The sequence below is a fragment of the Cryptomeria japonica genome, chromosome 5, assembly GCF_030272615.1.
Source record: "Cryptomeria japonica chromosome 5, Sugi_1.0, whole genome shotgun sequence".
NCBI classification, from domain to species: Eukaryota; Viridiplantae; Streptophyta; class Pinopsida; order Cupressales; family Cupressaceae; genus Cryptomeria; species Cryptomeria japonica.
In genome coordinates, this window is record NC_081409.1 from 110388482 (window position 1) to 110460570 (window position 72089).

A 72089-nucleotide genomic window follows, 5' to 3' on the forward strand; every position below is an offset into this window, starting at 1 on the left:
GAAGAACTGCAGAGCATGGACAATCCAAAATCCATCCCCGGAGAAGCGGTAATGGAGATACTAAACCATCCTTTATCGATTATTTCTTCTCTTGCAAAGATTATGGTCATAGGGAAGATGAATGCATAAAGAGGTCTAGAAATAAGAATGTAGTCCGTCCAAGAAGTAATGCTTATGGCCATAGTATGTCAAGTTGTAGAAGCATGCATATATTTGCTCCTATGCATAATTGGAAGAGTCTATTTGTTGCCTCAAGAAATGTAAATTATTTATGTAATAACTGTAATGGATTTGGGCATAGAAGTCATGAACGCAAGAAGAGGAAAGTTCAATCACATGACAGTCGGTGTAGCAGTTATGCTCAATATGAAAATAGGTATAGAGCATATGAGAGACAAAGTGTTGTGTGGAACAAAAGAAGAGGAGGTTTTGTTCCTACAAGATCAAGTGGTCCACCGATTCCAGTAGCCGGTTACATTAGCATTACCAGAAGAAGATGGTCAAACTGATTTGATAGAAGGTCCTCTAGTCATGTGTTTGGTTTGAACACTAGTTGCTTCTACAAAAATGCTTCTGGTCATGATGCAGAATCCGATAGAGCAAGGACCAATCGGCGAAAGAAGGTAAGACCTACTCCCAAGACTGAAAATGGGAAGAAGAATGAGACCAAGCAGGTATGGAAGAAGAAGGAAGAGAGTAGGACCATGGACCGACACTATGCATTCAATGCACAGGTGATATCTCATAAGGCCTAAAAGAGAGGTAATATCTCAGGGGGAGTAACACAATGACATTATTATTCACCCCCTTAGTGAAAAGGACAAATGGATGAACATGTTGTTGTCGGGATAAAGGAAGGAAATGAGATGGCAAGTGTGTGCAGTTGTTGCCTTGTCTACACACCTACAGATGAGAGATAGATCACTATTGCATGTGTCAATGGATGGCTAATTTACAATTGGGATCATAAGAAATTGACACAAGAAGATAGGAGTTAGAGAAATATGCTTCGATAGAGATGATGGACCAGGATAGGAAACCGGTATGTGCAGTATGTTACCAGTATGGATACTAACCGATATTGCAGGTTATGTAAGTCAATAAGATCGGAGATCATTGCACTAATACCGGTTGCATGGATTGGATTGATTATGTATTAGGTGGTATTACAAAAGACCTGAAAGACATATGTTGGCCTAGTAGTAGATCTTATATGCATACATCTCTATGGGGTAATCGGTTTGGTTTTTGGCATGATAGAGATGTGGTATGGAATTGTGTACATCTAAGATCATGGTATAAGTTATGGTGGATATAATGGAGCTGAAATATCATTAATTGATCACACATTCACAGCTCAACCAGTATAAGGTGCAGTTTGGAAAACCGGTTTAGAACCTAACAAGCAAAGATGACCTAAGAGCTATGACTCAGGGGGAGTTCACAGTCATGTTTTCTAATTTGTATCAGACTTGCTAGACATAAGGGGAGTTAAAGTGTCTATGGTTGTATCGGCATGATTGAGATTTTGGGATGTGCTCATCAGTCTGGGGTTATGAAGTATTTCAATGTCTATCCAATTTGTACTTTATTGAAATCACAACTGGACCATCGGGAGTGTTGCTTGCAGTAAGGGAGAGTTATCTGTATAGGAGGAGAACATACATTTAGTATTGAAGAAGATACAATTGGTATGAGTGCCAGCTTCAACACTTGGTATCAACAATTTGGGGTCAGAATACCTTCTGCATATCAAGGGGAGATGATGCAGTCTGACCAGCAGATAAGTTGTATTCACTAACACATGTTCCTACAATTGGTATCATACTTGTCTATGCAATTGGCATCAGGTTTGTATATAAATTTGGTGGTTGAGCAATTAGTGTCAGTTGGTATCTGAGATCTCCATCTCGAGTGTTGTGGATTGAAAGGATGCAAAGTATGATGGTCAAAGGACAAGAAGCATCTAGTAGAGAAAAAGGGGGAGATAAAAATTTGTTTATGCACGGTAGAGATAAGGAGGAAAGAAACCCTATCAATTCCCTTTGCAATTGTTGTCAAAGGGGGAGAGAGAATCTGTAGTATGTCGAATACTACACATGTCAGAATCCATAGCACACACAAAGGGGGAGAGAGAGAATCTATAGTATGTCAGATGCTACATGTCTTGACAACAATGCAAAAGGGGGAGATTGTTGGCATTGTGTTGTCATTGATGTCAACCGGTATAGGATGGCAACCAGTATGGGAGATTGATGAGTAGTGTTGTCATTGATGCATACCAGAAATGGTATCATTGATGTCAACTAGCATAGCAGGTCACTGGTAAGGAATAGAATGTCATCTAGCATAATGATCATTGGAGTCACCAGTACACAAGTTAGTTTTGGCTTGTGTTGAAGACATAAGGACTGGATTCCAGTATAGTATAACAAGCAGTAAGTGATATGTTGGCAGTGCATTGTTGCCAACCAACAAGTGAGCAAGCCAGGTGAGCTAATGAAGAAGTGGCAACCAGTATGCTATTGGATGTTTGGATGTGAAACAACAGGACTCCCATTGAATAGAGATGTAGTAACCAGATGATGAGAAGACTCACAAAGAGTGTGCCCAACCAAATCATATGTGACTATTTGAAGAATATGCCTACTCAAACAGGGAAGCCATATTGGTGCAATGCTGGATGCAGTTGACAAGGATCCACTCCCACAGGTAAGTGGAACTTATCCCCTAATATGCATGAAATGTATTACATCTCTTTGGGATAGGTTGCCAAGAGTTAAAGGCAGGTGATTGAAGAACACACACCAAATGAACTGGTGAAACAGAAAGATGCCTCAGGTGCATGCAATTAGAGATATGCACTAGATTAGCTAGAGTTGGCTTGTTGTGCCACCGAGACAAAGAAGGAAGAGTAAAGAAGGGATGGGTTTGTCACTTAGACGAATCGGCTAAGACGATGTCCAGTCTATTGAAGTTAAAGGCGAGGTTGAGCAGTTGCAGACAAAGAAAGCAACCAAATTGTAGATGCAGAGATATGCAGACTGTTGAAGGTTGGTGACATGATGTCATCAATGTGGTTACTGATAAGTATGTCCATCAATAAAGCTGACAAGGTGCAGAAGTGAAAGGCTCCCATCTATTGAAGTTGTGCATGAGGTGGCTTGGCAAGTGTGATGACTAGTAAGGGTGTGTAAAGTGGAAAATTGGATCCTAGTGACTCCCCACCTAGGAGAGAGAAAGAAAGCCACTAGGATGATTTTAAATTGGAAACATTTTACATTCAAAAGAGGGGATTGAATCCACTAGATCCAAATCCAAGGGAAACAAAGATGTGAATTCCAAGTAGATTTCAAGGGTTAAAGTGTGATTTACCCTCTTTTGTAAATGAGAAAGTTGACTTGTTGACTATGTGGAAAAGAGAGAGAAAATGAGTGAAATGAGGAGCTTACAATTTGGGCTCGAATCTAGGCTAATTAGACTGATACGGATCTGTCCTATAAATTTGGAGAAAAGTTGTCAGGACCATGGCGGGAATGTACATGTTCCTCCACAAAATCCACGAAATGAAAAGGGTTCTTCCGTCTCTGCAAATGAAGCCCAAACCTGCAATTACAATTGTGCACCTACAACCTACACACATAAAAGAGAGGAAAAGGGGTTGTGGATAGGGGTTTGCCTCAGTCAAACCCCGGTTGAGGAATCAACCTTGAAAGAAAGTAATTGCAAATTCTTGAATGTAAACAATGGAAATGTATACCTTGTAGATTTGCAATTTGTTGATGATGATTGCTTTTCTTCTTGAATGTAATCACAAATGTTGCATGGAATGGCATGTAACATGACAAGACCCTAACACACACACATACTTGCGAATGAATGTTGAAATATTGCTCCAATGGATAAATGAAGAAGACTTGAATGATTGAATGCTTGATGATGTATATCTTTGCCTATACTTTCTTATGATCCACTTCACTTGAATTTTGCCTCCCCCTTCCTCCTTCTGCAAATGAGAAAACAAACTCCCTTTTATACATGCCTCTTGAAGATTAATTCATCTCATAAAAGGCTAACATCAAGGATATTTAGGATCCTGAAGTGCAGATGGGGCCAGGGGAACCTATCTTGGGGCCACCCTAAGAGGGTGGGATAGGGGCGCCACACCCCTGTCTTGCCTTATCTTGGGGCTCAGACAGGGTTCTGAGGCTATCTCAAGGCTCAAACATGAAGGGGGCAAGGGGTGAAAATGCAGAAATAGGACTTGGTTTGGAAGGAGGATGTCATCACCAAGGTGAGGACCTAAAATATGGTTAAAATTGTAGGAGGTGCACTTTTATGACACTACATTTAGCCCCCACTTTAGTAGGAGTATGGTGTATGCTACTACTATTGGTAAAGTAGAAGAAAGAGAGAGATGAAGATGAGAGATGTGGAGCAAGATCATAAGGAGTATAAGATGCCACTAATCTTGAGGAACGGAAGCCCCCAATTCTAGGATCTTAACTCACTCAAACATATACAAGAGCACACAAAGCAAAAAGGAACAAGACACACAAAACAAAAACAAAGCGCAAAAGACACATGACAAACACAAGACACAAGACGAAAAACCAACTAGCCGAAGAGACCTCGATACTCAGATGTCTCAACAACTAATCAGGACACAAAGATCAATGCCACCATATAAACACAAGTGATCACATAAAAGAGAAAAGATGACATCATCCATGAACCATCAATAACAAAACTATGGGTTCATGAGAGGAAGAAGAGAGAGAAAATGAGTACATACTTTGGTGATCCATGAGAAGAAAGGCGAACAAGAGAGAAACCATGGACATCTCGCTCCTAAAACTAGGTGATCCATGGAGAGAAGGACATGGAAATCTAGCCCCCAGAGCTTGTCTGGGTGATCCATGTAAGGGAGGAGAGTGGGAACACCGTTAGTTCCACCCAACCAGTGCGTGTGTGTGCAAGTGAGGTTTGAAGCACCTCATAGGAGTCTATGCCCAAGTATGATACAACCTATATGCATAGTACATGTCAAGAAAGGCATGATATCTCTCTCTAAGAGTCTGTGCTTTGGTTTTGAGAATAATCACCCTAAAAAAAGTGGCATCATATTTCTCTAAGAGTCTATGCTTTGGTTCCAAGAATGGCCCAGTGTACAAGAGAAAAGTGACGACATCTTGCTCTAAGAGGCTTCCCTCTGGTTCCAAGAATGTCCCACTATACATGAAAAGTGATGACATATTTCTCTAAGAGGCTTCCCTCTGGTTCCAAGAATGTCCCATTGTATAAGAAAAGTGATGACACTTTTCTCTAAGAGGCCACCCTCTAGTTCCAAGAATGTCCCACTGTACAATACATAAGAGAAGTATAGTACAAAGGAGCAGTGTGGGTGCCCCCCACTTAAGATGTCAACATAGACTAATGTTGATATCTTAAGGAAAGTAGAACAAGGATACCTACCTTCAACACCAAGAAGATATTTGTTATGCAACAATGTCATAAATCCAAGCAAGAGAGGGAATACTCGTCAAGCAATGATAAGATAGTTGAAAAGAGATATCTTGTTGTAAGTGTAAAGATGATCCTTGGAGGAGAAGAGATCTTTGTTCAAAAGATATCTACTCCCAAGAGGATTTATCTTAGACAAATATAACACCTTCTATAATGAAGTGCAGAAGAGAACAAGAATGCAATCCTTCCTCCTATTGCTAGGTGAAAGGGATTCTTGAAGAAGGATGACTCACATTTATCCCTAAGAGGGATGAGTGAATTTATCATAGATGTACATTACCAAGTGGAAAAGAAGTTGTAATCAAGGACTTATGCCTCTTGTATAAGACAGAATCCTTGAGCAAACAACCAACAATTTTTCACAAGGAATGACATCAAGTAATAAAAGTCACACCATCCACACAATAGGGAAAGGTGGATCCTTAAAGAAAAAGCGAGGAAGAGAGATCATTGCCCCCCAAGTGTAGGACAATGATAAGAATTACACAACTTCTAGAGAGATATTAATCATAAAATATGTACCATTTCAAGCAAGGAATACATCCTAACCAAGGAACACACATGCACTTGCATGAAGGATAACTCCATTCAAGAAAGGACATCAAGTTATGAATACCACAATAGAAGAGGTAATTTTAAAAGAGAGAGAAAGAAGAAGAAGAAGGTTCACAAAATTTATCTAAATAGAGATTATTCATAATATACGTACCATTTCAAGCAAGGAGAAGATCCCACTCATGGAACAGACATGCACTCGCATGAAGGAAAAACTCAATGTAAGAAAGGACATCAAGTTTATGAATAATGCAATAGAAGAGGTAGTTTGCAAAGAGAGAGAAATAAGAAGAAGGTTCACAAAGGCTCTCTAAATAGAGATTATTCATAGTAAATTTACCATTTCAAGCAAGGAGAAGATCCCACTCATGGAATAGACCTACACTCACATGAAGGAATACTCCATGCCAGAAAGGACATCAAGCTATGAATAACAGAATATAAGAGGTAATTGTCAAAGAGAGAGAAAGAAGAAGAAGAAGAAGGTTCACAAAAGTCCTCTAAAAAGAGATTATTCATAATAGATGTACCATTTCAAGCAAGGAGAAGATCCCACTCACAGAACAGACATGCACTCGCATGAAGGAATACTCCATGCCAGAAAGGACATCAAGTTTATGAATAATGTACTCCATGAAGAAAACAATGAAACCTTAGAAAGAGGAAAAAGAATATTATTTCCCCCCAAGCAGAGAGGAAAAAATAAATAGACTATTATATTTCTCACTAACTATGATTGCACCTGAAATTGTACCACCATGAATGACAAGGAGCCCCTAATAAGTAGGCTAACAATGTCACATAGTGAGGAGAAATATAATAGGAACTTGAATGTTATTTTAAATGATCATGATTAATATTCCATTCATTATTAGATGTTATTTTTAACATTCCTAAAACAATGAAATATTGTATTTTTGTTTTCAAAGCTTGACGCTCATTAGTAGAATGGCCATGGGTTTGATGATATTTACAAAAAGAAGACTTTTAAGAATGTGGTTTATGTTTTCTTCTTAATTTAGGACAAAGAGGAAATATTAAGGTGGAATTTGGAATATTGGTCAACACACTTTCTTGTTGTAACTCAAAATTAGAATGATAAGGTGTGGATTTACAAGACAATGGAGAAGAAGATTTGGACAAAGGAAACTGTGATTTCTTATGACTTTTTCGCTCACATTCAAGCATTTGGCCATTGCATCCATGTGTAAATTCATAAGAAGGTTCAATCTTAGGGAGAATTGGATTTAAGTTTAAAGAGGCCCAATCAATTGCAAGATTTGTGTTAAGAGAAAAATTTGGAATGTGAAATTCAGGCATCTTAGACTTTCTAGACAAGGTAGGAGTGAAAGTTAAGGACCCCCAATCATCCTCTAAGAGTTCTTCTTTAGGAACTTCTTTGGTAGGAGATGTGGTATTTGAGTGAAAATAGAGGATCGTAGGAACTAATAAAGCATATGATGCTTCACTTATGTTCTCATCAACTACCTCATTAATATATGTGTAAGGCACAACATGATAATCAAGAAGAATTTTTGGTTTCGTAGGAACATGAATGGAATTGATTTGATTTTTGTTAGGCTCTTTATTTTTAGGAGAGAGAGCATTGTGATGAGAAATAATATCATCCTCTTGTTCTAAAGTATCTTTATGTTCAAGACACTCATTAGAAAAGGGACTATCATATGCAATTAATGTTTCATCTTTAGAAGGAAGATCATGAAAAGAAGGTATGGTATCACTAGGATAAGTAGCCATAATATCATCCTCTTGCACCAAATAGTCCTTATGAGGGAGGTAATTTATGGGAGAAGAAGGAACAAAATTCTCCAAAGATTCATCTTTAGGAGGGAGATCTTTGAAAGAAGTGTCCATATTCCCTTTTTGCACCAATGTTCCCTCATTAATTATATCAATTTTGGGAGAAGGTAAATCATAGCTATGAATGAAAGGGAGAACTAAATTATCATCATATGCATGAAAGGGAACATCATTAATATCTATATTGTAACTCAAAATTGAATTATCAAAATAAGATAACAAGTCCATATTCATTGATGATCAAACAAGAATAATGTTCACCCCATACATGCATAGAAAATTTAATAAAGGAGGGAAAATGGAATTTGAACTACAAATATGAAATTTGAATTTGAATTTGTGTTTGACCTTAGAGGGTGTTAAAATTGATAAAGTATGCCAATTTTCTAGATTTAAGCAGAAAAACACAGTCAATCCCGTCTCCTAAAATTTTGGGAAAAAAGCTACAGACCGTGACGAAAGTGCACACGGTCCAACCAACTTTTTTTGAAATTTTCAGGGATGATAGGTATTATGATATTATTGTGGAATCCAAAAAATTAGCTGATTTGGAGATGTCTAGATCAGTCAAATTCACAATCAAAGGTTGAAAATAGTTTTATGATTTAACCACTAAATTTTAAGAATAAAGAGACATATTTGAATTGCAATTTTGAAATAGAAATCAGATCTGAAACAAGTAATTAAAATTTTGCACTTCATAAGCTTAATTTTCTCAAAATGAAAAATTAGGGTTTTTATGCAATTAACCTCTAAAATTTGCAAATAGATCAAACTTGGAAATGAAAATTTGGAATCTGAATTGCAATTAATCAAATCTAATAATGAGAAATCAGAATTAATGTGTAAGACGTCGGGTTCACCAAAATGTAAATTGGATCTTAGTGACTCCCCACGTAGGAGTGAGAAAGGAAGCCACTAGGATGATTTTCGCTTGGAAGGACTTTACAATGAAAAGAGGGGCTTGAATCCACTAGATCCTAATATAAGGGAAGAAAGGATGTGAATTCCAAGTAGATTGCAAGGGTTAAAGTGTTAGGTCCCAAAGACAACTGAGAGGGGGGGTGAATCAGTTGTCAAATGAATTTAAACCAAAAAGAACTTAATCAACTTTCTGCTTAATACCGGTGAAACAATATGTTATACCGGTGGACAGTTTTATCAGATAATTGCAATACCTGTAAAGATTAATACATGAAACAAAAAGACAAAGTCATCCACAACACATAACACCAATATTTGTATGTGGAAACCCTATAAGGGGAAAAACCACGATGGGAAACCTTACACACAATCAGATGACACTACTGCAGATAGTAAGTGTATACAAATGGGGTCTGCACATGCAGAAAGGCCAAGCGCCTAGTGCTCACTACTCAAACACAAAATGGGAGTCACACTAACTACAATTGGATGGTTAAATCCAATAAGAATGTACTGCTCAAAATAGCATCTTCATATGTTCGATTCAGTACCGGTGTAGTTCTGATATGCTTTCACAAAAATCTAGCTTCACCTTCAAATGATGTATGCATGTATAGCTATGCTTATTCTTGCATATACCTTCACACAATTCTTTTTCTCATTCCACGTTCGATCTTACAAATAAGATCTTACATTTATACTATAACCTAGGACCAATTTTAGTGGGTTGGCTCTACAAGATATATTACAAAAAAATCATTTTACAAACAAAACAATATCTGATGCAATAACCGATTCAACATGTCGACTTGATGCATTTACAACAATAATAAATCATCATCATAGAATGTCATGCTAATCTGGAAAAGATAAACCTGCTGGTGCATAACCTGGACCTATTTGTTGGTAACAACAAATATGCAAATACGAATATACCAATAAAAAATTCTTCAAGATAAGATGTTAAAACAATGTCTTCAACATAACCAAGTGTTTTCCATGCCATTCCAAGTGCTGGTGGTCATTATATCCTACCCGTGTACCATATACCAATGACTGTGCATAAGTCACTAGCTTGCCGGTGAATGTTGTTGAATCTCCAAAGTGCTAGAGTTTTAGTAGGTGTTGACATCAATAACAAAACCATACCAAAATACCAATAATCTCCCCCTTTGGCATTGATGGAAACACAAGATGGAAAAACCATCAAAGTGCCAAAACAGAAATGCCAAATACCAAAGTACCAACAATTACCAAGGTATAAGTAAACTCAATCTAGAAGTAACAATATCTCCCTCTGAGAGTAACAATCTCTCCCCTTGAGAGTAACATGTGTTTCCATAATCAAAAACAATCTCTCCCCCTGAGAGTAGCATTTATTTCCTTGTGTTCCATGTTTTTCCATACCAATCTTCCCCCCGTTGACATCAAATGCCAAAGTTATTACAAAACCAAGTTCATATACAAAATACCAACCAATTTAGTATACCAACTAATCCCCTTGAGAAGTAGCTTCCTCATCAAAGCCGGAGTAAAATATTTCTCCATTAATTCTGCCAGTTGATGACAAATATCAATTCTCTAAGTATCTATCAGTGGGGGTATGACCCCAAGCTGATCTCTAAGATATTGAAAAGTTTCCTTAGGTAGAGGTTTAGTGAAAATATCTACAATCTGCTCTTTAGTATTCACATAAACCAGTTTTATTTCTTTTGCTTCAATATTTTCCCTTAGAAAATTCAGTTGAATGGAAACATGTTTTGTTTTAGAGTGTAGTACCGGATTCTTAGATATATCAATTGTTGTAGTGTTATCACAATAGATAGTTATAGGTTCCTTGCACTTTACCTTTATATCTTTCAACATTTGTTTAAGCCATAGTACCTATGTACAGTTAGTTGTTGCTGCAACATATTCCGATTCTGTTGTTGATAAAGATGTACAACTCGGTTTCTTACTTAACCAAGAAACTAGTCTACTTCCAAGAAAAAATGCTTTGTCGGTGGTTCTTTTTCTATAATCCACATCTCCTACCCAATTTTCATCTATGTTTGCACATTGTTCGAAGTTTTCATCTCTAGGATACCATAATCCAAGATTTTTAGTGCCTTGTAAGTATCAAAAAATCATTTTTACTGTTGATTCATGATTTTCTCTAGGATTACTCTGAAATCTTGAAATAATACATACTACATTCATAATATCAGGTCTGGTTTGTGTCAAATATAGTAAACCTCCTATCATAGATTTGTACCTTGTTGGATTTACAAGTGTAGATTCATCCCTTAGTGATAGTTTGTCATTTGTAGTCATAGGTGTGCTTACTGGTTTAGAGTTCTCCATCCCAAATTTCTTTAATAATTCCTTTAAGTATTTGGATTGACTTAAGAATATACCTTTGTCAGTCTGTGAAATCTACAATCCTAAAAAGAATCTTATTTCACCAATCATAGACATTTCAAATTCATGCTGCATTTTAATAGAAAAGTTTTTACACAATCCATCTTCTCCTCCAAAGATTATATCATCAACAAAAACTTCTATAGCCAAGATGTCATCATTAGTCACTTTATAGTATAAGTTGATGTCAACATTACCTTTAGAAAAACCAATCTTCAAAAGATACTTATCTAATCTTGCATACCAAGGTCTTGGAGCTTTCTTTACTCCATACAAAGCTTTCCTTAACCTGCAAACCATATCTTTGTCATCTATAAAAGAAAATCCATCAAGTTATTCAATGTAAACTTCCTCTTCAAGGTCTCCATTCAGAAATGCACATTTGATATCCATTTGATATACTTTGTACTTCTTATGTGTTGTAAAAGATAAAAATAATCTGACTACCTCAATTCTAGCTACCGGTGCAAAAGTCTCATTATAATCAATTCCTTCTTTTTGAGAATATCCCTTACACACTAGTCTTGCTTTATTTCTGATAACCTTTCCATCTTCATTAAGTTTGTTTCTGAATACCCATTGGGTTCCAATTACATTTTTATCTTTAGGTTAGGGAACTAATGTCCAAGTGTCATTCTTCTCAATTTGTTCTAATTCTTCTTCCATAGCTTTAGTCCAATATTTATCTTCACATGCCTCATTTACTGATGATGGTTCAATTTGAGAAATAAGACATACCTCTTCATTTTCCAATCTTCCTCTTGTCATAACTCCTTTGTACTTGTTTCCAATTATCTGATCTTTAGAATGATTCAATCTTATATACCGTGGTGTCTTCGTTTGTTGCTGATCCTCAGTCACAGTGGAATTTTCAAATGGTACCGGTGTAACTGGATCTTCATTCTGTACCGTGATAACTCAATGATGAACCACTAGTACCAAACTGGTAATGAGAGGGGGGGTGAATCAGTATAGGCACAAATACAATCCAAAACTAGTTTGACAGCAAACACTCACAATGATGGACAAACAGAGATACCGGAAAAATAGAGTGCAACCGGTAGCATCCAGTATAGCTCAATCAGTCATGAACCGATCACTCACTAAGCTTTTCTCTTAGCTCAATATCACATTATCATAATATTCACATGCATGAACTAGTAGACTTTATCATCAAATCTTCACGACAGTGAGTTCAATATGTTTTATAGACAGGCATAAAACATAGAAACTTGCATGTGCATAATAGATAAAACAAAGCATCACAAGACAAAAGCATTTCACATGACACACATATTTTTCACGTGGAAACCCAACTGGGAAAAACCACGGTGGGGATGAATACCCACAAGCTGCTTTTTGAACTCTTTAGAAGTCCGCTCTGTTAGGAGCCTTGTTCGGTTAAGAACATTACAATAGGTTCTAGTAGGAACCGATCCTGTTAGGGATCACCCGGTTAAGGGATACCCGATTAAGGGTTAAACCTAGTAGGGTCACCTTGTTAGAGGATTTTAAGAACTCAATAGCTAAAAGGATCTCCTAAGCTTTTCTAGCTTCTCAGAACTCATTAGCTTTGAGTTACCTGGTTAAGGGATTTACAGCAAGCCAGTTAAGACCACCCAATTTAAGGAATTTTGAATCAAGCTAGTTAAGGCTACCCTGTTAGGGGATTTTACAACTGTTGAAGTGGTTAGAGATCAACAGGTATTACAATGATCTATTAACAACACTTAATACTAATATAGATCCGTTTAGGCTCCTCTTTTCCTTCTGCACATACACTTTGCAGGTATCTCTCCTCTCCTATGGTCTGGCAAGAATCTTGTATCACTTTCATTGGATACACACAAATTTTGCCAGCAACTTTGGACAAAAACCTAACATCAACCTTATAGGGAACATACAGGTCGTTAGCAAAAACCTTAAACCCTAAACCTGTTAGGTTGAGCAATTCAAACAGTTCAATCCTGACTGTTGAAACATACTGCATTAAATGCACTAGTCTTGAGTTGATCTCAAGACATTCTCCATCGTCCATTATCCACCATTTTTATGGCGGCTGATAACCCATCATGCGTTATCACCATTTGACAGAATTCATACATTCCCGAGGTAGATAGGAATAGTCTTCTTTATGCAAGATCCTTCATGTGCACAGAGCTTACATGGCAACACGATCTGTCCTCCATCATACTGCTAGCTCATCACACAAAGATCACCAATTGAGTCACATAGACTTGAGATACTCCAACCGGAAACCCCGAAGTGGAAGCTTCCTTACCAACCGATAGTCATACAGTGCTTCCATGTGCCAGTTCCCATAACTGCATGTTGGTTCACTTTGAACAAATGTGTCGCTTCACTTTGGCATATACCGATACCTCTTTCTTCACTTATCTCATGTGTCGGTTCACACTATGTCTTATATTGACATCAATGACAACATACAATATCATTATGTCTTCATGCCAGTTTACATAAGGCTCATGGTGGTTCACATAATGCTCATGCCGGTTCACATAATGCCAACATACCGGTGGGTTTAGTGTAGGTTCATTTGTTAGAATTTCTGTTGCCGGTTTAGAATCTATATACCTTGAAGTTCCTCTAAATTGTTCATCAATCTTCACATTTGTACTCTCAACAATTTTCTACAATCTTTTGTTAAAACATCTATATGCTTTACTCTTAGATGAATAACCAAGATATATTCCTTCATCACTTCTAGGATCAAATTTCCCAATATACTCATCTCTTCTAATATAACATTTACTTCCAAATATTCTGAAATATTTAAGAGTGGGACTAATACCAAACCATAGTTCATGAGGGGTCTTACCAGTTTCACCTTTGCTGTGAACTTTGTTGAATATATAGACCATTGTACTTACTGTCTCTCTCCAATATACATGTGGTAGATTTTCTTCTGATAACATACTTCTAGCTGCATCCAAGATAGTTCTATTTTTCCTTTCAACAACTCCATTTTGTTGTGGTGTCTAAGGTGCTGATAGTTGTCTTCTGATTCCATTCACTTCATAGAATGCATTAAATTCCTTAGATGTAAATTCTCCTCCTTGATCTGATCTTAAACATTTAATTTTCTTACCAATTTCATTTTCAACCATTGCTTTGAACAGTTTAAACTTTCCAAATGCTTCTTATTTTTCTCTGAGAAAAGTAACCCAACACATTCTAGAATAGTCATCAATGATTAGCATGAAATATCTATCACCTTGTAAGTTTTTAGTTCTAGCTGGACCACATAAATCAGTGTGAATTAAATCAAGAGCATTATTGGATTTTTCTGGAATACTTTTGAAACTAGCTCTAACTTGTTTTCCAAATTGACATTCCTTACATACTGTATTGTGAGGTTTGACAATTTTAGGTAAATCTCTAACTACCTTAGTAGTACTGATTTTTACTATGCAATCAAAGTTTACATGATAGAGTCTCTTATACCATAGCCAACTTTTATCAATATGTGCAATCAAGCATGTCTTTTCACTGTTATTCAAATGAAAGATATTACCTCAAGTCTGATTACCAGTTGCAATTTCTAAACCAGTTCTATTCATGATTTTGCATTTACCATTTTTGAATTGTAACTAAAATCCTTTCTCAACTAATTGACCAACACTCAAAAGATTATGCTTTAAACCTTCAACATAGTAAACATTGTCAGTATTATGCTTACCATCAAGAGATATTGTACCCTTTCCTTTGATCAAACAAGCTTTGTCATCTCCAAATCTCACTAAGCCTCCATTATATTCTTAAAAGTTCAAGAATTTACCTTTATCTCCTGGCATATGATGTGAGCATCCTGAATCAATGATCCACTCATCCTTTACTTCAATTTTAGCTGCCAAGGCCTGCTCTACGGGTTGGATTGTAGGTGTCGGTTGATCTTCTATTATAGCAACAAAAACCCATCCATTGTATGTCGGATCCTCATCAGAATCATCAGACACACCTTCATCAGTAAGATAACAAGATTTGTTTTTATTCTTCTTAAATCTGTATCTCTGATATTCAAGGTTAGGCTTGTATGTCCTTCTAGTTTCTTCTCTTGGTCTAGCATGTCTATCAGGGCATCTTGAAGCCATATGACCAAAGTTATTACACTTAAAACATTTAAAGGGTGCTTTACCTTCATACTTACTTCCAACTGGACCTTTACACATTTTCCCTACAAATAGTGCTTCGAGTTCTTCAAGTTCTTCATTTTCTTTCTTGCTTTCCTCAAGTTCTCTTTCATAAAAGGCTTTCCAATCAGATTTGTCAAATGATGATGTAGATGATGTTGATGCTTTAAACACTAAATCTATCTTTATAGTAGCAACATGACCAAATTCCTCAATTTCAAAGGCTGAAAGTTTGCTAATCAATGTATCCCTAGTTACTGATGTATTAGGCATTATTCTCAACTCATTTATAGTACTAACTTTCATTTTATATGCCGGTGGCAATCCTCTTAAAATTTTTGAAACAATTTCATCTTCACTTAAGGTTCCTCCACAATATTTAATACCCAAAACAATTTCATTAACTCTTTCCATAAAAGCAGAAATCCTTTCATCTTCTTCCATTTTCAAATTTTCATACCTGACCCGCAAGCTTTCAAGTTTTGCAATTTTGACTGTGGAATCTCCTTCATTCAGTGTTTCCAAATGATCCCAAATAGCTTTACCAGTTGATCTGTCTGATAATCCCATGATTTGCTGATCTGTTAATGCACTCAAAAGTGCTTCTCTTGCTTTGCAATCATTTTCCTCATCTTTAGTCAAGTTAGGTGGATTAGGCTGATTGGAAGTGGGAGTAGTATAACCATTCTTTGTAACTTCCTAGATGTCCTTTCCAATGCAATTTAGATGTGTCTCCATTCTGATCTTCCATATGCCATAGTTGGTTCCATCAAGTTTAGGACTGTCCTTCCTGAAATAGTTAGTAGACATTGCATCTCCTCAAACTGTTAAACTTTTACAAAAAGAGGACTAGGCTCTGATACCAATTGTTAGGTCCCGGAGACAACTGAGAGGGGGGTGAATCAGTTGTCAAATGAATTTAAACCAAAAACAACTTAATCAACTTCTGGCTTAATACCAGTGAAATAGTTTGTTATACCGGTGCACAGTTTTATCAGATAATTGCAATATTGGTAAAGATTAATGCATGAAACAAAAAGACAAAGTCATCCACAATACATAACACCAATATTTGTACATGGAAACCCTCTAAGGGGAAACACCACGGTGGGAAACCTTACCCACAATCAGATGATACTACTGCAGATAGTAAGTGTATACAAATGAAGTCTGCACATGCAGAAAGGCCAAGCGCCTAGAGCTCACTGCTCAAACACAAAATGGGAGTCACACTGACTACAATTGGATGGTTAAATCCAATAAGAATGTACCGCTCAAAATAACATCTTCATATGCTGGATTCAGTACTAGTGTAGTTTTGATATGCTTTCACAAAAACCTAGCTTCACCTTCAAATGATGTTTGTGTGTATAGCTCTACTTATTCTTGCATATACCTTCACACAATTCTTTTTCGCATTCAACATTCGATCTTACAAATAAGATCTTACATTTATACCATAACCTAGGACCAATTTTAGTAGGTTGGCTCTACAAGATATATTACAATAAAATCATTTTACAAACAAAACAATATCTGATGCAATAACCGATTCAACATGTCAGCTTGATGCATTTACAACAATAATAAATCATCTTCATAGCATGTCGTGCTAATCTGCAAAAGATAAACTTGTCGGTGCATAACCTGGACCTATTTGTTGGTAACAACAAATATGCAAATACGAATATACCAATAAACAATTCTTCAAGATAAGATGTCCAAACAATGTCTTCGACATAACCAAGTGTTTTCCATGCCATTCCAAGTGCCAGTGGTCATTATATCCTGCCCATGTACCATATATCGGTGACTGTGCATACGTCACTAGCTTGCCGGTGAATGTTGTTGAATCTCCAAAGTGCTAGAGTTTTAGTAGATGTTGACATCAATGACAAAACCATACCAAAATACCAACAATCTCCCCCTTTGGCATTGATGGCAACACAAGATGGAAAAACCATCAAAGTGTCAAAACAGAAATGCCAAATACCAAAGTACTAACAATTACCAAGGTATAAGTAAACTCAATCTCAAAGTAACAATCTCTCCCCCTGAGAGTAACATGTGTTTCCTTGTGTTCCATCTTTTTTTATACCAATCTCTCCCTCTTTGACATCAAATGCCAAAGTTATTACAAAACCAAGTTCATATACAAAATACCAACTACTTCCCCTGAGAAGTAGCTTCCTCATCAAAGCCAGAGTAAAAGATTTCTCTGTTAATTTTGTCAGTTGATGACAAATATCAACTCTCTAAGTATCTACCAGTGGGGGTATGACCCCAAGCTGGTCTCTAAGATATTCAAAAGTTTCCTTAACCAGAGGTTTAGTGAAAATATCGGCAATTTGCACTTTAATATTCACATAAACTAGTTTTATTTCTTTTGCATCAACATTTTCCCTTAGAAACTTCAGTTTGATGGAAACATGTTTTGTTTTAGAGTGTAGTACCAGATTCTTAGATATATCAATTGCTGCAGTGTTATCACAATAGATAGTTATAGGTTCCTTTCACTTTACCTTTATATCTTTCAACATTTGTTTAAGCCATAGTACCTGTGTACAGTTAGTTGCTGCTACAACATATTCTGATTCTGCTATTGATAAAGATGTACAACTTTGTTCCTTACTTAACCAAGAAACTATTCTACTTCCAAGAAAAAATGCTCCGCCGGTGGTGCTTTTTCTATCATCCACATCTCCTACCTAATTTGCATCTATGTATGCACATAGTTCAAAGTTTTCATCTCTAAGATACCATAATCCAAGATTTGTAGTGCCTTGTAAGTACCCGAAAATCCTTTTTACTGCTGATTCATGATTTTCTCTAGGATTACTCTGAAATCTTGAAATAATACATACTGCATTCATAATATCAGGTCTGGTTTGTGTCAAATACAGTAAACCTCCTATCATAGATTTGTACCTTGTTGGATTTACAGGTGTAGATTCATCCCTTAGTGATAGTTTGTTAGTTGTAGTCATAGGTGTTCTTACCGGTTTAGAGTTCTCCATCCCAAATTTCTTTAATAATTCCTTTAAGTATTTGGATTGACTTAAGAATATATCTTTGTCAGTCTATGAAATCTGCAATCCTAAAAAGAATCTTATTTCACCAATCATAGACATTTCAAATTCTTGTTGCATTTTAATAGAAAATTCTTTACACAATCCATCTTCTCCTCCAAAGATTATATCATCAACAAAAACTTCTATAGCCAAGATGTCATCATTAGTCACTTTATAGTATAAGTTGCTATCAGCATTACCTTTAGAAAAACCAATCTTCAAAAGATACTTATCTAATCTTGCATACCAAGCTCTTGGAGCTTGCTTTAATCCATACAAAGCTTTCTTTAACCCACAAACCATATCTTTGTCATCTGTAAAAGAAAATCCATCAGGTTGTTTAATGTAAACTTCCTCTTCAAGATCTCAATTCAAAAATGCACATTTGATATCCATTTGATATACTTTATACTTCTTATGTGCTGCAAAAGCCAAAAAAAATCTAACTGCCTCAATTCTAGCTATCGGTGCAAAAGTCTCATTATAATCAATTCCTTCTTTCTGAGAATATCCCTTACACACTAGTCTTGCTTTATTTCTAATTACCTTTCCATCTTCATTAAGTTTGTTTCTAAATACCCATTTGGTTCCAATTACATTTTTATCTTTAGGTTGGGGAACTAATGTCCAAGTGTTATTCTTCTCAATTTGTTCTAATTCTTCTTCCATAGCTTTAGTCCAAAATTTATCTTCACATGCCTCATTTACTAATGATGGTTCAATTTGAGAAATAAGACATACCTCTTCATTTGTCAATCTTCCTCTTGTCATAACTCCTTTGTACTTGTTTCCAATTATCTAATCTTCACAATGATTCAATCTTACATATCGAGGTGTCTTTGTTTGCTATTGATCCTTAGTCACAGTGGAATTTTTAGATGGTATCGGTGTAACTAGATCTTCATTCTATACTGGTGGGTTCAATGTAGGTTCATTTGTTAGAATTTATGTTGCTGGTTAAAAATCTATATACCTTAAATTTCCTCTAAATTGTTCATCAATCTTCACATTTGTACTCTCAACAATTTTCTACAATCTTTTGTTAAAACATCTATATGTTTTACTCTTAGATGAATAACCAAGAAATATTCCTTCATCACTTCTAGGATCAAATTTCCCAATATACTCATCTCTTCTAATATAACATTTACTTCCAAATATTCTTAAATATTTAAGAGTAGGAGTAATACCAAACCATAGTTCATGAGGGGTCTTACCGGTTTCACCTTTGTTGTGAACTTTGTTGAATGTATAGACCATTGTACTTACTTCCTCTCTCGAATGTACATGTGGTAGATTTGCTTCTGATAACATACTTCTAGCTTCATCCAAGATAGTTTTGTTTTTCCTTTCAACAACTCCATTCTGTTGTGGTGTTCGAGGTGCTGATAACTGTCTTCTGATTCCATTCACTTCACAGAATGCATTAAATTCCTTAGATGTAAATTCTCCTCCTTGAGCTGATCTTAAACATTTGTTTTTCTTACCAGTTTTATTTTCAACCATTTCTTTGAATAGTTTAAACTTTCCAAGTGCTTCTGATTTTTCTCTGAGAAAAGTAACCCAAGACATTCTAGAATAGTCATCAATGATTAGCATGAAATATCTATCACCTTGTAAGCTTTTAGTTCTAGCTGGACCACATAAATTAGTGTGAATTAAATCAAGAGCATTATTGGATTTTTCTGGAATACTTTTGAAACTAGCTCTAACTTGTTTTCCAAATTGACATTCCTTACATACTGTATTGTGAGGTTTGACAATTTTAGGTAAATCTCTAACTGCCTTAGTAGTACTGATTTTTACTATGAAATCAAAGTTTACATGACAGAGTCTCTTATGCCATAGCCAACTTTCATCAATATGTGCAATCAAGCATGTCTTTTTACTATTATTCAAATGAAAGATATTACCTCTAGTCTGATTATCGGTTGCAATTTCTAAACTAGTTCTATTCATGATTTTGCATTTACCATTTTTGAATTGTAACTGAAATCCTTTCTCAACTAATTGACCAACACTCAAAAGGTTATTCTTTAAACCTTCAACATAGTAAATATTGTCAGTATTATGCTTACCATCAAGAGAGGAAAAGGGATTGTGGATAGTAGTTTGCCTCAGTCAAACCCCAGTTGATGAATCAACCTTGAAAGAAAGTAATTATGAATGCTTGAATGTAAAGAATGGAAATGTATACCTTGTAGATCTACAATTTGTTGATGACGATTTCTTTGCTTCTTGAATGTAATCACAAGTGTTGCATGGAATGGCATGTAACATGACAAACCCCTAACACACACACATACTTGCAAATGAATGTTGAAATATTGCTCCAATGGATGAACAAAGAAGAATTGAATGCTTGAATGCTTGATGATTTATATCTTTGCCTATGCTTGCTTATGATCCACTTCACTTGAATTTTTCCTCCCCCTTCCTCCTTCTGCAAATGAGAAAACCAACTCCCTTTTATACATTCCTCTTGAAGATTAATTCATCTCATAAAAGTCCGACATCAGAGAGATTTAGGTGTTAGGTCTCGGAGACAATTGAGAGTGGGAGATGAATCAACTGTGAAATAAATTCAAACCAAAAACAATTTAACCAACCTTAATGCTTAATACCGGCAAACAAAACTTTTATGCCGATAGATAGTTTTATCAGTTAATTATAGTATCGATAAAGCTTAATGCATGAAATAGAAAGACAATGACATCCACAACACACAACACCAATATTTGTACGTGGAACCCCTGTAAGGGGAAAAACCTTACCCACAATCAGATGATACTACTGTAGATAGTATGTGTATACAAATGGGGTATACACATGTAGAAAGGCCAAGCACCAAGAGCTCACTGCTCAAACACAAATAGGAGTCACACTGACTACAATTGGATAGTTAAATCCAATAAGGATGTACTACTCAAAATAGCATCTTACTATGTTGGATTCAGTACCAGCGTAGTTCTGATTGTCTTCACAAAAACCTTTCTTCACCTTCAAATGATGTCTGTGTGTAAAGCTCTACTTATTCTCACATATATCAAATTATTTCTTCCTTCACATTCCACATTTGATCTTACAAATAAGATCTTACATTTATATCATAACCCAAGACCAATTTTAGTAGGTCGGCTCTAAAGGATATTACAATAAAATCAATTTACAAATAAAACAATATCCAATGCAATAACTGATTCAACATGTCGTATTGATGCATTTACAATAATAATAAAACATCTTCATAGCGTGTCATGCTGATCTGGAAAAGATAAACCTCCCGGTGTATAACCTAGACCTATTTTTCAGTAACAACAAATATGCAATTATGAATATACCAATGAACAAATCTTCAAGACAAAGTGTCCAAATGATGTCTTTGACATAACTAGGTGTTTTCCATATCATTCCAAGTGTCGGTGAACATTATATCTTGCCGATGTACTAGATACCGGTGACTGTGCATAAGTCACTTGCTTGCTGGTGAACATTACCGATCCTCCAAAGTGCTAGAGTTGATAAGTGTTAGTAGGTGTTCTCATCAATGACAAAACCATACCAAAATACCATCAATCTCCCCCTTTGGCATTGATGGCAACAAAAGATGGAAAACCCATCAAAGTGCCAAAACAGAAATGCCAAATACAAAAAACCAACAATCTCCCAAAGAGAGATCATAACCAGAAATCAAAATACAAAAATAGAGAGTAATCGGTTTCTCTCAAAATAACAATCTCTCCCCAAATGAATAATCTCTCCCCAAGAGATAATGTGTTAGATAGTATGTTTTTCCATGTTAATCTCTCCCCCTTTGACATCAAATGCCAAAGCCAATATAAAAACAGATTCAAATACAAAATACCAACCAATTCAGTATACCAACTACTCCCCCTGAGAAGTAGCTTTCTCATCAAAGCCGGAGTAAAAGATTTCTCTGTTGATTCTATTGGTTGATGACTAACATCAACTATCTAAGTCTCTACCGGTGGGGGTATGATCCCAAGCTGATCTCTGAGATATCAAAGGTCTCCTTAGGTAGAGGTTTAGTGAAAATATTTGCAATCTGCTCTTTAGTATTCACATAAACTAGTTTTACTTCTTTTGCTTCAACATTCTCTTTCAAAAAATTCAGTTTGATAGAAACATGTTTATTTTTAGAATGTAATACCGGATTCTTAGATATATCAATTGTTGCAGTATTATCACAATAGATAGTTATGGGTTCCTTGCATTTTACCTTTATGTCCTTTAACATTTGCTTAAGCCATAATACCTGTGTACAGTTAGTTGTTATTGCAACATATTCTGATTCTATTGTTGATAAAGATGTACAACTTTGTTTCTTACTCAACCAAGAAATTAATCTGCTGCCAAGAAAAAATGCTCCGCCGGTGGTGCTTTTTCTATCATCCACATCTCCTGCCCAATTTGCATTTGTGTATGCACATAATTCAAAGTTTTCATCTCTAGGATACCATAAGCCAAGATTTGTAGTGCCTTCTAAGTACCGGAAAATCCTTTTTACTGATGATTCATGATTTTCTTTAGGATTACTATGAAATATTGAAACAATACATACTGCATTCATAATATCAGGTCTTGTTTGTGTTAAATACAATAGACCTCCTATCATAGATTTATACCTAGTTGGATTAACAGGTGTAGATTCATCCCTTAGTGATAATTTGTCATTTGTAGTCATAGGTGTGCTTACCAGTTTAGATTTTTCCATCCCAAATTTCTTTAGTAAATCCTTTAAGTACTTGGATTGACTCAAGAATATACATTTATTAGTCTGTGAAATCTGCAATCCTAAAAAGAATTTTATCTCTCCAATCATAGACATTTCAAATTCTTGTTGCATTTCAATAGAAAAGTCTTTACATAGTCCATCTTCTCCTCCAAAGATTATATCATCAACAAAAAATTCTATAACCAAGATGTCATCATTAGTCACTTTGTAGTATAAGTTGTTGTCAGCATTACCTTTAGAAAAAACAATCTTCAAAAGATACTTATCCAATCTTGCATACCAAGCTCTTGGAGCTTGTTTCAACCCATACAAATATTTTCTTAACCTGCAAACCATAGCTTTATTATATGTCAAAGAACATCCATCAGATTGTTCAATGTAAACTTCTTCTTTAAGATCTCCATTCAGAAATTCACATTTAATATCCATTTGATATACTTTGTAGTTCTTGTGTGCTACAAAAGCCAAGAATAATATGACTGCCTCAATTCTAGCTACCAGTGCAAAGGTTTCATTATAATCAATTCCTTCTTTATGAGAATATCCCTTACACACTAGTCTTGCTTTATTCCTGATTACCTTACCATCTTCATTATGTTTGTTTCTGAATACCCATTTTGTTCCAATCACATTTTTATCTTTAGGCTGGGGAACTAATGTCCATGTGTTATTCTTCTCAATTTTCTCTAATTCTTCTTCCATAGCTTTAATCCAGTGTTTATCTTCACATACCTCATGAATTGATGATGGTTCAATTTGAGAAATAAGACATACCTCTTTATTTGCCAGTCTCCCTCTTGTCATAACACCTTTATACTTATTTCCAATTATCTAATCTTCAGAGTGATTCACTCTTACATACCAAGGTGTCTTTGTTTGTTGTTGTTCCTCAGTTACAGTGGAATTTTCAGATGATATCAGTGTAATTGGATCTTCATTCTGTATCGGTGGATTCAATGTAGGTTCATTTGTCAGTATCTCTATTGTCAGTTTAGAGTCTATATACCTTGAAGTTCCTCTAAATTGTTCATCAATCTTCACATTTGTACTCTCAATAATTTTCTGCAATCTTTTGTTAAAATATCTATATGCCTTGCTCTTAGATGAATAACCAAGAAATATTCCTTCATCACTTCTAGGATCAAATTTTCCAATATACTCATCTCTTCTAATATAGCATTTACTTCCTGTAGTCACATAAATCTGTCCACTTAATTAAATGAATACTTAGCATTTATTTGATTATTTAACCATCAATTAATAATTAATTAAATTAATATTTAATTAATTCATCTTAACCCTATTCTCCTATTAATTAAATAAATTATTCAATTTATTTGATTTAATTCACTTAACCAAATTCAGACCATTAATTAAATAAATAAATCATATTTATTTAATTAAATCTTCTCTCACATTTAAATAAATTAATATTTATTTAAAACCCCCAAAATCCCACCTCTCACATTTAAATAAATAAATCATTTATTTAAAATCACCTTTATCCTCCACCCACTTGCATTTTCCTACAAATACAAGTTGCACAATTATTTTAAATAAATAATTTATTTAAATCACCTTTATCCTCCACCCACTTGTATTTTCCTACAAAAGCAAGTTGCACAACTATTTTAAATAAATTATTTATTTAAAATCCTATTTATCCTCACCCACTTGAAACCTTTAATGGTTTCCCTTAAAGTATTCAAACTTGATGGCTTTAAAGTCTTCAAACTTGATGGCTTCCTTCTATAATCTTCTTAAGACTTTAATGGTTTTCCTTAAAGTTTTCAAGCCTTTAATGGTTTCCCTCAAAGTCTTCAAGCATTTTAATGCTTTATCTTCATTTTTCTCATTTAAATAAATTAATATTTATTTGAATATTTATCCAAATGCAAATTACACCATTTAATTGAAATAAATGATTTTATTTTAATTGAAAATACCAAAATTTCTCCCACTTGCATTTTCCTACAAAATCCACTTGTATGCCTAAACCCCTTCTAGATTCTTCTAAACCCTTCCTAATTAGCCTAATCCATCCCCTAAATATTGTCACATTCCTAAGCAAATTGGAGTCACTTCTCAAAGACTCCAAAGTCTTTGAAAAGCAATTAATGCTTTGTGTGTTCAACAAATTAACCCTCAAAGTCTTTGATAACCATTGAAGGCTTTCAACCTTCAACCACTTAATCCCCAAAGTCTCCAATAACCATTAATGGTTACCTCAAACCCTCCCACATGGTTAAAACATTTGTTTTGACTCAACCTCTACCCAACCCAAAGGTCTCATCAGGCCATTAATGCTTTGACCATGATTATCTCTTAAACATTTGCACAAAGGTTTATCCTTGGATTAACTCTTAATCCAGTGGGTAATCTTAATTTGGACTTGACCCTTAGCCTCTAGATAACCATGAGGTCTTCTCAGGCCTTTAATGCCTCCAACCTCCTCTCAACCCAATCCTATGTTGACACTTCTCACCATTTTATTGGTGCCAATTGTGCACATGGATCCCCAACTTTCAAACTTGGCCCTTGATTAAACCATTCAATCTTAACCCTTCATTTCCCCATTTCTTCTATAAATAGAACCCTTCTCCTCAAGCAAAAAGGAAGCATTTTAGAGTATTGTTGTTATACTGGCATTAGCATAGAGCTTTTTCATAGCATCACTATCTACTCTTGCATAGTATTTGCTTATCATATTCAACCATCTTGAATCTCCATATGGCATCCATGGCTAGTGCTAAAAGCTGAGAGCTACACTCATTTGGGACTTGGAGAGGAGAGGAACAAGGGAGAAGGAACTAAGAGTATGTTAGGAGGTATTTGGAGATGCCTCATCATGTTTGCTTTGATAGTTAAATATGCTTGCATGCTTGTAGTCTCTCTTTTGGTATGCCTTTTTAGATTAGTTTTTGATTGACTAACACTAATGTTTTGTGTGTTTTTGTGTTATTTGATCATAGACTAATCTTGTGCCATTTAGGAGGGCATCACTTCCAAATATTTTGAAATATTTAAGAGTAGGAATAATACCAAACCATAGTTCATGAGGGATCTTACCGGTTTCTCCTTTGATGTGAACTTTGTTGAATGTGTAGAATGCTATGCTTACTTCCTATCTCCAATATACATGTGATAGATTTGCTTCAGATAACATACTTCTAGCTGCATCCAAGATAGTTTTGTTTTTCCTTTCTACAACTCCATTCTGTTGTGGTGTTCAGGGTGCTGATAATTGTCTTCTGATTCCATTCACTTCACAAAATGCATTAAATTCCTTAGATGTAAATTCTCCTCCTTGATCTGATCCCAGACATTTGATTTTCTTATCGGTGTCATTCTCTACCATTGCTTTGAATAGTTTGAACTATCCAAGTGCTTCTGATTTTTATCTGAGAAAAGTAACCCAACGCATTCTAGAATAGTCATCAATGATTAGCATGAAATATCTATCACCTTGTAAACTTTTAGTTCTAGCTGGACCACATAAATCAGTATGAATTAAATCAAGAGCATTATTGGATTTTTCTGTAATACTTTTAAAAGTTGCTCTAACTTTTTTTCCAAATTGACATTCCTTACATACTGGGTTGTGAAGTTTAACAATCTTAGGTAAATCTCTAACTACCTTAGTAGTATTGATTTTTATCATGCAATCAAAATTTAAATGACAGAGTCTCTTATGCCATAGCCAACTTTCATGAATATGTGCAATCAAGCATGTCTTTTCATTGTTATTCAAATGAAAGATATTACCTCTAGTTTGATTACCGGTTGCAATTTCCAAACCAGTTCTATTCATAATTTTGTATTTTCCATTCTTGAATTATAACTGAAATCCTTTTTCAACTAATTGACCAACACTTAAAAGATTATGATTTAAACCTTCTACATAGTAAACATTGTTAGTATTATGCTTACCATCAAGAGATATTGTACCTTTACCTTTGATCAAGCAAGCTTTGTCATCTCCAAATCTTACTAGACCTCCATTATATTCCTGAAAAGTCAAGAATTTGCTTTTATCACCAGTCATATGATGTGAGAATCCTGAATCAATGATCCACTCATCCTTAACTTCAATTTTAGCTGCCAAGGCCTGTTCTACCAGTTGAACAGTAGGTGTCGGTTGATCTTCTATTATAGCAACAAAAACCCATCCATTGTCTGTCGGATCTTCATCAAAATCATCAGTGACTCCTTCATCAGCAAGATAACAAGATTTATCTTTATTCTTCTTAAATTTGTCTCTGATATTCAAGGTTAGGCTTGTATGTTCTTCTAGCTTCTTCTCTTAGTCTAGCATGTCTATAAGGGCAACTAGAAGCCATGTGACCAATCTTATTACAGTTAAAGCATTTAAAGGGTGCTTTACCTTCATACTTACTTCCAACTGGACCTTTAGGCATTTTCCTTGCAAATAGTGTTTCAAGTTCTTCAAGTTCTTCATTTTCTCTCCTGCTTTCCTCTAGTTCTCTTGCATAAAAGGCTTTCCAATTAGACTTGTCAAATGATGGTGCAGATGATGTTGATGCCTTAAAATCTAAATCTGTCTTTACAGTAGCAATAGGACCAAATTCCTCAATTTTAAAAGCTGAAAGTTTTCCAATCAATGTATCCCTAGTTACTGATGTATTAGGCATTGTTCTCAACTCATTTATAGCAGTAAATTTCATTTTATATGCCGGTGGCAATCCTCTTAAAACTTTTGAAACAATTTCATCTTCACTTGAGGTTCCTGCACAACATTTAATACCCAAAACCATTTCATTTACTCTTTCCATAAAAGCAGAAATCCTTTCATCTTCTTCCATTTTTAAATTTTCATACCTGATCCGGAAGCTTTCAAGTTTTGCAATTTTGACTGTGGAATCTCCTTCATTCAATGTTTCCAAGTGATCCCAAATAGCTTTAGCTGTTGATCTATCTGATAATCCCATGATTTGCTGATCTGATAATATGCTCAAAAGTGCTTCTCTAGCTTTGCAATCATTTTCCTCATCTTTTCCTAAGGTAGGTGGATTAGGCTGACTAGGAGTAGGAGCAGTATAGCCATTCTTTGTAACTTCCTAGATGTCCTTTCCAATGCAATTCAAATGTGTCTCCATTTTGATCTTCCATATGCCATAGTTGGTTCCATCAAGTTTAGGACTATCCTTCCTAAAATAGTTAGTAGACATTGGATCTCCTCAAGCTATTAAACTTCTGCAAAAAGAGAACTAGGATCTGATACCAATTGTTAGGTCCCGGAGACAACTGAGAGGGGGGGGTGAATCAGTTGTCAAATAAATTCAAACCAAAAACAATTTAACCAACCTTAATGCTTAATATCGGTAAACAAAACTTTTATGTCGGTAGACAGTTTTATCAGTTAATTATAGTACCAGTAAAGATTAATGCATGAAATAGAAAGACAATGACATCCATAACACATAACACCAATATTTGTACATGGAAACCCTGTAAGGGGAAAAACCACGGTGGGAAACCTTACCCACAATTAGATGATACTACTGCAGATAGTATGTGTATACAAATGGGGTCTACACATGCAGAAAGGCCAAGCGCCTAGAGCTCACTACTCAAACACAAATAGGAGTCACACTGACTACAATTGGATGGTTAAATCCAATAAGGATGTACTGCTCAAAATAGCATCTTACTATGCTAGATTCAATACCGGTGTAGTTCTGATTGTCTTCACAAAAACCTTGCTTCACCTTCAAATGATGTTTGCGTGTAAAGCTCTGTTTATTCTCGCATATACCAAATTATTTCTTCCTTCGCATTCCACACTTGATCTTACAAATAAGATCTTACATTTATATCATAACCTAAGACCAATTTTAGTAGGTCGACTCTAAAGGATATTACAATAAAATCAATTTACAAATAAAACAATATTCGATGCAATAATCGATTTAATATGTCGGTTTGATGCACTTACAACAATAATAAAACATCTCCATAGCGTGTCGTGCTGATCTGGAAAAGATAAACCTGTCGGTGTATAACCTGGACCTATTTGCTGGTAACAACAAATATGCAATTATGAATATACCAATGAACAAATCTTCAAGACAAAGTGTCCAAACGATGTCTTCAACATAACCAAGTGTTTTTCATATCATTCCAAGTGCCGGTGGATATTATATCCTATCAGTGTACCAAATACCGATCACTGTACATAAGTCACTTGCTTGCTGGTGAACATTACCAATCCTCCAAAGTGCCAGAGTTGATAAGTGTTAGTAGGTGTTGACATCAATGACAAAACCATACCAAAATACCAACATTAGGATCTTGAAGTGCAGATGGGGTCAGGGGGACCTATCTTGGAGCCACCCTGAGAGGGTGGGATAGGGGTGCCATGCCCCTATCTTTCCCTATCTTGGGGCCCGGACAAGGTTCTGAGGTTATCTTAGGGCCCAAACATGAAGGGGGAAAGGGGTAAAAAATGCAGAAATAGGACTTGGTTCAAAAGGATGATGTCATTGCCAAGGCGAGGACCTAAAATATGGTTAAAATTATAGGAGGCACAATTTTATGACACTACAGGTTGTTCCACTGACAGAGCAGCAAAGTGCAAGTTTGAAGGAAGACTAGTTAGGGTATAACTGGCAAGGTTAGAGAACTGGTAGATGAACCCGGTTGTGTGGTTGGTCGATGATCTTGTCTGAACTATCTCAGAAGACTCAGCAGAGGTGGATGCTGACAGAGATTCCACATAGTGTCCAAGTGTCAAACAAATGGACCGTGCATTGTTGGTGAGGTAGGTGGTGGCTGGTGGATATTAATATCGATAGTGTGTTTCATGGGTCGAGAGAAAAAGGATGTGGCTCGAGAATGATCAGAGGATAGAGATCTAATTTGGTGGCTTTATGATCGAGGCTGAGTGTCTAGGTGCTGATCTGGGTAGGTGAATCTAACCACGTGATCGCTTCATGGTGATTGAAAAGTGCAGACTAAATTTTTTTCCATATTTGCTAAATATAGAAAACGTGTTCTGGAAGCAGCGTGATTGGCAGTGATGGGTGATCAGATGTAGGTTGACCATCTCTGAGAAGAGATCTGATCTGATCTGATTTGCCTTGAGTTTGATGAAGAAACCTTATCACACCAGAAGTTTGAATGTCGTTCATGGCAGGAAAACTCAAGTATAAAGATGCTAACTCATGACAGAAGATGATTGATGATGCTGCAAGATGGATGTTGTAGAGTAAAGTGTGAAAGTACAGCAGAGAGTAAACCAGTCAGAGACTTTATCAAAGATCATAGAGACTAAGTGTTGAAGGTGCAACTAGTAAGAGGGTTTAGAAGAGGCAAAACCGGTAAGGACAGAGAAACCGATAAACTACAAACTGAGTTGCAGTGGTGCAAACCAATAGAGCTAGAACCTACAAAAAGGTAGAGAAGGAGTTGCAGTGTAGTGCAAGCAATTGAGGAGATCTGACAACCTAGAGAACAGTGCAGAGTTAAATCGGCAAGCTGAGAACTGGTAGTCATTAGAGAGTAGTGAGCAGAGAGTCGAGTACCGACAAAGAAGAAGTTGAGGCTAAACTGGTAAGGTTGTAGCAGGGAGAAGGTGAGTAGAGAACTGACAAAGAATTGGATAGAGTTGAACTGGTGGAGAGACATATGTGAGAGTTACAAAGTTCTTTTGTAACAAGTATATTAATTTTATATTTGATATATGTTGTTGTAATAATTGAGTTTAAGCTCATTGCAGGGGTTGGTGCTCCTTGGGTTGGTGCCCTAAAGAAGGGGTGGTGCTCCTTGGGTTGGTGCCCTAAATGTTGTAACTAAATGTTTCATTATGAGGCTATATTGGAGTAGTAGACTCCGACAACTTTTCTCACCAAGGTTATTCCCATGTTGGGTTTTCCTCGTACATCCAGTGTTATGTGATGTCTCTTTTGTGTGTGGTTGCATTTGTGTCATCTTCCTATCTAACTGATATGTGTGTTTTATGTTAGATCTTCTAACTGGTATATACACATAGGATAGAAAAGGGAAAAGTTTGGAAACCACTGATTCACCCCCCCTCTCAGTGGCATCTTGTGTTCAACAATCATTTCCTAAAAGAAAATTTTGTAGACAAATAAGTGAAGTTAGAATATGTTGAGAAAAGGGAGAAAAATTATAGACTTCACAAAAATTCTTCCAAAGTAGACATTTTACTATCTTTGGTAGAATCTACGAGTGGTTTCTCCCTCCTCTTGATTCAAGAGAGAGTACAAGTTGAGGGAGAGTGTTGACTTTCTACCACAAGAAGACTTAGTAATCTTGCAAGATTTTTAATTCATATTTTGGGGATCAAGAGAAGAGTTGGTTTTTTCCTTTTCCATATATGACAAAGGGGGAGTAAGGAACCTAAAATATTGTATCTCTCAAGAGAATTAAGAAATTAAAATTCTTAGAAGTTTTCTATAGAAATAGGTGTACCTCATAAGGGGATTCTCTGGTTGGCTTCAATTATGTTGTTGTGCTAACAACATTTTTTTGTTTGCTATCGATGACAATGGGAGAAATTCTTGAACATTGTGTTGTCCTTGATGTCAAAGGAGTTAGTAATAGTTAAGTGCAATTGTACTTGATCTCAAGTGTACAATATCTGCATGAATTAAATTTACATATGACATGACATGATTGAGCATTTGAGAGCTAGAATGACAATGATAAGTTATGTTGATAGATTTCATGAATAATATTAGTAATATCATCATATATATATTCTAGTTGTTGAAAATGATTAGGAAATGCTTGCAATATATTCTAATGTTACTTAGACATTAGGTACATTATCATAGTGTTTGGTTTTGCATTAAGTGATGGCTAAGAGTTATGACTTGCATTTTGGAATTTAAGTAAAACTACATATGAAGTACCATATTCTAGAGTTTCAAAGATTGAACTGTAGCTGACATAAATTTGAAGTGATAGAGTGTTGAGTATGTTAGTTCAATGACTATACTAATATTCCAGATTGATGCACTAGTAGATTGTAATGTGTGGAAACTATATGAGGCATGTGGGTGTTCATTGGGGAAACTAGAGTGTGTGTTAGATAATGCATATCATGTTCTTACTCCTACAATAATGTGTTGGTTTTTGGAATGAATCTATTATACATTTTGTTTAAGGTTTATTTTTATGGCCAACTTGCATATATTTTAAATATGTTCTAGGCCACTTAAGAATTCAATTAATGTTGGATTTCATATATATTGAATATTAGATTCATTTTCATCTTGTTGTTGAGGAAGTGAGGTGGTTGGTAATGTGCGAATATGTGAATGATGATGACAAAAATTGTACAAACTGTATACATAATCATTGTGTACAAATTCATTTGAAGATCTTATGCATATTATGGGTATGCTTTGAAGTCGATGTCATTAGGAAGAAGCTAAGTATTCATATTTGAAGGTCCACAATATACATCTCTTATATTTTATTGAGATTGGTGTCTCACATATTGATTTAGTGCTCAAATTTTGGATTAGAGGATTGGTGTCTCCAATATGTTGGTGCCTACTTCATATTATAATTTTATTTATTATATTTTTATGAGGTTGGATTAGGGGATTTTTCCTTTTCTATTTATGTCAAAGGGGGAGTAAGGAACCTAAAATGTTGTATCTCCCAATAGAATTAAGAAATTCAAATGCTCAAAATATTTTTGTAGAAATAGGTGTACCTCATAGAGGGACTATCTAATAGGTTTGGATTGTGTTGGTGTTTTGACAATATTTAATTATTTTCTATGATTGACAAAGTGAGATATTGTTGAAAATTGCATTTTCCTTAAAAGGTTGATTATATATTGTTTACCAATCCTTACATTTTATCAAATTATGAATTTAGGTCTTATGATATGTCTTCATGTTTGGTTTTTCTTCTCTTTCCTCTTTTTTTGGCAGCATCCACAATGACACACTCAACAACACTCTTATTGGTGTGATCCAACCTTTCTTTTGTTGTCATTTCCATTCTTCTCTGATGTCTTTATTATCTTTATATTGATTGTCTAAGTCTTCTCTCTTCTCTATTAGGGCTGGCCATTATGTCTACTCCCCTTATTTAAGTTTGTTCCTTGATCTTTCTTAAATTTTTGTTATCACCTTTGACCATGGATTCTCCTAGATTGCATCCCATGGTGGCAAATAATTTTGTTTCTTCAATACTCACATCTTTTCATAGGTCTTTCAAACCCTTTCTTCCTTTTCATTTCCCATCCCCTTTACACTTGACCCTCTCTCACAGGGTAGATATCAAGAAGACAAAGTTTTTTATTACTTGTATTTCATTTATTGCTTTCTTTCTAATATAGTAATAAGTTAATATTTTGAAAATGTGTTCTCGACAACATCTCGATATAACCTAACTAGGGTCCTGACAATAGAACCAATGTTAGCAGGAAATATGAAGGAGATAGACCAAAGTTTTGTCCCCAAAGGATTTCTACAGTTGTATTCTAATTACCCTAGACTCATTCTTATTGAGGTGATAAACAAAGTTATTTTGGATCTATTCTAAATAATAAAATAGAAATAAAACATCATACAAAATATTTGGCTTGATAATCAGATCTCTTTATATCCATTTATCAACATATCAAGTACATTCCCTTATGTCTCCTTATATCTTGTATCTTCTCTATATATTCTAACTCTCCTCTATCACACTTCTCTTTTGGTGAATGAATCTCTTGTTTATACTTATATTTCCTATTAGGATGTAGCCCTTAGATAGTATCCCTAATGACTATTCTATCTTCCAAACTACATATTCTAGAACATTATTTTTGGATTACACCCTTATATCTTCAGACTGACATCTATATCCTATTTTTTGGTCAACACAAATCAAGTCCAATTTCTACTTTATATGATGGGTCTCTTTTTTTAATTATTAGCTTTTTGTTTCCCTTACACAGATTGTGTTGACCTCCTATAGATCCTATTGCCATTGTAGACTCCATCGATGTAAAAATGTAAAATATAAAAATATAATAAACAGTAGGGTTGGATGAAGTGGTCTATAAGAAACAATTAAAAATAGTTTTGTAATACACATTCAAATATGTTTTATTTTACTATTTAATTAACATATACAAGAATTTTATCATAGAGATCAATATTATGTCTTAAAATTGTTAGAATAATTGGTAGACAACTTAGAGGGGGGTGATGAATCAGTTGTCAACATATTATATTGATCAAACCACTTTATAACCTTTAACCGAAGCACGTAAACATTGAATACCGGAATAGCAGAAATAGATACCGGTAAGCAATAAAACTTAAGAATGAAATCGAGAACTAACACAATGCAACCATACCACATAACACCATGATTTGTATGTGGAAAACTCGGTAAAGGGAAAAACCATGGTGGGAAGCCTACCCACAGTCAGATAATACTTCTACATAAAGTATGTGATATAATGAGGGGCCTGAACATGAAGGAAGGCACATTGCCTAGAGCGTACTACTCATTACAAAGGAGTCTCACTGACTATAGAGGGGTTAAAACCACCTCAATATAATTGGACAACAATCCAGAAGAATGAACTTCCAGTGATAGCATCTACCATGCCTGATTCCAGTCCCGGTTAAGATCAATACCAGAGGCATTTGACCTCTTACATAAACCAAATTCGATCACCTATGATTGACCAAATCTCCTTTGCATATGATATTTCATTCCATGACCATGACCATGATCTACAATGAGATCTTACATCAATTTATACAAACCCTAAGCCCTAAACCAATTAGGTCAGCCACCTAAATGATATTACAATAAGATCATTACATACATCCATATTACAATGATATGCCATGCCGGCTTTAGACCAAAACAACATTAACCAATCCATAAATCATCTTGGTAATGTGTAGAGAACACGTTACATGATACCGGTCCATAACCTAGATAGGTACCAGACCTAAATAGATCCACCACACCAAAGTGATGTCTCCAATCAGTCGAGGCATGAACAAAGATCACCTTCTGCATCTTGAATTCCATCTAGAAGCCTCACCAACACCACTTATGCATCCTGTCAAAGATTCTCAGTAAAAGCTCTGTTGGTAAAACCTTAAACCCTTACCGGTATAGGCTTACTAGAGTGTATGATAGCATTCAATCATCATGTCAATACCAACTGACCAAAACATACTCTAGAAACATCAAACCAAACATATTCCATTGATCCAAACATGTCAGTAGTATCCAACTGATAGTCCCTTCTGCTGGTAACACTAGTTCTTCTACCGGTAACCAAAACCTATCTGTTGGTAACCAATCATAATAGCTAGTGTTAACATCAATGACAAAACATAAATGCAACACATAATCAATTCCTTCATATTGCCAACAAGAATAACTATTATCTACTTAAACATTATTTATTAATTAAGTTTATAATCAAATAACATATTTATATATGCAATGTCTTAAACCGACACATACAAAAATTATGAACTAAAAAAATTACTAAATTTTGAAAACAAAATTAAAGTTGATAATATCAATTATTAGAAATTGATTTTTTTTAATAGAATACAATTTAAAGAAAAGATCAATAAAAAAAATGATAATATGAAAACATAAAGCCCCTGCCATATAGAGAGAGACTAGATAACCACCTATTATAAAATTTAATATAAATATACATACAAGGAAAAAATGAATTCTAATAAAACAAAGGTGGAACCCCTAGTATTCGAATATAAAAAGCAATGCCTTAATTATTTTTCCTAAGACTACTTGGATGAAATTTGATTCATTTAGGGTCCACATGAGTAAGTGTGTTATAGATGATAATACTTTTGGATGAAAAGAATTTACCTTTTCAAAGGAAAGGAAAAGCAATCATTAACATGTTTTGTCATCATTTTATTTTGGCTAAGAATTTGTAGGCCTTACTTCCCACTAAGGGGGCAAGGATTTGAAAATTTCTTACTTCCCTTTAAGATACCATGATATTAAAATAATAGTACCCTGTCCTATTTTAAGAAAGCAACTCATTCTCTCTCTTCTAACAAATAAATATAAATATGGATTTGAAATTATTAAAAAGTAATTTTAGTATAATGTATATTATATAGTATATTTTGTTGTTGGATTTAATTGTGTAGAAATTATTTGCATTAATGTTTTAGAGCATACTTCATAATTTATCATCATGATGAAAAAATTATAGACATAAAATGGATGAATTGGAGATAAGACAAGTAAAAAAGTGGGAGAGGTGGAATAGGGAAGAGGTGCACAAAGTTCAAATATAATAAATAAAAATAAAGACAAAAAGAAAATTGGATCATGGGATGAGATCTAATGCAAATATTTCCTACACAATTGAATCCAAAAGCAAATCACACGAATCATTTGAACCATGGAAATCTAATGTCTCTAATATATCATATATTTTATTTAAAATTGTTATAGATACAAAATTTATCAAGTAATTATATTGTTAAAAGAAAAATGATTTATTGAATGGTTGCAGTTTAATATATTGAGTATAGCTACTATGAGAATATGATATTTTTTAATTTTTTTATCCATCAATATTTGAATTTCTTGAAAATCTAATATAAAAGAAGAGATGAAGATCACACTTTAGATAATGATGCAATGGATATTCTTTAGATTTATCAAAGAGATAGTTGTTTAATTGATTGAATATAATTAGTGTGAGAGAATATTTTTTAAAATTTTTATTATTTATCTATATTTAAATTTCTTAAAAGCATAATATAAATGAAAATGGTGACATTGATATTCTTTAAATCTTTTACCTTCAATTAAATAAAAGACAATTTAAAATCATACTCAAGTACCAATAAATTGTAAAGTAAATCTAAATTTAATAGAAAACTTTACATCAAACTTTAATTTTTCAATTTTAAAAAACATACCATTTCAAAACATTAAAATACACTTGAAACTATTTCACTTATAAAATATTTGACTATAATCACTACCGTGAAGAATTCAATCCACCCTATATTTTGATACTCATTTGCATATAGGAAAATAAAATAATAGTTTATTTGTTTTCAAACTTTAAAACCCCAAACTTCCAAGGTATTGAATATTATTATATTTTTTTCAGGGAGAGATTTAGTCCCCTTACGTATCTTATATGAATAGAGTGGTCATATTCAAATATTCTATTTTATTCCAAAGGCCACTCGAAGAAGATGCCTACCTTAAGTTTTTAGCTTTTCATATACTCTATATATATATATATTAAAAAAATATTTTAGAAAAGTATGAAAATGACAAAACCTTTAGAATATAGACAATGGATACAAAATATTATGTTTAATATTTTATTAACTTAGAGAAAATAATATGTTATTCATAATAAACGAAAAGATTTAATGGTAGCTTAGGATTTGAAAATAGTCTATAGTTGATGTTTTGTTTGTGTTATTTATATTTATATTTAGAAAAAAAATGTTCTAGTCAATAGGAAAAATAATAATTGAAAATAATGAAGTTTGGAAGATAGTTTTGATAGATATTTTAAGTTCATTTTGTAATGACAATTTGAATTTTAAAATATAAGGGAAACGACTATCCGATTCTTAGAATTTGCCAAGACATTTATATATTGTAATAGATGTTTGGTACATTCTAGGGGTTGGATAGTCATTCTCAAAAATACAAGTGGAATTCTCTTGAGAAAATATAAGTGTTAAGATGGGTTTTTATTTTAAATGAAAAATAAATAAATATGTGATTTAGAAATTTGAATTTAATTTTTTTATTTTTTATTTTTTCAATAAAAGTGGAGAACCGCTAATTTTATTAATTATAAATTTATACAATCCTGGTTCAAAGAGCACCGGTAGGAAAGATCCAGGCAAAGAAAACCTCTGGTCTTGCTCATAAAAAAACCCCATTGAGAAAATAATATGACCGATTACATTGAAGAGGAGAAGTGAAATCTCCAAACCAGCCCAACCCATCCCAAAAAAGCCATATAAGCCAACACTGATACAATAATGATACCCAACCCCCCAAAAATCTGTGTACCAAATACAAAATCGCCTAAGAAGAGGCGAAGCAAACAAGCATCAAGAGTGCAGAAACTAATTACTAGGACCCTCTTCTAAAGGGGGCAGGATCACCTCAAATTGGGAAACAACCAAAGCCTGATTATCTGGAGCAACCACCTATAGAGGCTCCACAATACTCGGAAGAGACATAACTGCCTTCATAGAATCAAGGAGGAAATGTAAAATTTTTTATTTTATTTTTTTAGATATTTGATATTTTTATTTATTGTAAAATGATTTTTTTATGGAATTAGCTTTATCAAGATAAAGTGGAGGAGCGAAATGGGTGAAAAATTGCATTTTAGGGTTTTTGAGGACAAGCGGCGCTAGGGTGAGGATGCTCTTTGTGATCCTCTTCCACCTCCTGATCCTTTTGGCAATCACTCTGGTCATATCCCGCAATGGGTTTTTTGGAATGGTAAATGGGTGGATGTGTTTTCGAGGGATCATTCGGAGTGGCATTGAGGGCATCCGGGAAGACTGTGTTCTTCATATTTTAAGGGTTTCTTTGGGCCGCGACAGAATCTCCCTGTACATGCTAAGTCCCGTGGGCTTGGGGGGTCTGGAAAAAACCCTCGGGTAAACCCTCAGAAAGGCACTCGAAGAAACCTTGCTCACGTGGCTCGGTCAAAAATTGTTTTAGCCCCTGCTACGACATTGAATAAACCTTTAGATAAAGGTTCCTTGTTGGAGAAGGTTTGGTCACCAATACCGTGTATCTTTGCGGCTGATGCTCCGTTTGATAAAAAAGCTTGGGACTTGCACTCCTTGGCGATTCTTATTCAGGTTTGGGGAGATAATGTTTTGCTTTCTAAGCTCCATCATGAAATTCACTCTCTCTGGTATGGCATGCTCTACTTTCAGGTTCTCTCTACAAATATTTTCATCGGTATCTTTGATTTTATGGATGCTAAACAAAAGGCTCTGGAAAAATCATATTTGTGGGTAGGTCATAATTTAATCTTTGTGGAAAATTGGAAACCTCTGTTTTTTGCATCACAAGATATTGTTAAATGCACTCCCACTTGATTTTTGTTGCCTGGCCTTCCCTATGAATTTTTGGGTCTAGATATTTTACAAAAAATAGGGGATTCATTTGGGAAATACATTCATTCACATTCAGTTTTCGAGGATGGGGTTTTTAGGGTAAAAATCTATGTTTTGCTTTCTTCGTCTGCTATGGTTCCTTCTAACTATAATTTGAAATCAATTGATGGTATCTGGCATCAGAGTATTGTCTGTGATTCTGCTTGGTTTACTAAGGCCTTTGTAACTATGGATGTCACCCTTTTTGCTACTCTCAAGGGTTTATCATTTGTAGATAAGGTCAGTCGGCCTTTGAAAAATGTTTCAAAACCTATTCCTCCCTCTTCTAAGGTTGATGAGGGAAGTTGGCCAAAATCCCCTCCTTTGCAAGGACTGCCTGTTGCTGATGATATCCCTTCAGTTATTCAGAAGGATGGGGAAGGTGTGACAATGCTAGGTTTCCCTTCTCATATGAAAGATGGCCTGCTCATCAATTCTCAAATAGATGTTGGTCTGGTGGCTAATTGTATGGAATCTTTCCTTCTTGATGATGACTTAATCTCTAAAGTTCAGAAAGTGGTTTTTGATCATAACATTACCTTGAACTTGGATGTTACTGACAAAGTAGTTGAAGCAATTGATCAGGATTTGGTTAATTTAAACTCTTCTTTGGTAATTCCCCCAACTGGTAATCCTTTTGATATTCTCTCTGATAAAGTTCAGGATGTTGAAATTGCTTTGGGTTTAACTGGGGATGGGGATGGGAATGTGGGTTTTGACCCTGTGATTAATAAACCTCTGGTTCAATTCCCTTTATCCCCTACATCACCATCTCCTTCTCCTGTGAAGAGAGGTAGGAAGCCGAAGGCCTTTTACACACAGTTAGAAATTGATGATGGCATTCAGTCTACACTCTTGAGACCAAAATCGGGGTCTGGTAAGAAAAAGACTAAATTTAGTCCACCTTTTACTCGGTCTGTGGCTTCTAAGCGTAGCTTGAGGACTGAGCTAGAGAATGCCGATTTAGAAATTGAGAAGAGGGGAGAGATTTCCTCCCCTCGAGTGCAATGAAGTTTTTGTCTTGGAATGTTAGGGGCTTAAATGCCCCTAACAAAAGATGCCTCATTAAATCACCATTAGATTTAATGAAGTGTGATGTGTTACTTTTGCAAGAAATTAAGTTAAGTTGTCAAGGTGTTGACTTTTTGTTTTCCAAATGGAAGCCTTGGAACTTGTGTGTATCCCCTTCTGCGGGGGCATCTAGGGGTTTGGCTTTCCTTTGGAAGGATATGTCTATTGATTTGAAAATAGTTGTCTCTGCTCCCTTCTAGATGCTCGCCTTGGTTAGAAGTCATGTTTCAAATGTTAAACTCTAGTTGTTCAATGTGTATGGACCAATGTCAATTGGGGGTAAGAAAGCCCTTTGGGATTCCTTATTCATCACCTTTTCCTCCCTTCATGTCCAGTTTGTGGTTTTTGGAGGGGACTTTAATGCCATTTCCTCTGATGATGAGAAGTTTGGAGGGATTTTTCCCAATAAGTGTATCTTGGAGGACTTCTCTGCTTTTATTTTTAATAATGACCTGGTGGATTGTAACCTTGAATGGGCCGTTTACTTGGACTAATAGGAGAAAATATTTCTCGCAGATTGTTGAGAGACTTGATCATTTTTTGGTTTCTGACAATTGGATTTCCTCTGATGTGGATGTTGTGGCCTCGGTCTTTCCTTATGCTAGTTCAGATCATTTTCCGGTTGAGTTATCCATTTTGGATGACATAGCTCCTGGCCATTCTTCTTTTAAGTTTGAACCAATGTGGTTTCGAGATCCATCCTTTCCTTTTCTCTTGCAATCTTGGTGGTCTTCAGCTCCTTTTGTTCATGGTACTAGGATGTTTCGGTTTATTAAAAAATCTTAAGCAAGAAATTAAGAAATGGAATGCACTGCATTTCAAAAATATTTTTATTGAGAAGATTAAGATTCAGGAAGAACTTGAAGCCCTTAATGCTAGGGTTATGAATTGTGGCATGGATTCTACTACTTTTCAAAGGCACAAATCTTTGAATTCTCATCTAGAAGAGATTCTCTCTAGGGAAGAAATCTATTGGCGTAAAAAATTAGAAATTTATGGTTGTGTGATGGTGATCAAAATACTAAGTTCTTCCACACCTCAGCCAAGATGAAAAGACAACATTGTAGGATCTCCTATATTCAAAACCCTGATGGAGTTGTTATTTCTGAAGAATCAGAGATTGCTGCTGAGAGTGTCCGGTTTTTCAAATCTTTACTTTGAGAAGAGTCATCTATTTTTTATGATAATTTTGCTTCTTCTATTCCTAAGCTTGTATCTGATGAGGATAATGCAATGCTAATGGCTCCTTTTTCTATTGAAGAAGTTAAAGAAGTTGTCTTTTCAATGTCACCTGATAAGGCCCCTGGTCCGGATGGTTTTTCTGCCCTTTTTTTTCAAAAATGCTGGTCATTTCTTGGGGAGGATCTTCGTCTTCTCTTAGAAGAGGCTAGGTGCAATAGGTCTATGTTAAGAGAGCTCAATTAAACTTTGATTGCCCTCATTCCGAAATGTGAGAATCCCAAATCTTTTGTGGATTTTCACCCAATTGCTTTATGCAACACCTATACAAAATTATTACTAAGGCTATTTCCTTAAGGCTCGCTAAGCTCATTCCTAAAATTGTCTCAGGTGAACAGGGGAGTTTTGTCCCTGGTAGGGAAATGGCAGAAGGGGCCATTGTGGCCCATGAGATTCTGCATTCTATCTCTTAGTTGTCTATTCTAGCTATGATTCTAAAGTTGGATATGATGAAGGCTTATGACAAGGTAAGTTGGCAGGTGCTCTTATGTATGCTTAAGAAATTTGGGTTTGGAATTAAATGGGTTAAATGGATTCAGGCATGTATTAGCACGACTAGGTTCTCAGTAATTTTGAATGGTTCTCCATGTGGCTTTTTTTCCTCATCTAGAGGGCTCAGGCAAGGGGATCCGTTGTCACCTTTTTTGTTTATTATTTTAGCTGAAGCTCTTAGCAGAGCTATCTTATGTGCTCGGGAGAGTGGCACGTGGAAGGGGATTTCCATCCCTCATATGGATGCGAGTCATACTCATTGCTTATTTGCAGATGACACATTGTTGTTTGGCAAAGCTACCATGGGGGAAGCTTAGGTCATTAATAGGATCATTATGGATTATTCGTTGTTCTCTGGTCAGAAGGTCAATCAGGCAAAATCAAAGATTTTCTTTCTTAATGTTTCCCCTCTGGTGCAATCCAGATTGTCTCGCTTTTGGGGCTTCTCTATTGGTCAGTTCCCTTGTAAGTATTTAGGGATTCCTTTTTTTATTGGTTCAGAGAAGCATAATTTTTGGGAGTGGATCTTGGGGGCTATTTCTTCAAGAATTATTTCTTGGTCTCATAAGTGGTTAGCCTTTTCTGAAAAAATTGTGCTTATTAGAGTTGTTCTAAATGTGATTCCTATCTATCTGTTATCTATTTTAAAATCTCCTAAGAAGACTATGGTTGCTCTACATTCAACTTTAAGGTCTTTTATATGGAATGATAATGTTAATAAGAAAAGTAGGATCCCTTTGTTGGCATGGGATAGGGTTTGTGCTCCTAGGGATAAAGGAGGTGCAGGGGTTAAGGATCTTGGTAAGCAAAATTTGGCCCTTGGTGCTAAATTAGTTTGGAAACTATATAAACAACTCTCCTCTAAGTGGGCATCTATCTTGTCTGCAAAGTACCTGAAAAATTGTTCTAGGGAGGCTATCTTTGTTGCTTCTTCACTACCTAAAGGGTCTATAATATAGAATTTCATGGTTGAGTGCAGATCTGTCATTTTTCCAGGATTGTCCTGGCTTATTCATAATGGTCGTAAGGCTAGGTTTTGGGATGAATTATGGAATGGATTCCCTGCACTCTCTAGCCTTAGGGATTGGTCACCTCTTATGTCCATCCTTAATTATTCCTGGGGTATTTTTGTGGCTGATTACTTTTTTGTGGATTCCTCGGGCCTCTTACTTGTGGCAAGAAGGAAATCAATTAATTCTCTTCCGATGGATCAAGATATTAAGTCCGCTTTTGTGGAGGAGCTTAAGAAATGTCCATTACTCTTTTTAGAGAAGGATGATGAGCTTATTTGGACCTATTCAAAATTAGGGGAGTACTCGGTCAAAGAAGGATATAATTATTTGACTTTAGATATCAAGAGGGAGGATTTGTCATATAAGTTATTTTGGCACGCTGCCTATTTGCCCAAAGCAGGGGCTTTTGCTTGGCTGGCTATTCAAGATAGAATTCTAATTGGCATGAGATTAGATAGGTTGGGTATCACTGTTGTTTTCCCTTGTTTTATGTGCGGTGGGTCCCTTGAATTAGTCGATCATCTCTTCTTCATTGCCCCTTTGCTCATCATTGCTGGTACTAGCTATTTCATAAGTTAAACTGGAGCTCTGCTCTTGGTAGGGACCTCAGGTCTCACTTCATGAGTTGGCCTCTGTTATATCCATCTTAATTCTATGTTTTTCTTTGGTTAATTGCCCCTTCTATTCTAATTTGGAAGATTTGGCTTGAGAGGAGTAATAGGATTTTTAAGAAGCACTCGTCATGCCCAAACTTTAGGGCACGATCGGGATAATTGTTTTTTTGAAATTCCAACTTAATAACATTAAATTGCAAATATAAAATGCACTTAGCAAGTTTTGTCTTAACTATGGTTGAGTTAACTTTAACCCTAACTCAAGTAAACGAATATAATTTAGAATTAAATGTGGATTGCTAAAATAATTAATTTATTTTCTCATCAAAATTGGTTAATAGTTAATTAAATCAAAACTCCCTAAAATATTTGGTGAAGATATTATTAATCTCCAATAAGTCTATTTTGTCTAAAATTCATTTTAATCAATAATTAAAAATAAATCGACTAAAGACTCAATTAATTCAAAATGAATATCTTCCTTAAGTTCATTAATAATATAATCTAAAAACATCCATTTTCTTTTATACCCTTATGTTTAGCAACAAACTTCTAATAAAATATTTGATCTACCAATTGCCCTTAAACCACATTATTATTAAATGTTTAAATTAAAATAAACATTAATATATGTAATAAATTATAAAATTTCTTTAATATATATAAATTATATATATTTTTCCTTAAACAAATATTATTACAACTTAATCAAATTCGCTCATATTATTATAACTCTACAATTTTGTCAAAAAAATCATATTCATAACCCTATATATATGTGTGTGTGTGTGTGTGTGTGTGTGTGTGTGTGTGTGTGTGTGTGTTATAACCATGCAAACCCTAACACTTTATTTATTATAAAGTAAGCCCCTCATTATTTATTTTTTTCATTCTTGATTATGTTTCCACATTTTTACCCTAGCCCTAATCGGGCTATGGTTTTAACTTTGTGTTCGACAGTGCAGGGCGAGCTCACCAAGCAGTGGCCATGGCGGCTATGGCGAAGGAGGAGGAGAGGCGGAGGTTGCATTTCTAGGGGCGACGCTCACTGTAGGTTACCATAGTGGCAGCGTGTGGGCCGTCCATTGTGGGATGCCATAGTGGCAGCGTCCACTGTGGTCGCCCATGGTGGTGGCCCTTGGGCCGTCCACTGCGGGACGCCACCGTGGTGCTGTCCACTATGGTTGCCCACAGTGGCGGCACCAAGCCGCACCGACCACTATGCTTAGCACAGGGGTTCGGTCAAAACCCAGCCTTGCCATATTTATTTTTTCAAAAAAGTTTTTAAAACCCTTTTTTTTGTTTATTTAAATGTATTATATATATATATATATATGTATTATATAGATGAGCATATATATATATATTGCAACAAGGCAAAATCTGTAAATACACGTTGATGTCTTTACTTTGAAACATTTTTAACAGAATAGTTAAATTCTTTAGATTTAATTAAATGGGTATTTTTCCTGTTAGATTCAAATGCCTTGCAGCCAAAATTAAAAAATAAAAATTAGATAGTTTATTTAATTCCCGGACTTATTTTCTGCAAGTAAATAAAATTTACAAAAGTAAATAAGTTCAAACAACAACTTGTAAATCTAGAGAAAAATATTAAAATAAAACTTTAGAAATGGATATAATGAATTTTGATTTTATTTTCTGCAATAAATAAAATGATAGATTTAAATAATTTTATACAGCAACTATAAAAATATATTTCTATTTAAACTAGTTAGACTATCTAACTTAGATTTAATTTCTGCAAATAAATGAAAGGAACAATGACAGAGTTTTAATATACTATATTTGTATTTCCATAACAGGAGTAAATAATTTATTTCCAGCTTTCTATCATTCATGCTTTTCTAATACTTTCTTTTCCAATGATTCAATGAATAAGGAAATAAATGAACCCTTATTTACAAAACAACATGCATGCAACAAATATTATTTTAGTAACTATAGGAACTTAATCCAAGATAAACCTTTCATTTTTGCAACAACATAATGGTTAATAACAAAATAATATATCTTCTCAAAGTATATTTAAAGTACATTCTAGTCAACCTTACATATGGATCTCTTATTTCTAATAATGAGGACTTTTAAATAACAATGGGTACATTTCCTTTTCAAAGAAATTACAATATATAGTTTCCTTTTTTCATTGTTGAAACTTAAAATATAAGCTATTCCATTTCCCAATCTTTTTCTGCAAACACACAAATCCTGCAACTTCTACTAGTTCTTTTCTTTTCTTCCAAGCTACCTGCAGATGAATCAAAAGCTATGACCATGGAGTGCTCACCTCCCAGCCTAGGCTAACTAGTAGCCACCCTCGAGCTTGGAGAACCAAGCCCTAGACAAGTAACACACATGCACACATAATAAACATGGGAAAAGCAATCACATACACATTCCCAACCCAGGCTACACTGCACCACACATGTGATGACTATACATGGGTGGTAGTGGACCAAATACCCTGAGGAGACTACAAGTATAGTAAAACTCAAGGCCACCTCATGGCAAACAATGATAAATAATAAGTATAGCAACCCCACAACCTTATGCTCCCCAAGGCATTCATGCCTAATTTCCCTCCTTATGACCCCCAAATGCATAAACAAGCCATGTAGCAAGGGTTACATAGGAATCCCTTGAGATCACTCTTTTAATGAGAGCCTCTCACTCGAGGGCTGTCAAACTTATACCACCCACAGGACCATCCTCTCTCCCAAGAGTAGGAGGTCTTGGTTACTCCCAAAACACAAGATATATGCAAGAGTAAAATGTAGGACACAAAATAATTTTTCATAAGGGAAAAATACAAGAAACAAGCCTTCTCACACATGTAATTCTTTTCAACATAACATGCAATATAAAAACATCACAAGGAGAATTTTAACCAACCTTCAACTGCCCAAAGGTATGCTAGATAAGTTGAGGATGAGCAACCCAAATCCACAATCCCTTGCTTCTCTACACTTAGCCAAATTTCTAAAACCAAATCTATCTTTTCTTTCAAAAATTCTTGTTCCCAAAAATGGAGAGTGGGTGATTACCCGCAAACTCTCTCATTCTTGCCTAAAAATGCCTCAGTGAGAGTTCTCATAGGTTTCTAAAATTGAAAAAGAAAAAGTCAGAAAAAGATCCAAAAAGATCTCTCATCAAAAAGGAAAGTTAACAACTTAGGTGATGCCTTCTAATTTTCAATTTTCACTCAACTTAGGAAATCCACTTTTTAGGGTGTCTAAATGGTCACATGGGAGTTGAAACATGCCTAAAATTACTCCTAACCCTTAGGTATACCTCATGGGCTTTAGGAAACATTCTTAAACTACCCCTAGGTGTCCATTTAACCCCTTTTAAACCCCTCTGAAGTTAATTTTCGGGTCAAACTTAAGTTGACCACCCCAAAGATTCTCTTCCTAAGGCAATTATGGAATCACATTAAATTAATTGAAAAAGCTATAGTTGAACAACTCCCTCCAAGAGACAATTCAGTCTAACACACAAGCAACATCCACTTTTACAAATAAAATACTATACAAATGGGGTGTTGTCTCTCCAAATAGACAAACCCTGGTTTTTATGAACGTCCATAGGTCTAGGTTTGGTTCTCCGTAATATGTCCATGGTCACATGGATAATTTTCTTGTCCATCTCAATTACACATTATTAATTCCAAATAACCTCATATAATATAAAACACATGAATAAGAATACACATCAAACACTCTGCATACAATATAACATTTAAACAATTCAATACATCTTACATCCAAATAACTCACATAAGCAATTATCATAATTCTCATAATTTTAATCCATACATAAAACATTTATCCTATTTCTATCATCATAGTGAAGTCCTGCAAATCCAATAATGACATATATCATCTCAAATTCATCCTATTCTTGAATCATATAGCGTTCTATATCATCACACATATAAATGAAGCATCAACCTACATCAATGTTATCCAAATCATGGAATCTTATAAATTCTAAATCCATAATGCATAAAAATGTACACCTCAAGGTGAAATGATTCTGTAACCTGGTTCAATTACTTTTGTCACCAATCTATCTGTCTAACATAGCCCATCCTATTGAATTATAGCATTTATTAGTAGGGTCAAACATGGTCAACTATGTTAATCAAAGTTTGGTTGGGGAGGGCCTTACATCCTCCTCCCTTAGAGTTCGACTTACTCCTGGAAGTCGCATGAGTAGATTTACGAAGTAGGGACATAGCATTTCTCACAATTCCAATAAGTTACTCAAAATCTTATCTTGCCTACTAGAAAGGTGAAATACCCAAATCAACTTATTATTGCAATTAACTTACTATCTTCACAAGGTTAAATTCTTAGTATTTTTATTATATTTCCCTTCGATCTCAGGTAGGTGTTTACAAGTACTATCTTTCAACAACTTTCATTAATGCGCCATCCAAATCATATCAATAACACACATCAACTCCCACAAACCAAGGTTACACATGATAGTCTACTTATTAATTTTTTGGGAGTCATACTTGTTAAAGGTTCATGTAAAACATGTTTATCCCACCGCAATTGTCATCCATGCTTGCCTCTAAAGAGAATTGACATCACAGTTTATTCATAATGAATCTACTTACTTTACATCAAAGCACCTCATTAGGGTGTTAATAAAATATTTATTAAACCGTTCTAGGTGTATAATTTCTTCCAACAAGGCATAATCAAATTTAGGTTCTTCAAACCCGCCCCTATATAGGGTAGTTTTCTACCACTAGGGATTACAATGTTTATATTTCTAGGCACCAAGGTTTAAGTTTCATAGGGTACATTATTTGCAATTTCCAAATAGTAAGGTACATAACAATCCCATTCTAAGGGAGTGATGGAAATTATTAATACTTGTTTTAGATATCATCCACATAACCATCCCCATACACATGCCAAATTTACTAGTCGATAAACATCACTTTCGCGATTCATTAGGTCTAGGTCACACTATTGTTATAAATTTTTGTCTTTCAGATTACTCGCAATTAATTTTACTTAGGAGAATATTCCTTTCTTTATCTTAATTTAATAAAATATATTCTTTGTTAATTCTTTGTGCCTAATTTCACTCCTTGCGGTATTCTCCCTTGACACACTATCAGTGGTTCAACAAACTTGATAGACATTACACAAATCACATCACTAGGGCTAGCTATCTCAACCATCAAAATGACCACTTGACACTTTAAAAGGTCAAAATAAAAATTACTTTTACCAAGTCCCTTCAAAAGAAGAAAAATGCTAGCAATTGAAAGATATTAAAACTAGAAACATGGCCAGTGCCATAGTTCCAATAAAAAGAAACATAAATTCAGTGGTCCTCTCTTCAAAAAAATAAATAAAGGAAAGTACTAGCCCCTAGGTCACAATATACTCTTCAAAGAAAGTTGAAAATACTGACGAATCAAAACTCAAAACAAGATGACAATACTGGTCATACCCTAGGGAGTAACCACAACACCTCACCCAAGATCACATGTCTTGAGTGTGTTAGGAAGTGATTGTTAGACTCTTAAGGTTCTTAGATTCTATATAATCCTTTATTGATTTATGAAATAAATTCTTATACGAAGAGATCGCATTCATTTTAATAAATCATGTTCCATTTTAACCTTCACGTGCTTACTATTTCAGCAACACTTTCCAATTTGATCCACTATCTATGTAGGGTTATTAACATCCTTAATTGTATTCTAACAGGTGAGTGCACTAACTCTACCATTCTCTATCCATTCCTTCTGCACTAATTTTTTTTGAACACTTAATTATACGCAATCTATGCTTAATTAGAGGTTAAAGCTTAACAAGCTGATCCAACGAAACCTTAGGTCTCGATAACACTCCTAGGCGATAGGATTAAGAAAATTACTAACATAACCATTACGATAACTCCTATTATCAAGCGGATCGAATAAATTTTATAAGGGCAATAATAGTTTCCCTCAAAAGTCCCTTTCATTTCAGTTGCGTTTAATAGTACTTAATTAGATCATCTTCTACTAAATAGACATTTATATAGTTACTTGGTTCAATATCAATTATTTAATAAATATCCAATTTCCTCCATCTTGTTAATACATCCCTCCTTAATAACTTAATTTAATATGGATTCTATTAATTATCTTAATATGCTAAACCTTGATTCAATGTTACGTGGTAGCTCAAGTATTGACACTTTCATGTCCTACACACATGGTTGATAGTTCGGTACAAAATTGACAGTTATTTACTTAGAACCACTTAGGATATGTACAAGGTAATCATATAATTTTACTAGGGACATCGCTTGTTTTCTTAGCACCTTAAGCTAGCCCCTTATGTTTTCACCTTTAACATTCACTTGCCTTCATTAGGTAGGAGCTTGTTGTCAAATTACTAACACATTTGGGGTGGGATTTTTGTCAAGTAAGATCGATAATGGGTGACAACAATTCCTACCCACACATTTCATGACATATTCCAAACAACTCGGAGAGTGGACTTATTCTCTCCTACTTCACTTATGCAACTATGAAATCAAGGGGGTGTGCACTCGAAAAGTGACCAACACCCATCCTTTTAATTAAAATTTAGTAAAAAGGGAAGTTATCTTGTTCCATATTACTTATTTATATTTACTTACTAGCCCATTTCCGACATATCACAACCTACGATTTCCTTCAATCCACAAAAACCACCTTATCTTCATAATATTTTGTTACCCAATTATGGTATAATTAAAGGCGCCCAATAATTACCAATGTCTTAAGACTCCGTAATTTTCCTAGTTCTCCCTTGACTAACCACAAAATTCGGCTCCTTATCAATGTTCTCATAAAATCTTTTATACTGCCAACTAATTCCCTTTTAAAACTTTGGTATTATATTGTTGTTATTCTATCTTTCCATAAGCCATTTCCATCCGCATGTTGCTTCATCCATACTTAATGTGTTTCGCATACTTTCACACTTGAGTGCCATAATTTACAAAACTTTTTCGGTTGTGCCTAGTAGTTAAATTGTGTTACATATTGTCTTGTACCTAGCGACTAACCATGTTTGGGTTGCACTTTTCTCTTTAGTTTCTGAACAAATATTAGTTACACATCCCTAGATTATAGGATCCTAATACTTTTACACTTCTTGCACTTCAATGGGGATTTTTGTATGATTCCTAAATCAACTCTATTCTCTCTTCCATTATTTACTTTCTCCTAGATTATCTTCCCATAAAGGAACTAGTTGAGGTTTTACTTGCTTGTTTCCTCAATTACATAACCACGGATGAACTTAGGGTTTATTGTAATTACATGTTTTAACCCAAGAAGTTCATGCCTCCTTTCTCCTTATTTAACTCATCTATAGTATTACTAGGGTTTTCTGATCACGGAGTTTGTCATTCATCATTTTTAGTTCTAATCTTCAGGGTTATCCAGCTCTAGCTTCACTGCATTACTACAAAAATTGTCTAACAAATGCTCTTAATAAGAAATCTAGCATGACCACATTCTTAAGGTACCTAGTCATTAGGATAGGTTAATGCTTCTATCTGAGATTCACAAGAGTTTCTTTTAACTCTTCTTCATTTATGTCTCCAATGGCAGCTTTGATCTTTTTAGCCATCAGAATTTCACATAGCTTAAAAACTTAACTTGAACTGTCTTGATCTTATTTATCTTGTTTATTGTGCTTTTATCTTAGGTCTAACTATCTTACTTGACTTGCCCTATCAAGAACATATCTCAATGGAAAGCATTCTCTTAGTTACCATCTATAGGAGTTGAGAAATACAACCCCACAGTAGCCTGAAGATCTTCTGCAAGCTGAATAACCTGTTACAAAGAGAAGCAATGAAGCAATAATCTGAAGAACACACAAAACACAGGAAAATATTCTCAAAAGATGAGAGCTCCAAATTTACCAAAAATGTATTGTGAAAAGATAATACAATGAAAAGAAAAAATAACTTCTAATAGGTCAAGAAACCCTAAAAAGGGAAAACCCTAGGCTTGCACATAATAATTAATTAAAATAATTAATTAATATGCACCTAATGTTAGCTTAAGTGTAAAAAGATAATTGGGAACTTAAAGAATTAAACAAATATTGTTTAATTAATCAATTAAAGACCTAATTACTCTAACACCCCCCTTAAGCTAGACTTAGGGAGAAGCTAAAACCTAGAACAACTACTGAAAACATGAAAGATGGGTCCCAGCAACAAGGCCTGATCAGGAACCCAAATACACAAAAATCTCTATGAAACGGAGACAAAGGAGAAAACCCAGTGGGAAAAAACTCCTCTCCAAAAAGAGATAAAAGAACATGTTGAAAGAAGAAGAAGGAAGGAAGGCCTCATAAAGACCCCCCAAGGACAACTTCCTTCACCCCAAGCATAGAGCACAACTGAAGATAGCGCGATGATGCAAAAGGTTTCGTGAAGATGTCTGCAACCTGCTCAGAAGTGGGAATGTACTCCAGAATGAGAACACCATCCCGAATCAACTGACAGATGAAATGCATGTGAAGCTCAATGTGCTTCGTCCACTGATGCTCTACCGGGTTGCGAGAAATATGAATAGCACTTTGATTGTCACACCAAAGAACAGCGGGACTATCAGGAGGAAAAGCAAACTCAGTTATCAACTGTCGAAGCCATAAGATCTCCTAACTAGCGAGCACAGCAGTGCGGTACTCAGCCTCGGTAGATGATAATGCATGAGCAGTCTGCTTCTCGCAAGACCATGTGATAGGACCAGAGCCAAGACAGAAAACAAAGCCAAAAGTAGACTTCTGATCAGTGACATCACTAGCCCAATCTAAGTCAGTGTAGCCAACAATGTGAGGGTCCCCTAATGTGTAGTGAATGCCATGAGAACTAATGCCTTGAATGTACCTCAAAATACGTTTGGTAGCTTTCCAATGACTCTCATGAGGATCATGGAAGAATTGAGAGACAAGACCAACCACAAAGGAAATATCAAGACGAGTGTGAGTCAGGTACAACAAACTACCAACCAACTACCTATAAAGTGTAGAATCGACTGAAGGAGTGGGACAAGCTGTAGTCAAAACAATCCCTAACTAAAATGGAGTGGGAGTAGGATTGCAATTAAGCATGCCAAAGTGCTGAAGCATGTCAAGAGCATACTTCTACTAGTAGAGAGAGATCCCATCAGAAGACTGAATCACTTGAAGACCAAGGAAATAGTGCAAAAGACCTAGATTGGTCATCTCAAACTGATCCATCAAGGCACACTGAATATGCTAAATCATAGAGGATGAGCTACCCGTGATGAGAAGATCATCAACATATAGCACAAGAATTAGTATGTCACCCTCAAGAAGCTGAATGTACACTGTGTGATCAAAATGACTGCGAGAGAACCTAATGGAGAGCAAAAAAGAGTCCATCTTCTCATACCAAGCTCGAGGGGCCTATTTGAGACAATACAATGAATGCCAAAGTCTGCAAACCAAAGAACTATCCTGCACAAATCCCTAAGGTTGTTCCATGTAGATTTCCTCCCGTAGATCCCCATGCAAGAAGGCACTCTTCACATCCATCTGAAAAATAGGCCAACATCGAGAAGCTGCAAGAGATAGTACAAAGCGAATGGAATTCATCTTGGCAATAGGGGCAATTGTCTCGGAGTAATCAATACCCTCAACCTATGAAAACCCCTTTGCAACAAGACGTACTTTGTACTTATCAATAGAACCATCAACAACATATTTAGTGCAATACAACCAATGACACCTAACCATCTTTCTGCCGTTAGGAAGAGGACAAAGATCCCAAGTATGATTCCTCATCAAAGAAGAATACTCCTCCTCCATAGCACAATCCCACTCAGAGTGACCTGTCACCTCTGAAAACTTTTGAGGATCATCTGAAATAGCATGACTCAAAATACTGGAACCCATTGTATGAGAACGAGTGCGACGAGTGTCTGAGGGATCACCTGCCATAGGACCGGCCACCTCAATAGTAAGGCGAGCCCACTTAGGCATCTGAGGTGGAGCAGGGAGAGGTGGGGATGGTGGATCATCAACACCATCATCAGAATCATCCTCAAAAAGATCCTAAAGGGGTGCAGAGGTCAGAGTAAGCAGAGGAGGAGACACTGGAGTCGGGTTAGCCACTGTGGGAAGACGCTCATCAAACTGAACATCCCGTCGAAATAGGACCTCTCAAGAATCAGGATCAAACAACTTGTATGCCTTAACATCCTCACAGTAGCCAACAAAAATGAGTGGTCGGCTCTTCTTCTCCATGGCTTTCCTCTAGGCATCAGGAATAAAGGCCCATGCCTCACTGCCAAACACTCGAAAAAAGGAAACATCAGGTTTGTCATGAGACCAAGCCTCCTCAGGAGTCATATGTCGAATAGCCTTGTGAGGCATCCAATTCTGAATATAGTTGGCACAATTGACTGCCTCAGCCCAAAAAGATGAATCCATGGACCTGGACTGAATCATACAATTCACCATCTCCCGTAAAGTTATGTTCTTGCATTCAGTGACACCATTCTGCTGAGGGGTGTAGGGAATAGTAAATTGATGCTGCAAACCATGCTCAGTGCAAAAATCTCTGAAAGCCTGATTCACATACTCCCCCCCATTATCTATACATATCAGCTGAATAGAACAGCCAGATTGCTTCTCTACATATGTCTTGAAGATTTGAAATGAATCAAAGACATCAGACTTGTACTTAAGAAAGTACACCCATGTGCATCTGGAGAAGTCATCAATAAACATGAGTACATACTTGGCCCCTGAAAAAGGAGTGGGAAATGACATGAGGTCACTGTGAATCAACTCCAAGGGGGCCAAAGCACGAGAGGCTCTCCCCTTCAGAAAGGGATCTCTGTGATGCTTTCCAAGCACACAACCATGACAAACACCATCAATGCAGGAAATCTATGGGAGCCCAAGAACACGTGCCTGTGTACTCATCTGCTGAAGATATCTATAATTGACATGGCCCAAATGCTCATGCCAAAGCTTACTCACTGAATCTGCATGTGCTATGAGAAATGAACTTGTACCTAAAGAGGGCTCAAATTCATCAAATCTGTAGAGACGAGTTGTAGAATCCACACTACCAGAAGCCACAACCAAATCAGGGTCATGGAGGTCCCGAATAACCACATGATCATGTGGTGAGAATGCAACTGTCTTACCAGAGCCAGAGTGGAAAATTTGATAAATGGGTAGGAGATTTGTCGAGATGTCACGGACAACCAAAACATCCTGTAGAGTACCCCCATCCAAAGAGACAGAACCTGAACCCAAGACGAAAAGTTGAACTGAGTCACCCACTGCAATCTATGAAATACCATAGGAGGCAAGATAAGTAGCCAACTACTGAGTGTGTGTCATATGGTGAGAAGCACCAAAATATAGAATCCATGTGGACCCATAGGTTGAAGCTCTAGCAGTGAGAGAATGACCTTTCCCTATGGAAGGAGAAGACGCCAGAGGTGAGGAAATGTGATGTTGTTGCATGGCTTCCTCTAAAGTCTCTAATCGTTTCCAACACCTAGAAACTAGATGTCCTTCCTTGCCACAAAAACTGCAAGTGTCTGATGATTTCTTCTTAGTCTTGGAGGAAGACTCACCAAACTATGAAGATTTCCCTTGTTTGGGAGGAAATGGTTTTGAATCCGACTTAGGAGCAAGCTTGAAGGAATTATCACTACCTGTAGAAGGCTTCTTCAGCTTCGGTTTCTACTTTTGTTTCTCCTTCTCCTTAGAGGACTAAGCAACCAATGCTTTGTTCTTGGAACCTGAGAGCGTATCTAGCTGAGAAAGATGAGACTTCTCACGAGACAATCACTCACAAAAGACATCAAAGGTAGGCATGTTGAAACGAGTAACCAAGCCATCCATGGTGGAGTAGAAAGCAGAGGCAAAAAACTGAAAGTGACCCCAAAGCTTCGAAAGAATCAAATGAATGCACTCTGTATCAGTCTTGTTCTTTCCACATCCCTAAAGAACAAATCTAGTAGTCTTGAATTTGTTCAAAAAATCCTCAATAGTGGGAAAGGAATCAGGTAACAAAGAAGTCAACTTTGCCTCAATCTATAATGCCCGAATCTCATTGACCCTCCCGAAGAGAGAATCAAACTTCAACCACATATCCCAAGGAGTAAGAAACTCATCAAGGTGAAATAGAAGACTATCGGAGACATGCAAAGAGATCAAACCCATGGCCTCATCCAACTTGTTCTGGTGCATAAGAATCTCATAAGGACACTGCAGGATTGGCTGAACCTCATCCAAAGAAGCCCACAACCCTCGTACCCTAAGAAGCCTCATGATGCGGGGCTTCCAAGTGTGATAGTTGTGTGAAGTCAACAACTCAACTGAAGGATCTGCCATGAGAACAAAGAAAACTCTGCACCTGCACCTGCACCTGCTTGTTGGTTGTTTTTATTATGTGATCTTTTAGAATAGACAGAAGATGCAGAAGGGTTTGTTTGTTTTGAGAGTTTAGGTGTTCTTGATTTCTGATATAAATGATAGAAAGTGAGAAAAAAACACCCCCCACAATAGAGAAACCCAAACCCTAGTACATAGTAATGAGAAGGAAGTAGTGCATAAGCAAAAAACTTCAAACTAATATCTCATGTACCTAGTGAAAATTCTGAGAAACAAGATCACAAATCTAAATAGATCATGCTGAGAGCTTTCTAATGCCTATTCATTTTCAAAAAATGGAGTCCGTTTGCCCATTCTACGGCCCTGGAAGTGCAAAAATGAAGCCTGACTTTGACTGGTAAAAAATATAGTCAAACAGAATATTCAGGAAAAAAATCCACCACCACAAGGTCCGGCTCAGAATCACCTTTTCGATGCCTATTCATTCGCCAAAATTTGACTCCGAATGCACAATCTAGGCCCAAAAAACCAACCCTGTCTCAAAAAGACTAGAGAGGAGGAGCTGGTGGTGGTCCAAGCAGAGGTGGTGCGGCCCAGGTTGAGCAAAGTGCTGGCAGGGCGGAGGTGGCGCGGCCTGGTCGGAGTGGAGCTCGACGGGGCTGCCGGAAGGGACGACCGACGAGGGGGTTGTCAGAGCCCGCAGAGGCGAGGTCACCAGAGAGACGAAGACACCAGAGGGTGCAGCCAGCGGGGCCTTTGGGGCCGGCCTGACTGGCCTGCAGGCGCCATACGGCGCCGAACAATCAGGTCCGATGCCCTAAAACTTCTTTAAAAAACTTTTCGCCTACCTTTTTCACTATAATTTTTTTTGATATTTTTTTTTAAAAATCAAAAAAATCCAACCTACACGTCATAAAAAGGCAAAAAAAAATTTCAATTTTTTTCTCGATTTGCATGCCAGGCTCATACGGCCTGGTGGGGAGAAAAAAATCAACCAGATGCTCAGGAGTAAAAAATGGACAAATTTTATATGACTATAGGGGTTTTTTGGCCTTCTGAGCACGATGGTGAGGTCCGTTTAGGCCCAAAGTGCTCAGAAAAAAACCTTAACCCTAAGTACACAAAAAAATGCCTGAAACCTCAGATCTGCTTCAAATTCAAAATTCTCAAAAAACAGGAACAAGTAGCTGCATATCTGAGCTTTGATACCATATAGGAGTTGAGAAATACAACCCCACAGTAGCCTAAAGATCTTCTCCAAGCTGAATAACCTATTACAAGGAGAAGCAATGAAGCAATAATATGAAGAACACATAAAACATAAGAAAATATTCTCAAAAGATGAGAGCTCCAAATTTACCAAAAATGTATTGTGAAAAGATAATACAATGAAAAGAAAAATTAACCTCTAATAGGTCAAGAAACCTTAAAAAGGGAAAACGTAGGCTTGTAGATAATAATTAATTAATATGCACCTAATGTTAGCTTAAGTGTAAAAAAGATAATTGAGAACTTAAAGAATTAAACAAATATTGTTTAATTAATCAAGTAAAGACCCAATTACTCTAACACCATCAAGAGTATTTTATTGAAGAATTAACTCCTCATACTTAATTTGATTAGGGCAATTATTGTGTTTAGGTTCCAATTGAATGGTACCCCATAAGTACTAAAGAGCTAAATTTCGTGATTAAACACCGCAACTACCTCATATAAATAAATAATTGAAATTTTCGTAGCCTTTGGAGTTTTATTTAAGCCATAAATATTATGACTAATAAGTTTCAAATTTCCAGGGCTTTTAGTGGCCCTTGGAACCCCTTGAATTGATATATGTTGAACTGTTGATTTAGAAGAATATTCACTTATGTTTCACTTTGTCATTTCGCAAGTTCCACCTAGGTGTTATACTTTGAAGCCATAGTTTGGTTTCAACTAAGTTATGAATGTAGCCCATGTTCACCAATGTTTGAACCTAGGGCTCTCATACCAAAATGTCATGCCCAAACTTTAGGGCACGATCAAGATAATTTTTTTTTTGAAATTCCAACTTAATAACATTAAATTGCAAATATAAAATGCACTTAGCAAGTTTTGTCTTAAGTATGGTTGAGTTAACTTTAACCCTAACTCAAGTAAACGAATATAATTTAGAATTAAATGCGGATTACTAAAAGAATTAATTTATTTTCTCATCAAAATTGGTTAATAGTTAATTAAATCAAAACTCCCTAAAATATTTGGTGAAAATACTATTAATCTCCAATAAGTCTATTTTGTCTAAAATTCATTTTAATCAATAATTAAAAATAAATCGACTAAAGAGTCAATTAATTCAAAATGAATATCTTACTTAAGTTTATTAATAATATAATCTAAAAACATCCCTTTTCTATTATACCCTTATGTTTAACAACAAACTTCTAATAAAATATTTGATCTACGAGTTGCCCTTAAACCACATTATTATTAAATGTTTAAATTAAAATAAACATTAATATATATAAATTATATATATTTTTCCTTAAACAAATATTATTACAACTTACTCAAATTTGCTCATATTATTATAACTCTACAATTTGTCAAAAAAATCATATTCATAACCCTATATATATTATACATACATACATATATATATATATATACATATATGTATATATATATACATATATGTATATATATATATACATATATGTATATATATATACATATATGTATATATATATACATATATGTATATATATATATACATATATGTATATATATATACATATATGTATATATATATACATATATGTATATATATATATATATATTATAACCATGCAAACCCTAACCCTTTATTTATTATAAAATAAGCCCCTCATTATTTTATTATTTTTCATTCTTGATTATTAATCCACATTTTTACCCTAGCCCTAACCAGGCTAGCGTTTTAACTTTGTGTTGGGCTGTGCAGGGCAAGCTCACCAAGCGACGGCCATGGCGGCTATGGCGAAGGGGGAGGAGAGGCGGAGGCAGCGTTCCTAGGGGTGCCGCTCACTGTGGGTTACCATAGTGGCGGCGACCACTGTGGCCGCCCACAGTGGTGGCCCTTGGGCCATCCACTGCGAGACGCCACAGTGGCATCGACCACTTTGGTTGCCCACAATGGCGACACTAGGCTGCGCCGACCACTATGCTTAGCACAGGGGTTCGGTCAAAACCCAGCCTTGCCATATTTTAATACATTTAAATAAACAAAAAAAAAAGGTTTTAAGAACCTTTTTGAAAAAAAAAAATATGGCAAGGTTGGGTTTTGACCGAACCCCTGTGCTAAGCATAGTGGTCGGTGCGGCCTAGTGCCGCCACTATGGGATGCCACAGTGGACGGCTCCATTGTGGTTGCCCACAGTGGTGGCACTAGGCTGCGCCGACCATTGTGCTTAGCACAGGGGTTCGGTCAAAACCCAGCCTTGCCATATTTTTTTTTTTCAAAAACGTTTTTAAAACCTTTTTTTTTGTTTATTTAAATATATATATATATATATATATATATATATATATATATGTGTGTGTGTGTGTGTGTGTGTGTGTGTGTGTGTATGTATGTATTATACATATGAGCATATATATTTTTGTTTAGGAAAGAATTTCATTTAATCATATGTATTTGCATATAAATTTGTTTATATATATTGCAACAAGGTATAATCTGTAAATACATGTTGATGTCTTTACTTTGAAACATTTTTAACAAAATGGTTAACTTCTTCAGATTTAAATAAATGGGTATTTTTCCTGTTAGATTCAAATGTCTTGCAATCAAAATTAAAAAATAAAAATCAGATAGTTTATTTAATTCCCAGACTTATTTTCTGCAAGTAATTAAAATTTACAGAAGTAAATAAGTTCAAACAGCAACTTGTAAATCCAGAAAAAAATATTAAAATAAAACTTTAGAAATAGATATAATGAATTTTGATTTTATTTTCTGCAATAAATAAAATAACAGATTTAAATAATTTTATATAGCAACTATAAAAATATATTTCTATTTAAACTAGTTAGACTATCTAACTTAGATTTAATTTTTGCAAATAAATGAAAGGAACAATGACAGAGTTTTAATATACTATATTTGCATTTCCATAATAGGACTAAATAATTTATTTCCAAGTTTCTATCATTCATGCTTTTCTAATACTTTCTTTTCCAATGATTCAATGCATAAAGAAATAAATGAACCATTATTTACAAAACAACATGCATGCAACAAATATTATTTTAGTAACTATAGGAACTTAATCCAAGATAAACCTTTCATTTTTGCAACAAAATAATGGTTAATAACAAAACAATATATCTTCTCAAAGTATATTTAAAGTACATTCCAGACAACCTTACATATGGATCTCTTATTTCTAATAATGAGGACTTTTAAATAACAATGGGTACATTTCTTTTTCAAAGAAATTACAATATATAGTTTCCTTTTTTCATTGTTGAAACTTAAAATATAAGCTATTCCATTTCCCAATCTTTTTCTGCAAACACACAAATCCTGCAACTTCTACTGGTTCTTTTCTTTTCTTCCAATCTACCTGCAGATGAATCAAAATCTATGACCATGGAGTGCTCACCTCCCAGCCTAGGCTAACTAGTAGCCACCCCCGAGCTTGGAGAACCAAACCCTAGATAGGTAACACACATGCAAACATAATAAACATGGGAAAAACAATCACATACACATTCCCAACCTAGACTACACTGCACCACAAATGTGATGACTATATACGGGTGGTAGTGGACCAAATACCCTGAGGAGACTGCAAGTATAGTAAAACTCAAGGCCACCTCATGGCAAACAATGATAAATCATAAGTATAACAACCCCACAACCTTATGCCCCCCAAGGCATTCGTGCCTTATTTCCCTCCTTATGACCCCCAAATGCATAAACAAGCCATGCAGCAAGGGTTACATAGGAATCCCTTGAGATCACTCTCTTAACGAGAGCCTCTCACTCGAGGGCTGACAAACTTCTACCACCCATAGGACCATCCACTCTCCCAAGAGTAGGAGGTCTTGGTTACTCCCAAAACATAGGATATACACAAGAGTAAAATGTAGGACACAAAATAAATTTTCATCAAGGAAAAATACAAGAAACAAGGCTTCTCACACATGCAATTCTTTTCAACATAACATGCAATATAAAAACATAACAAAGAGAATTTTAACCAACCTTCAACTGCCCAAAGGTATGCTAGATAAGTTGAGGATGAGAAGCCCAAATCCACAACTCCTTGCTTCTCTACACTTAGCCAAATTTCTAAAACCAAATCTATCTTTTCTTTCAAAAATGGGAGTGGGTGATTACCCGCAAAATCTCTCATTCTTGCTTAAAAAGGCCTCAATGAGAGTTCTCACAGGTTTCTAAAATTGAAAAAGGAAAAGTCAGAAAAAGATCCGAAAAGATCTCTCATCAAAAAGGAAAGTTAACAACTTAGATGATGTGTTCTAATTTTCAATTTTCGCTCAACTTAGGAAATCCACTTTTTAGGGTGTCTAAATTGTCACACGGGTGTTGAAACATGCCTAAAATTACCCCTAACCCTTAGGTATACCTTATGGGCTTTAGGAAACACTCTTAAACTACCCCTAGGTGTCCATTTAACCCCTTTTAAACCCCTCTGAAGTTAATTTTCGGGTCAAACTTAAGTTGACCACCCCAAAGATTCTCTTCCCAAGGCAATTATGGAATCACATTAAATTAATTGAAAAAACTATGGTTAAACAACTCCTCCAAGAGACAATTCAACAATCAAGACATAAATCATCACATGTGTCAAGTGACACAATAAAATCCCTTTTACAAAATTACACATGAAATTTTGTCTGTTGTTGGATTTACAAAAATAAATGAATTCAATCTAACACACATGCAACATCCACTTTCACAAATAAAATACTATACAAATGGGGTTTTTTCTCTCTAAATAGAGAAAACCTGGTTTTTACGAATGTCCATAGGTCTAGGTTTGGTTCTCTATAATATTTCCATGGTCACATGGATAATTTTCCTGCGCATCTTAATTACACATTAGTAATTCCAAATAACCTCATATAATATTAAACACATGAATAAGAATACACATCAAACACTTTGCATACAATATAGCATTTAAACAATTCAATACATCTTACATCCAAATAACTCACATACGCAATTATCATAATTCTCATAATTTTAATCCATACATAAAACATTCATCCTATTTCTATCATCATAGTGAAGTCCTGCAAATCCAATAATGACATATATCATCTCAAATTTATCCTATTCTGGAATCATATAGCGTTCTATATCATCATGCATATAAATGAAGCATCAACCTACATCAATGTTATCCAAATCATGGAATCTTATAAATTCTAAATCCATAATGCATAAAAATGTACACCTCAAGGTGAAATGATTCCATAACCTAGTTCAATTACTTTTGTCTCCAATCTATCTGTCTAACATAGCCCATCCTATTGAATTATAGCATTTATTAGTAGGGTCAAACATGGTCAACTAAGTTAATCAAAACTTGGTTGGGGAGGGCCTTACATCACTCTTCTCCTTTGCAAGATGTGCTCTTCTGTATTGAGAAATCGATTTCTGAGACTGTTCTGGTCTTCATTTACAAAGGTACTAGTCTGCATAATACTTTCACACTGTGGGACAATTGGGTTACTAAACATTGGTCAGCATTACAGTCGCTCCCTCTGAGGGGTAATTTCTAAACCACGACCTTCAATAAATAGAGCAGAGGTGGTCTAGTTGCCTCCTTCGGCTTTGAAGTATAAATTGAACTTTGATGGAGCATCTCGTGGTAACCTTGGCAAATCTACCATTGGTATTGTAGTTTCTGATAACAAGGCTTCTATCATAAAAGCAAAATGCCAGTGTATTACTAGTGGGACTAACAATGTGGCCAAACTTCATGCCCTATCCATGGGACTTGATCTGCTCCTTTCATTACATTTGTTGGATGTTGTTTTAGAAGGTGATTCTTAGGTTGTTTTTTACATAGTCACTAATCGCTCATCGCACTCTTGGCATCTAAAATATTGGTTGGATGCTCAAATTGAACTATTCATTTCCTTCTCTATGGTCCATTATTACAGGGAAGCTAATAAGGTGGTAGACTTCTTGGCCAATAAAGCATTAGATGAAGATATCCAATCTTTGGTTGACGTGGCTTCCAATTCTTTACCACCTCATCCAGTTTAAATTGATCCTAACATATTTGCAGAAATATGACCTTGTACCTTGATTGGTGTTTATATTCAAGCATGCAGTTTAATGTGGTGTTGATGGCCATTTCGGTCTTCATATCCTCATTATGTCTACATTATTGTGTGTAATCTGAGTCTAGGTACAGGTTATTATTTTTGTTGCAATTGGTTGGGACTTGTGGTGTGTGGGAGTATCTCATAATCATGCTCTGCATAGTTTACTCACTTCAAATCTGCCCCGTGCTTAATATTGTTGGCATGTGGTTTTTGTTTGTCCAAGTCATGATGATTGCATGGGGTTTTTACTACTATTTTTTTAATGATTGTACTTCTGTTTGGGTGGCTCGTTTATAGTTTTAATGATTCATATTACTTCTTCTCTTGTGATGGCAATTTTTGAGTTATTTCCTTTCACATGGGGGATTTCGTTCGTGTGTATATCTTGATTTATTGTTTGTCATGGTTATGTCGATTTATGGCTTTGAGTATCGTGCAAAAATTGTCATCATTTTTTATGAAGGTGGCGGCCTGTGCTTGCTTTTTTGCATGAATACCATGGGTTTTCTTGAAATGATATTTGTTGTTGTGTCCTTTGGTGGCCGAGCTTGTTCTCTCATAATGGCATTTTCTCTCTCTATATTCCCGTGTTCTCTCTTGATTTTGAATTATCTTTTTATGAAGTCTATGGGTTATCGCATTTTGATGCCTATCAAGTAGTATGATTTCCATGACTCTCATGTTTTTGATGATGAAAAGCTTGGTCGTCTGTTTCAAGTTTATTCTCTGGATTTCTCTTTGGCTTTTCGCAAGGTTTTGGGAAAACGATGGCTGGTATGGTTAGGGCACTTTTTGATGCATACTTTCATTCCTATTTCTACACTGCTGATGATTTGGATAGTGCATTGTCTTTCTATCATTTTGAATTTGGTAATTTTGAGTATGGTGGTTTCCTACCTCGTTCTCAGTTATTATCTTTTGGTTGGCATGGGGAACTTCTTTCAGTTATAAGAAATGGCTTGATTTCTAACCTGTATGATGATACTTTGTTTGCCTTGGTAGCTCTATTAGATCATGTATCGCCAAATTGTTTGGCAGAAGCTATAAATATATTTTCAAGCATTCACTTTCTCCTGGACTCAATGCACGTAGTAATCTCTTCGCCAACTTCAGTATTGCCTATTTAGATGGCGCCTCTTGTAGTTCTCATTGATGTTGATACCCCCCCTTCTTCTCCTCTGTTGGAAAGCACTAGCTCATGGTATTTGAATTCTTAAATGTATTTTCTCAGCTAGAGAATTTTTTATACTCATTACAAGGGGTTGGGTTTTTTGCTGGCCAATATGGCATTTATGTAATCTTGGGTGGGCCTCTATCTGGTTTTTATGTATGAGCTAGACTGGAGGTTTTCTTTGCTTGGTTCTTTCCTACCGGTGCTCTTTGAAGTAGGTTGTAAAAGAATTATAATATTAATAAAATTTAGTTGTTTACCACTTTTATCAAAAAACAAATATGATTTTTTATGTAATTTTAAAATAAAATTATATTTGATCTAATTTAGTGTAATAATATTTTAATGGTGAAATTTATATATTTGTCTTATTTTCTATTTAATTTCATATCCATTTTAATAAAATAGCTTAATGTAATATTATTGTCAATTGACATATTCTTGAGTTTGGTTTGACATATGATATAATCTATATCCATATTTACCCTTATTTTTTTTAACTGAAAAAAAAGTTGAATTACATAAGAGACGGTGTAGCTGAATGGAATGTTAAAACAAGAGTAACAATAAATAAATGGAATCTTGTATGGATTTGCTTGACTTCCCAAGGCTTTAGGCTGAATTTTGAGGCATAACTCAAGCATGTTTTATATGATTATTTTAATATACTCCTAAGGAGGATGACCTCGATGCACTCCTATTAGGCGAGTGTAGTCTTTAGAGAGTGACTCGAGACCCAGATGGTCCCGATGAGTCTAAAGTCTCTAGCCAAAGCATTTCCTATTCTTATGGATGGATGCCTACTTGAACTTCATTTGGGTAGATGCCTATCCCACATTGGATAGATGAAACCCCCTGTCCTATGTGGATAGATGCCTAACTTGTATGGTTAGATGCCTAACCCGTATGGTTAGATTCCTAGTCTCGTATGGACAGATACCTAACCTGTATGGTTAGATGCATAGCCTATATGGTTAGATGCTTATCCCGGTTGGATGGATGCCTATCACATTTAGATAGATGTACCTGAGTATGCAATTGAATTGAACACAATTAAATAATTAAAAAAAAATCAGTCAAAATTTTGGGTTAGCTTAATTGGGTCATTACAATATAATCTATATCCATATTTACCCTTACTTTTTTTAATTGAAAAAAAAAGTTGAATTACATTAGAGATGGTGTAGTTGAATGGAATGTTAAAACAAGAGTAACAGTAAATAAATAGAATAAAAGAAAATCATGTTAGGAGCAAGGCTCACAAGCAATCCACATCAAAAAAATAAAAAATAAAATCAATTTTATTTTTTGCATCGTTTAGTGTAGATTAGAGCTTCAAGAGAATATTTTGGAGTTTTGAAGGATAAAAAATTAGTTTTAAAACTACTTGGATTTCATTAGAAAAATCAAGGCAAATAGGGTGTTCAATGTGATTTTCAAAGTATTATATCACATAATTTTAGGGTTTCAAAGGTTGAAGGGACTAATTGATATATTATTAATTAAAAATGAATTACTTAACTGGATATCTAGGAAAGCATGTGTTTATATTGTGTTGAAGGGACAAGGACCTTTTGGCATTCCATTCTTGTTTTTTTCTTTCATTTTAGGTTCCTAAAATGGAGGGAAAAGCTAGTGTTTTTTGAGAAAATAATTAAAAACTCTTCATTTTTCAAATGAGAATGAATTGATTTATGTGTTTCTTAATTTTTCAAAGGTGTTTACAATAGAAATGCATTCAATATAGTTCAACAATCTTGGGAGCCATATTTGGAAGCAGTTAATGATGAATTTCAAGCATATACATAGGAATTTTGAAAGACAATTGAAGGTAAATAAAAGAACAAAGAAACCTTGTAAAAATTATAAATTTTATCTCTTATTAAAATCCTCCATATATGTAATTGTTCTTGAATAATTTTATAGTCAATATATGTTTCAAATGTGTTTAGGTGGGTGGGATGATAGGTAAAGGATTCAAGATTGGGTAGTTTGATTAGACCCTCCAATTTTGATTACATAAAAAAATAACATGATAGAACAAAGAAAAATAATTTCAGATATACAAAACTATATATCATTGTACAAAATAGAGCATCAAACACATATCAATTAATTGGCAAGCACATATTTTTTCATTCCATCCATCTCTTGACCAAGGTAGAGCCTTTAAACAAATCCCTAGGTAGTCCATCAACAACTCCTAATAGTCAAAATATTATTTGCCCTTGTTTTACACCAATTCTTATATTAATATTAGTAATTCAATCATCTTTAGTACACACTGACTTGAAGTTACTTCAATATATTTACTCTCTAACTTAAATTTACCATATTGTTTCAAAGATTCATTTCAAGTAGCTTGGGATTATGCATAAGAAAATAAAGTTAAATTTATTTATTTGTTTTTAATTCAAATTTTATATTTTATGTAATGCCCACCAAAATACCCTAGATAAATAATCTAAAATCTACTAGCAAATGGAGATAATCTTTTTTTAAACATCCATGACTTCTATGTTATCATTAACATACATTAAATACAATATTATCTATTACAAGATCACATATACCAACACGAACATATCCATAGAACTATATTACGAAAGAGGAATAATTTATTTATATATCAGCATATCTCTAAGTAATCTCTTACTAACATAACCATTCCCTAGGGTATCTCGACATCACTACTTGGCATAATTCCAACATATCACTTATCCACCTAGAACATCATCATATCGACTAATCATTTACTTTCCATGCTACTAGGATAAACATTAACACATAAGTATAATTCTTTCACATAGCATTTTCATAGATTCATCTTGAAATACTATCCAAATGTTCCTAATATGCCTACTTCCATTTATAACAAAATATCATAGATCTATTTAACCAATTCATCTAGGTAACTCCTATTTACTCAAATAAGATTCAAAACAACCATTACTATTCTTTCTATCATTCATTACGTAGGATTACACATCATAATTCCATTTCATGAATTCAAATGCAACATAAATACATATATGATAGCTCATTTTCTTTTCCACATAGAACTCATCAAACTCATATTACAAGATGAATATCCAATACGTCAAAGAATGATCAATGAAAACTTCTCCTAAACCACTACATCATGTCCTATTTCAATTTAATTTAAAAATGCATGAAGATACATGATACAATGATACACAATCTCTTTTACATATACAAATCATCATGATACAATGTTTCCTCATTCCAAGTACATAGAAATCAACTCCAAGAGAAAATCCACATAATGAAGAATCCAAGAATCCAATCCACTCACGTTGGCATCCAAGAAGAACATACCAATGGAAGAAGGCATTCAACCACCCCCATGATAGGAGATGGAATGGGTTTCTAATTCACACTCAATACCTAGGTTGACACCTAATAACCAAGGGATACATCATGACATCACAAGACAACAACAAGAATCAAAGAACAATTACAACACATGACTTAAATCAACAACAAACCCTCTAGAGGAGAAATCAACAATATAAGGAATATGGATAATGGACACATGTGGGGTAGAGTGTCATCACATGCTAACCTCATGTGGAATCCATCTCAACCTTGGAGCCAAACATGGGAGATCAGTTTACCGCTCCAACGGTCTTTCCAATACTAGATCCCAAAAACAATTCCCTGAGCATCTAGACTCCAAAACCACCTCCCTGGGCATCATTGGGGCACAAACTCATAATCCTTAATTTCATTATCTTTATTATGTGAATCCTATCTATCAAAATGGGCACTAATCAATTATTATTACTATTATCACTTGAAATCACAACATAAAATCTTCATGTGCTTCCAATCGATCTAGACCCTCTACTAGTGGTCTATTACTCATGACCATAGTCCTACACATGAACGAGTGCACTCCCCCAACAATATACCATAACCATAGGGTCAAACATACATCCAAAGAACATAATATAGCATCAAGAAGGATCACACAAGATATAAACACAATCATAACATACTGAGAATAACTGACCATAATAGAGCACATAAAGCCATACACAAGGAAGACACCCTTCACCAAATCAATACTAAAGAAGATCCAATCATGAATACAATCCATAAATGAAACCAAATCCATATCAAATCCTCTACAATGAGGCGATACACATCCCACTAGAGTCATATAATCAATCCTCAAAAATGAGTAATTCTCCCTCTCATTGGAGCAACACATCGCATATGAAACACCTCAACGGTAAGGCATGAATCCCCTTACTAGAGCACAATAAACATCATGAATGATCAAAATACATAAAAGACAACTCTGATAATTTTACCACAATCTATACATGCCTCTGGAGAAATCACAAAACCCCAAAAGACACCAAACAAGGCTCAAAAATGACTTTTTAGGATCCTGGAACAGTCCAGCATTAATGGTTTATAGATTAGCACCCTTGGTATGTAGGGTAGAATTTTTGGTATGTACCATAGCATTTTGGGATCATTCCATGGTGTTTTGGATGCATATGACAACGTCCTGGGTAATTAGGCCTTCATTCTAAGTTCTAGGACTTTAGCTTTTTGGGTGCATTTCCCAGCACCCCTGGGGTGTAGCCCAGTGCCCCTGGTCCATTCCCTAGCACTCTTGGGTGTTCTTGTAACATTTTGGGTAAATATGCAGAAAAGTAAGCAAAATTGACACATAAAGCATAGGTACTTATTCAATTTTGCATAGGGGTCAAATCCAGCTCACAAACTTGACACAAAGAGACTGGAAGACTCAAATTTTGAAGAGGAAATTAAAAAACATAAGTTTCAGACCCACTGACAAAAAATGCCATAGAAAAGATTTCTCCCACAGTGCCTAAACTGACACCTAGAATGCATACCAACAAGGGAGAGATAGGCTAACAAGGTTCAATTACAACCTTTACACACTCTTATAAGGGTCAACACTTCAAAATGTGCAGTCTCAGAGAGTTGCAGAGAACTCCCGACAACTACAGAAAGACAAAATTCACCAAATCAGACTCTAAAAAACAAAGGAGATTCAAAGAGTACAACACAAAGAGATGATCAACTCTAGAAATAATCCAACATATTTTCAAACACAAGAAATGAAATCACAGTCACTCACTGAGAAGATGAGAAGATGTTTCTGACAAACAATTTTCGAGGAAGTGAAAGCATTGAATTGCAATTTCCCCCCATTCAATTTTTTTGTCCAAAACAAATTAATTTTTGCAAATAACGAATCCAAATCTCCCAAAATATTTCAAGCAATATCCATCAACAAATTGCATAGTCGTAGAGAAGATAATCTTTTCTAAAAATCAAAATTCGAGAAGGAGAAATCAAACCAACCTACAATCGCAATCCAAAAGGGTTGAAAATTTGAAGAAGAGAAATCATCAACAATCCAAATCTTCAATCCAATCCTCAATCCAAATCCCAATTGAAAACCAATTCCAAATTATATCGGATGATTAACCTGACAACATTTGAAAATTGTCATTAAAATAAAAATTAACTCAAAACTATAATGCAAAACCGACCAATAAGAAAATCCCAAAGAACAATATATTTTACCTATCTCACATAGTTTCGAGAAATATATTATTTATCTACCAATTAAAAATCAATCAATCACATGCAAGGCTAGGTAAACTTTATAATATATGCAATTATCGATAAAATAGTATTTGTATAAACACATTCAATAATAATCCATCACCCAATAAAAATCAAATAAATAAATTAAACGAATAAAGCCATATAAATAAGATTCTCAAATAAAAATATAAGATCAACTCATTAATAACAATAAATAAATTAATAAAATCAATAAATCAAAACTCAATAATAAATAATCAATTAAATAAAACAAAGCAACAATAAATTAATAAATCACTCAACAATAAATCAACATAAATTAATAATAAATCAATAATAAATAAATCATTAAATAAATACTAAATAAACCATTAAACAATATATCAAAATAAATCAATCTCAATAATAATTAATTAAGAAAACTATAAAATAAAAGGAAAATCATGATGGGGAGATGGCTCTACATGTGCATGGGTGTCGTGCTAGGGCCGAAGTGCCCTAGCCTGTGACCTGCGCTCTGCTTGCTTTGTTCCCGAGGGGGGGGAGGGGGTTCTTGCTTGCCCATGGTTGGCTTTTTTGGGCTGCCGCAGGGTTTTTTTGCAACCCTTTTCTGTTTCTTCTACTCTAGGTTGTCATTGGGGTTTGTGAGGTTGGGTTTTCTGCCCCTCTTCTTTTTATTCTTTTGGTATTTTCTCTAGATCCATGGAGAATAGAGGAGTATCCTCTTCTTAGATGGTCTCTGGAGATCTGGATATGGCGGATCCATCACATTTGATGCATGCATGTGGAAAGGAACACATTGGTCATTCCCAATCAGGGGCAGATGTTTCTTTTTCGAAAGAGCCTTTTCACATGAAAAAGGTGAATGGTTGTTTGGAGAGATCCCGAGATCATCCAGTTCTGGTTATTCAACCTAAGCAAATTTCAGAGGATGTTGAATATTGGTGCAACCATGCTCTCATATGAAAATTCATCAGTCTTCTCCTCTCTATACCTATTTAAGAGTCTTGGGCACGCCATTTCTGGAATCCTAAAGGAGACATGGAGCTACTTATGGTAGCCAATAACTGTTTTTTGGTTATTTTTTCCAACCTGACAGACATGAACAAGGATTTTGAGGGTGGTCCTTATTTTTTCAACCAGGTGGGACTCTTTATCAAACCCTGGCATATTGGCTTTAATTCTGCTGAGGAGCTTCCCTCTCATGTGCCCATGTGGATTCGATTGTCGAGGCTTCCACTGGAGTTCTGGAGAGAATATATTCTTCACTCAATCTCACTACTTCTTGGTAAACCTATGGGTTCGGCTTCACAAACTCAAGATCGAAAGGTAATTTCCTACACTCGCATATGTGTAGAAGTTGATTTAAATAATCCTTTGCTAGACTCTATGGAAATCTATTTGGGGACATCTTCTTGGATCCAACAGTTGGACTATGAGACCCTACCATTTAGATGTAAAATTTTTCATGAATATGGTCATTTACAACAGAGATGTCCCAGAAATAAATCTTCCAAACTGGTTGTTTCTGATCCTCCTCACTCTGTTATGGGGGAAAATAAGGGGAAAGCCCCTTTGCCTAATGGTCCTACTCATAAAGATGGCTTCATTCCTATGAAACCTCGAAATAAAGACAAGGGAAAGAAGAGAACTTGGCTGGATAGGCAAAATGATGTCACCCTAAATAGGTTTGAGGTTCTAGAGGATTTGGTCCAAGAGGAAGGAGTTCCA